The sequence below is a fragment of the Eulemur rufifrons genome, chromosome 25, assembly GCF_041146395.1.
Source record: "Eulemur rufifrons isolate Redbay chromosome 25, OSU_ERuf_1, whole genome shotgun sequence".
NCBI classification, from domain to species: Eukaryota; Metazoa; Chordata; class Mammalia; order Primates; family Lemuridae; genus Eulemur; species Eulemur rufifrons.
In genome coordinates, this window is record NC_091007.1 from 20,265,199 (window position 1) to 20,336,830 (window position 71,632).

Sequence of the window (71,632 nt, forward strand, 5' to 3'; positions counted from 1 at the left end):
GCGGCAGTGTCCGTCCTCCCCCAGGTTCCCGTGAAGTCGGATGCAAGGGGAAACAGCAGGTTGGCTGTCCAGACAGTCTGAGTAATCAAGGCTGTGATGAGCTCCCCGCTCATTTTCTTTAATCTAAGTAAACAAGTCAGTGTATGGCACAGGCTGATTTTAGCCTTAACATGAATGTCACAAAAGAGCTAGGTGTACTTTTAGGAAACGTCCCCTTCTGAGTTCATATCTAAGGTGACATCACCCAGAGACTTCTAGATGGAGAAGGATCTTTTTGGAGGAAAGTTTTGACCTTTAGGGAGCCAGAACCCTGGGCTCCAACCGGGGCGATCGATGCCCATCCTAGTTAGATGTGAAACGTTGATTTGCCGCGTGAGTCACCCCGTCCACTGGAGGCAAAGCTCCCTGGGGCGGGGGAGGGGGGGACTCAGACGACTGCCACCCTGGAATCCTCGTGCCGAGATCTCCCCCACTTGACTCAAGTAACCAAGGGGCTTTTTCATTATTTTAAAAAAACAAAACAAAACAAAACAAAAACCCCACCGACACACCAATGGGATTTCAGAAGCTAATTTCCAAATTGTCACATCCAGAATTCCTTTGAAGGAATCTTTTAGGTGTTTATTTGTTTTCACTTTTAATTTGGGGAATTTCAAAAATACACAGAAGCCGAGAGAGTAACAGAGCAAACTGCCACGCGTCGACCACTCAGCTTCTGCAGCTGTGAGTCCGTGGGCAGTCTCCTCTCACCCAGACCCCCGCCCTCTCCCCCACTCCACCCCCCAGGGACACCGAAATCCATCCCATGCATCAGGTCATTCCGCCAGTGCAATCAACGGGGTTGCTCAGCTTGGGTTTCTCAAGCTAACGACACGTGGTTCCCTTGTCAAATTGCAATCACGCTGAACGTAGCAGGTGACTGCGAACTTGCATAATACACCCAACAAGTATTTTATCAAGCACCTGGCTGTGTCCAGAATAACCAATTACACATGAATAGCGTTTCGCAAGGTACAAAACCCCTTTGAACTTCCCGATAGCCCTCTATGAGTTATTACTGTGCATACTTTATAAAGGAATAAACTAATATTCTGAACAGCCAGCCGCATTTCCCAGACATTCAGTAGCAAGTGGGCAAAGTTTCAAACTCTGACCTCAAGACTGACATTCCTTCCAACATAGGCTGTAGGTGTTGGTATCAGGAAAAGTGCTTGGAAGTAACAAGCGTTGTATAATGGAAGTTATTATGTGTTTCTCTATGAAAAAAAAAATGAGCAGTTTTAATAAACAGTGTGTCACCTCCTGAACTCCCTGCAGATTACTTGAGGTTATCTGAAGGGCTCTTCCGTGCATGACTTACCAGCAACTCACACTGTGGTGATAAACTTAAGGCCCCAGAAGATGAGCTGTGCTCTGGGGAAAATGAGAGCTCCTACGGGACATTCTGAATTACGAGAAGCCACTCCTCTTCGGCTTGGCCCTGCACCCCCTACGCCCGTGTCCTGGAGGAAAGTGTCAGTTTGGGTGTTTGAGATCTCACACGGAGTAAGACAGAGAAAGTTTGAGGAGCAGCCTTAGGAGGGAAGAGAAAATGCAATAAAGGGATCTCGAGAGACCAGAGAACAAAATACAAGCTGTGACATGACATCTCCTACAGTTTCAGGGAACACATTTACCGGGTGCCTGTTCTGATCCTTCCGAGTCTCCGACACAACCGTGCCGGTGCGAAGGGAGCGAGAGGGGAACGGGCTGTTTCCTGCTGTCTCCACACCTGCAAACCCTTACAGAACCACCCAACCTTTTACTTGAATCTTGTATTTTGAGCCCTTTCATTCACTCTTTCTGCACCCTGAAAAACAATGAGTGGGCCAGTGCAGTGGTTCACTCCTGTAATCCCAGCACTTTGGGAAGCGAGGTGGGAAGATTGTTTGTGGCCAGGAGTTCACAACCAGCCTGGGCAACATAGTGAGACCCCATCTCTACAAAAAATAGAAAAAATTAGCTGGGCCTGGTGGCACATGCCTGTAGCCTCAGCTACTCAAGAGGCTGAGGCAGGAGGATTGCTTGATCCCAGAAGTTCAAGGTTATGGTGAGCTATGATTGGACCACTGCTCTCCAGAGTAAGACCCTGCCTCTAAAAAACAAAAAAATAAGGTATGTGTTAATTTCCTTAATTTATCCATGGGAAAAATTGTTTATTTTATTTATGCTAATTAAGAAGTGCTCCCTTGAATTATTTTTACGTGAAGTCTTAAAATATATTTCTAAGCAGTCAAACATCTACTGCGAACACATTTTAAAGTAATTTGGGGTTTAGTATGTTCTGATGAATGACTTCCTTTGTTGTAGATTTAACCTACATAAGTTCTTTTGAAAGTCGTGATTATTTTTTACGGTAAGAGCCAAATATTCAGTCAGCTTTCTCTTTGCCAAATCATGATTTTTAATATTTTTAAATTTTGACTTAGCTTTTTCCCAGAGATAGGCCAGAAAATTCCGCTTCCTCAGGGATACTTTTTAAGCAACAGTAAAATTACCGGTTCCAATGAGGCAGATAAAACGCAGTTTCCCCTCTGGGAAGGGACTGACCAAGATTAAGTCTGCCTTCCACGCCAGCGGCCCAGGAAGACGTGGGCGGGGCAGGGAATCGCAGCAGCAAGGCATTGTGGGGAGTCCACAAACAGTAGTGCACCTTGTTTATGCAAGACGTGACTTTGTTCCCATCATCAGTTCTTGCTTCCAGTTCTTAGAGGGTCACCCTCTGCTATTTCCTTAAAATGAAATATGAGGTAGGGCACAGTGGCTCATGCCTGTAATCCCAGCACTTTGGGAAGCCAAGGTGGGAGGATCACTTGAGGCCAGGAGTTCAAGACCAGCCTGGGCAACATAGCAAGACCCTATCTCTACAAAAAATTAAAAACAAAAAAAAAAATATTGAACGCATCCCCACCTTCTTCCTCTCCCCGAAAGACTAGCAGCCTAAATTCAATTTTTTGTTGTTCAAAAAAATATAACCAGAGCTTTTTTCTCACCTGAGCTTTGTAAACAACTGCTCACTACAGAGCTCTGGTTACCTGAGCTACAGCACCAGCCCAGACAACTTTATCTTAGGGCCAATAAGCACTTAATAAGGGTTTGGAGCTTAAATTCTACCCTGAAGTTTAGACGATGCTGACCACGAATTTATTTTAAAAGTGCACTTACAAGTAACAGTCCAGCTCTTGTTTGTTTGGAACAGCAAAGCTCTAATGAGTAAACAAAAACACGTACCAGAAGCACCTCTGCTCCAAAGCTACCAGAGTAAAATTTCTGACCGCATCTCCTTAAACCCCCAGACAAGGAGATGAATGAGTGGTGTGGAGAGAGTGCATCTTGCATGATATGACAACTAATTCCTAGTGAGGTCGGGCATATTCCCCAGTTCCATGTGTAGTGCCTCATTTAATCCTCAGGACAAGGTTTTGAGGCTGCGGCATCATAATCCCCAGTGTACAGGTGAGTAAGACCAAGACACAGGGTGGGCAAGTAACTTCGCAGACCACAGAGCCGGGAGTCCAGCCAGGGTGCCAAGCCAGGCCGTCCACCCCAGAGTCCACGTTGTCACCTGCTCTCCTGTGACCGCTGCGTGGCCGAGGTCCCTCCTGCACAGGCGCCCTGAGCGCTTGACGTTCGTCACCTCACGGAATCCCCCGCAGCCCTGTGACTCGGCACCGCCATCACCCCTGTTTTATGTGTGAGATTCTGCCGGTCTAAACATGTTCCCTCAGCCAAGCCCACGTTGGGAACCGTGTCTGCCCCACTCTGGACCCCAGCTCCCGACCAGAGTGCAGCCGTACACACGGCCCTCTGTGTCCTTTACGGACTCATACAGAGAAGGGAACAGTGGCATTTTTCTGGTCTACACTTAAAAACAGAGACAATAACAGAAGCATATGAGGAAGCTAAGAATACAAAACTTTTATTTTTTTCCTAGCTTTTAAGGATTTCAGGCTGAAGATTAAATTGTTATGGGCTGAGCACCGTGGCTCCTGCCTGTAATCCCAGCACTTTGGGAGGCCGAGGTGCTTGAGCCCAGGAGTTCAAGACCAGCCTGGGCAATATAGCGAGACCCCGTCTCTACAAAAAAATTAAAAATTAGCCAGGTGTGGTAGTGTGCACCTGTAGTCCCAGCTACTTGGGAAGTTTAGGTGGGAGGATGGCTTGAGCCCAGGAGTTTGAGGCTACAGTGAGCTAGGATCACTGCACTCCAGCCTAGGGACAGAGCAAGACCCCTATCTCTAAAAAAAAAAAAAAAAGATTACATTGTCATGAATAATTATTTGCTGAATCAACTGCGTGTTGCTCGGCATAAGGAGTAGTCATTTACTGGCAGAGGCTGGATAATAAACTCAGCATATTCTACATAGTGCAGCGCAGTGGTTCTCAGCCGTACACCAAACGCCTCCTTGACTATCCTGGAATGAAACTGATAGAAAATAAAACTCACACACGTCAAATTTGTTTTAATGTACAAGAATAAGTTTTGGATTTAAGAGAAATGATAAACAGAGTTGTTATTACTACAGAGGAGAGACCCGTGGTGTTCTAGGAGCGTGTACAGCTGACCTGCGTTTATGGAAGGCTTGTGTGTGAGCCTCCACACTCTCCCCAAGCACCACTGAAATGAACGCAAAGCACAGGATTTTTTATAAACTGTAAAAACCAAAATAAAAGTAACAAAAAAAAGAAAAAGGAAGGAAAGAAGACAATAGCAAAAAAAAAAAAAAAAGAAAGAAAGAAAGAAAAAAAGAAAAGAAAGAAATGAGGGGGCTGGAAAACAGAAAGATGTGTGGTACCCAGCTCACAGACCCAGGAGAAATTCAACACGGACCCAGTACTGGGAAAGTCAGTTCACACTAACTTGGTGTGAACTGCAGACTCTGTAAGCGCTGAGGACAGGGCGTATCCAGGACCCTCTGGAAGAGCTAAAAACTAGAGATGTGATTAAAAGTCTGTCTGAGTAGCAGGAAGACCCTATCCTGACGCCCTCACTCTGACACTGTCCCTCCCCGCCCCGGTGAGAGGAGGTTTACTCTCTGGAAAGAGTAAAGCAGAGGTCCCCAGATGGGGGGCCAAGCATGACCGAGGCCGCTGCTTGAGTCCAAGCAAAGGAAGCTTATGTGAAGACGTCCTAACTGTCAAGACCTCAGCCTCCCACATATCTGGCTCTCAGAGGCTGATGGCCAGGCTTCTTCCATCCAGAGCAGCCGTCCCCAACCTTTTTGGCACCAGGGACTGGTTTCATGGAAGACAGTATTTCCACAGACGGGGGTAGGGGGAAGGCGAGCAACGGGGAATGGCTGTAGATACAGATAAAGCTTCGCTCGCCTGCGGCTCACCCCCTGTTGCGTGGCCCAGGGCCTAACAGGCCACGGACTGGTTCCAGTTCATGGCCCGGGGGATTGGGCACCGCAGATCTAGACAGACCAGAAAATCTGAAATCCACTCACTCCAAAAGGAAAGACCCAAAGATACAACACTCAAGACACTGTTGAGTTTTTCCCAACGATACAGCACATCCAGACCACCCTACAGCTCACGGTCACACATGCCCAGCACCCCCAGTCAGCCTCCCAACACCCCAGTCGGCCTCCCAACACCCCAGTCGGCCTCCCAACACCCCAGTCGGCCTCTGAACACCCCAATCGGCCTCTGAACACTCCAGTCGGCCTCCAAACACCCCAGTCAGCCTCCCAATACCCCAGTCAGCCTCCCAACACCCCAGTCAGCCTCTGAACACCCCAGTCAGCCTCCCAATACCCCAGTCAGCCTCCCAATACCCCATTCGGCCTCCAAACACCCCAGTAGGCCTCCAAACACCCCAGTCGGCTTTGGAACACCCCAGTCAGCCTCCGAACACCCCAGTCAGCCTCCAAACACCCCTGATCGGCCTCCGAACACCCTAGTCAGCCTCCAAACATCCAACTGGTAAGTACAGCAGGTAGCCAAGGACCGGCCAGCATTTGAAGCAGCATTTCATGTGAAAAATGGAGGTCAAAGCAAGCAAACAGAGAATAAAAAATGCAAAAGAAAAAGAGAAGAGAACTTAAAAAAGATTATTACCAACTTTCTCAGGGAAAAAAAAAAAAAGACAAGATATTTTATCCATGAAATGCAAACCGAATTTTAAGAGAAGTTTTTCTGAGAACAACAATGTGCTTTAGAATTCAAATATAATAGAAGAAAATGTTTTAAATCTCTGGAAGATTTTGAAGTTAAATTGAAGAAATATCCCAGAAATTATAGCGTTAAAAAAAAAAAGACACAAAACAAAACGAAAAAAATGAAAAATAGGAGGAGAAAAAAAACAGAAGAAAATTATAAGACCTAATTAAGCGTTCATAAAAAAACTAACTAAAAAAGTAAAGAAACTATGCATATAAGTTTCCCAAATCATAAAATCAGTTTCCAGATTAAAAGAGTCCTGGGATATTTAAAATAATGTGCTAGGACACGGTACCACAAAATTCCAGAATACTGGAGTCAAGGATAAGAATCTGCCTGAGTTTAGTGCTGTCAAGAGCAATACTAGCAGATGGAAGAAAGTAGAACACCTGCAAAATCTTGAAGGAAAATTATTTCTTACCTAGACTTCTATACTCAGGCAAATATCAATTAAGCATGAGAGTGCAACAAGGACAGTTTCTGAGATGCAAGTTTAAAAAGAAAACGGCCTCCCCTGCATTCTTTCCTGAGAAGCTATGGAGAAAGTCCTTCTCCGAAAGGGAGAAGTCAACAGACTCCTTAGGAAAGAGGCACGGAGACCACGCTGTGATGGAGAAGGATGCTCTAGAGCTCTCCAGCCTCACTTTGTGCCTCTACGGAACAGAAGGCACAAAGCTGAGCAGCAGACGCAGGGGTCACCAGTCTATGGTGACATAGGGGCTCTCCACTCAGCTCTCCTAGAGAGAACCTGCTTAGAGGAGAGGAGTCGGTGCCATGGCTCCTAGATTCACCAAGCGTCCACATCAAGACCATCCTCTCAAGGTGCTGCTCCCAGGCAACACCTGAGCTTGGTGGGGTTCCTAGAGCTGGACCACTCTGCCCAAGGTGGGGGTCCCCTGAGGAGGCTCCAGATGGGCTGTGCCAAGGCTTACTCAGACCTGCACGGCACCCTGAGGCTGTTCCTCCCCAGGCCTCCTTCCTTCCCCCTCTCTCTTCGCAGGTGTCAGACCTGCATCCCGTGTGAGCGCTCTGCTCGCCACCTCCTGCTCCCTGGTCCCTCCATCTTTGCACAGGTGTTTCTTCCCATAACTCTCCTGCCCTTCAAATTCCATCTTGGTGTCTGCTTCCCAAAGCACCCAAACTGACACAAACCCAAAATAGGTGGGAGGTCTCCTCGAAACGTTTCTTCAAGGCTGGGCACGGTGGCTTACACCTATAATCCTAGCACTCTGGGAAGCCAAGCTGGGGGGATCGCTTGAGGCCAGGAGTTTGAGACCAGCCTGAGCAAGAGCGAGACTCCGTCTCTACTAAAAATATTAGTGGGGCATGGTGGCATACACCTGTGGTCCCAACTACTCGGGAGGCTGAGGCTGAGGCTTGAGCCCAGGAGTTTGAGGCTTCAGTGAGCTATGATGATGCCACTGCACTGTAGCCTGGGTCTCAAGAAAAGTTATCTCAAGACAAAATTATTAGAATATCCAATGTGTTTGATTTTATTAAGTAATATTGACACAGGTGGAGGAGGGTTGGGGATAATTAGTGGTAAATATGTAGACCGTTAGCCCCCTACAAAAGGCAGTGGTTAACCGAGGGGGCAAAACCGAGTTTACTATTAACACGTCACTCAGCTCCAAATAGCCTGACGATAATGCGCACACTGAACTTTAACCTAACCGATGTTACAACTTATGATGGAAGAATGGGACACAGGAAGTGCCCTTGAATGTGGTGGCGGCTGGTCGTGTAAGAAAACTAAACCTTCATCGCTCGCACCCAGACATTGGTTGATATGGCCTAAGACAGGCAAAGGAAGAGGTGGCCACGTAAGCTTGCTTGAAACTGCTAGAAGTAGTCACCTCTGGGCTGCAAAAAATAGAGGAGAGGGTGGCTTAGGGAACTGCTGTTTTTTGTTAAAAAACCATAAAGAAATATTTAATTCTTAAACTATGAAATATGTGAGCAACGGCGCAAGGTGCGGGTGGCTGGAGAGTCACGAACAACGAAAGAAAGGCACAGCGTGGGCCTGGACAGACAGGTGGGGACACGCAGGGCCTTGGCAGCCACGCTGTCCTGGGGCCTCACCTTGGGAACGCTGGGACGATCCTGGGAGGGTGGCCTGTGGGAAGATGTCTCAGATCCGCGTGTGAGAAGACCCCGTCTAGGGTGCTGAGCATGTGGAGCAAGAGGGGGGAGCAGGGGAGGGAGGAGAGGGTGTCCTGGGAGATGCAGGTTGCTTCCTGCGGCCCAGGGGACGGCCCTGGAGAGCTGGTTCAGCTCATAAACATCTGCCGAGGAGCCACGGATTGGAGAACGTAAGGCACGGATACGTTCAGTGTTTGTGAAGATGAGTCTGAGTTGTCTGAATGTTGTGAAAATAAAAGAAGACCAACCCTGCAAAATAATTTAAAGAGGTTTATCCTGAGCCAAATTTGAAGAGCATGGCCCAGAGCCACGCCCAAGAAGCCTTGAGCAAGTGGACTCACTGTGGCTGCCTTGCAGTTTGGATTTACACATTTTAGGGAGAGACACAGATTACAGGTAAAGTCATAAATCAATACATGGAAGCCATACATTGGTTTGGCCGGAAAAGGTGGGGGCCTTACAGGTTATAGGTGGATTTAGGGATTCTTTAGTTGACAATTGGCTGAAAGAGTTAGGCTTTGTCCAAAGACCAGGAATCAGCAGAAAGGAATGCTTGAGTTAAGATAAGCGCCTTTCTATACTGGAATCAGGTCGGGAAATAAACCTCATCATAAAAACCTGTTTACTGAGATGTTATCATTTGTAGGAGTGACTCCCCAGGTCCCCTTAGAAAGGAATTTGTGCAAAAGAAAAAGATCAGAGTTTAGTGCTCAAAGCCAGATGGAAATGCTGAGTGGGCAGTCGGAATTGCAGGGCAGGAGGACCCGGCCTAGGCGTGCGTAGGTGACAGTCATCAGCACACGGACCGATGGCCGTGAACTCCCAGCCCAGGGAGCAGATGGCGTGGCTTAGTAAGACAGCGTGGTGTGAAAACACCGCGGGCAGAGCCCTGTGGAACTGCGGAGCCCCGAGCAGACAACAGAGACAAAAGGCAGAGCCAGCTGGGAGGAGAGAACCGTGGGGCGTGTGCGGGGCGGGGGTGCGTGCGGGGCCGCGGGTTCCTGGACGCACAGATCATATTCACATGGAACCGCAGCAGGAAGGATTCAGCCGGGAGAGGCAGGAGACGGAGTTCCCGCCTGGGTCACCAGAGGGAAGCAGAAATGACGCAGAAAAATAAAAGAGAAACAGGGAGAAGCAAACTCCTTGTGACAAACAAGAAATTCACCAAACTTCTGGGAGTTCTGACACCTGCCTTACCACCTGAGAAACTGTTAGAACTGATGGCTTTAGAAGAAACCTTTGATGCATAACGACTAGATAGTGTGACTTCTTTGGCTTTCGTCATGCATTTGGGCAGACTGATGCAACCTCTCACACGGCTTCCGCTTAGCCACCGAGATGTGTCATTTTGGTGGCCTCGGGTGTGTGCTGTCAGAGCCCCGCTAGGCCACGATGGCCCATCGCGCTCTGTGACTGAGGGCTTTCCAAGCGCTGAAACCACTTCCTAAGTACGAGAAATGTGATGTTTTTCTACTCAGGTAAAATGCGAAATATAAACAAGCCCTCTCGAAAGGATAACTGAATCAAGCTATGCCCGACTGGAATGCCTACTTTAAAAGTCTGAAAACAATAACATCTTTGTTGAAAGGGTCTTATCAATTGTTCTCTTTTCCCACAGCATCTAAAAACATGATGGAAAGGCATTGTATCTGTTCTACTCTAGCAAAAAACAAAACAAAAAAAAGCCAATGAGCCTTAGCGTGCACAAGTTTCATGTCTTTGGAAGAACCATTTGGGTGTATGCTGAATATATTCTGCATATTGCCTTGATTGCTATTGATGCTAACTAAATAAATAGTAAATGCCTCAAAGTTTTTTTAAGAAGAATGTTTAATGCTAATGAATGCTAGCTTCTAGGAGACAAAGTAGGCCATTAGAAAAATCACAGAAGAGTGTTTTTGACTCCATAGGCTACAGTTTATATGCTTATCTGCTACAATTGAAGGAAATACTTCTTTTGTTTTTCCAAAATTAAAAAAAAAAGATTGTCCCAAAACAATGCTTGTTGAACAATGCTTTGGAAAAAAAGAACTTACAGGAATTTTTTTTTTCTCTTTTCATCTATTTCTTCACTTCTTCATTTGTATCACTGCATTTTGATTGCCTGAGAATGTAAGGTAAGTGGCAGGTGAATCATACCCAAAGTTCAGCTCCCCAAGAAAACACACATACTTTGATCTGAGTCTTTGATTGCAAAGAATAAGAATGACTCCAGCAAACTTATGCAAATAAGCAATTTATTGGAAACACATTGAATGACTCAGGGCACCAGAAAACAGGTAGCAACCAAAGGAGGCCGGGCAGCCGGGCATGGCCCTGAGAAGGCAGCCACTGGCTTGAGCTGGCACAGACCAGTCACTTTGCACCTTTCACTGGTGGTCTCAACCTCATCCTGCCACAGAGAGTAATCTCTACCTGCCCTGAATCTCTGCTTCCCAGCTCGAGATTTAAAGTCCTTGGTGAGGACTCTAACTGTCCCAGTCTTGGTCAGTCAATGGCTCACACGCTGGACTCCAGGAAGGAAAGAGACAGAACAATTTCCCCTCTTTGAGGTCTGTGGAGGAAGAAAAGGCCCCACCTCCATCAAGACTCACACAAGTGGGCATTCCCCCCACCAGAAAGGGAGTTCCAATGCTGGGCAGCAAAAAAAAAAAAAAAAAAAAAATATATATATATATATATATATATATAAAATCACCATTGCAGTGTTTTTTCAAACTTTGACAGCGAGTCCTAGTGAGAAATACATGTTATAGCATACACACTCACACACACATATAAATAAAAGTTTCACATGAAAATACTTGTTATTACTAATAATACTTACCACCTCCCGTCCTGTGGGTGATGCACGAAAAACGCTAGGGGTGCTTTGGCACATAGATAATAATGCCAGTGACATGCCTACAGTGTACAGTGTGCACAACCTGCACAACCACACCTAGCAGCCCTGTGTGCCATGCGTTTGGTTCTATTTTCTTCTATTTAAGTTTTTGTAAATGCTCATTGCAAACGACTAAATTGACATTGTAACCCCCTAGTAGGACTCAGCCCCACAGTTTGAAAAACACTACCTTACACTATGCTTAAGGCAATGGATTAGAAATATCTGAAGCCCTTTAGAAGTCCATTTCTAGTTTAAGAGGTTCTCTGACAATTCCAGGTTGCAGCTGTTTCAGCGGAAAGCCCATTCTGAATTGTCACCTCCCACAGCGGCCTCCTGTGTCTCCCCCTGGGGCTTCCCCCCATTTGTTTCCCATTTGGCGACCTCATTAACTTTACATGGGGAAAGCGAGCGGTCAATGTTTCCATCTTTCCTTCTTTCTTAACTTTGCTCCTTCTTCCTTTCTTCTTTTCTTTCTTTAATAAATGGATTCTTTAAGATCGCAAAGCTTTCTCAAGCAACAATATCTGTTGAAAGTATTTTCATTAACTTCAAAATGGATTTCAAATGCATGTTCTTATTCTCTTATCATGATGAGCAAAATTACAGCACTCCAGATACCAGTGTGTTGCTATTTGCTTCCTCCTTCCAGTCTCTCCTTTGAGTCTACGCCTTGAAATGTTAAAAGAGTAGAGAATGATCTCGCATTGACTTTTTCTCTATGCAGTAACTTTACATGCATGTCCCCATTTTATCTTCACTCCCATGGAGTAAATACTCTTCACTCCACTTCATAAGGGAGGAATTTAAGATTCAGGGGGTTTGGCGTCCTACGGTGTCGTACAAATCCGGATCCAGATTTCTCTAATTCCAAAGGTTGTGATTGTTTATTCTATATTATGCTGTCTTCCAGTTGTGTCATTTTGTTCCAGTCCATCAGAGTTCTCTCAAAGATTCTGTACTTGAGCATCAGCGTGTCCTAGACAGGGGATGCCTTGGCCTACGGCTCCGTGGGCACCACACCCCCGTCATCTGAAGCATTCTGTTGAATTTTGAAGATAAATCCACCACTTTAAAAGCTTCAATTTTCTTATTACTTACTAATTTATCTTAAACATCTAATATCTCACTTTCAAAAATACATATATATATTAATTTTTTTTTTTTTTTTTGCACAGGCTCTTGCTCTGTTGCCTGGGCTAGAGCACCGTGGCATCATCACAGGCTCACAGCAAACTCAAACTCCTGGGCTCAAGCCATCCTCCTGCCTCAGCCTCCTGAGTAGCTGGGAGGTATGTGTCACGACGCCCAGCTAATTTTTCTATTTTTTGTAGAGACGGGGTCTTGTTCTTGCTCTGGCTGGTCTCAAACTCCTGGCCTCAAGCAATCCTCCTGCCTTGGCCTCTCAGAGTGCTAGGATTACAGCATGAGCCACCACGCCTGGCCTAAATACCTATAATTTAAATCCATCCACCCTCCCTCTCCCAGTCTACACCATGACACAATGGGCTTCTCTGCAGATTCTTTTGAGCCAGGTTGTAGTAGAAACAGGTCGGGGCTCATAGTCAGAGGAACCTACACTCTTGTTCTGGTTTTGACTCTTGGTAGTCCTGGGTCTTTTAGAACATCGGCTTCCTTAGAAGCCTGTACAGCTCTGAATTAGCAGACTTCTGCTAAATCCTATCTAAGGTTTCTTTCTGCTTTGAAAGTCAGTGATCCTTTCACCTTATAGCACATTCTCAATTCAATGCTCAGGGCTTTGTTGCCACAAGACCCCCAAAATGATGTTAAGCTGTTCTGTTTATTAATGTTCTAAATGGCTATTGGTTCTAAATAGCTAATGATAAATGAAACAGTTTCAGATTAGCACTGTTTTTCAGATTAAGATATCTCATTGCTCCAAAGGCTTGGGTGTCAATACTGTAATGTTGTGGGATTGGCAGAGAAAGCAAGGGAAGGGTGGAAGGAAGTGGTTAGGGCAAGGTGCGTGGAGCGCATTCAAACAGGTAAACAGTGGTCAGCGCAGGTCCGGGGAAATTTCTCTTTCTGGCTCTGAGAACAGCCCTGCACGCTAGAGTGATTCCCCCGGACGCTCGTTCCAGAGCCGCCCTGTGGTGCCTTCTGGCTGGGACTCAACTGTCGCCTTTGGCCAACCCAACAGTTCACATCAGGTGGCAGAAAGCTTTGGTCTCCCTCTGTCTTTTGTTCTTCCCATTTGAAATGGAATGTTCGCTTTTCGAGCAGTAAAACCTTGAACGACATTTGGTAAAAATCCAGAAGCTCACCTCCTTATAAACTTGCAATTCTCAAATATGCAAACAAATACTTCAAGGCAAGAAAGTGACGTGTTTGCATCCTTGGCCTAATGGGGCTCAGAGCATCTTTCTCCACTCGGAGTCCAGAGTTCAACTGTGTCAGAGACCTTTTTATGTACCTTGGCCAACCAAGCCAAACTTCCCAAGGTATGCCAGTGTCTGAGTCTGTCTGGGCTGCAATACCAAAACACCATAGATTGGGTGGCTTATAAAGAAATGTTTATTTCTCACAATTCTGGAGGCTGGGAAGTCCAAGATCAAGGTTCCAACAGATCTCGTGTCTGGTGAGGGCCCGTTTCCTGGTCCATAGACAGCCAACTTCTTCTTAGGGCTTCACCCTCATGACCTAATCACATTCCAAAACCCCATCTCCCAATACCATTACCTTGGGGATTAGGTTTCAACATATAAATTCGGGTGGGAGAGAGACTTAGGCATTCAGTCTACAGAAACTCAAGTTCAATATTTTAGACTCTGGGGAAATTTGAGAACATAGACCAGTAAGGAAGATGAAGAAAAGGGAAATTCATAGAACTCTGGATAGGGACGCAGGACCAGCCAAATGCCCTCTAGGTGCCTGGAAGCTGCTTTTAACAGATGCATGTTAGCACTGGTGATGGTCTGAGATGCAGAAAGACAAGAGCAACATCTCCTTCACCCGGTACCAATTTTACAGATGGGTGAAGTGTGCAGTCACCTCTACAGTGTGCTTTGGAGGGCATGAGAAGGATAACTGTTCTCTAGTCTTCCCAGAGAAAGCTCCTCCCTACGGTGCCTGAAATTTTGCCATCTATGATTTTCCTCCCTAGCTAAGCACTGCCCTCACTCCGGTTTGCATTCAAATGATAAGCATTCTTAGGAAATGTACCACCCTCACTCCCTGGCACTTCACTGTGAGTAAGTCCACTGCGGGGCACCAGGCAGCCAGCAGGTCAGGGAGAATGGAGGTGAGATGGGAGGGGGGATGGTGCCTCACAAGGGGAAAAACCTTGTTCTTCTTCCCAGATTTGCCTGGGAACAGCCTCACCCTACGCCACACAGCGCTCCCTCCGAAAGGGGAAAGCTGAGATCATGGCTCTGTTTCCTTGAAGCATCAAAGCATCTTCCCCAGACGGCCTGGACTTGGGGCGGGGGGTGGACTAGGACAAAGAAAAGAGACCAAATGAGAAAAGTGATGTGGACAGTCTTGCCTGTCGCTCTATAGGTGTTCAATCAATACACATTCCCCTCCTTTCCCTCCTAGTGCTCAAGTGATTCTACCGTGTTAATGCCTCCTCACTTAATCTCATACCATGAAAGGATAGATTTCATGTCTGAAATGGCCAGAAATTCCCAGCGAAGTTTATAACAAGATGCATCGCCAAGAAGGGACTTTCGCCACGGAGATTAGCAGGGTCCGACACCTGCCCCGCACAGCCGCGTGTGACTCCAGCTAACGGTTTTATTGCAGGTGGGAGTTCCAGAAAGTCAGAGAAACAGTGAGGTTAAAAAATACTCACGTTATAGTGAGCACTAGAACATAGTCACTTCCCTACATGTCATTTACGGTTGCAAATATTTCTGGGCCATTTGATCTGTAGGCGCCCTGACAGCAGGACATTGATCATGCAATGCGATGTGATAGCAGCCCCTTAACTGTTCGTAGCGGTTTGTACTTTCAGAGGAAATAGACCTTTCTTGTTCCCTTTTTGACTTTTAAACTGTTTTGACACATGGGGAAGCAGCACGCTGTCTTCACTGATCCCACCAAACAGGAACGTTCTCACCAACAGTTTCCAATCAAATTCCCACGACACAATAAACTACCGTTTCGTCCTTTTCCCATATCCAGCCCTGGGAGCTCCCGGCCCGCCGCCTGCTCTGTCACCTTCCCGGAACATGCACTGTCCTATTTTCACTTCCCTCCCTCACCACTTCCTGGGGTCTCTGTCTTTGCAGCTCTCGGCTTTGCTTTTTACGTCCTTCCTACGTGCCCTGCCTCGGCGCTGTGTTTCTGTTGTACACTGTTCCTTCTCTCCCTTCATTTTCTGAGATGCTCATTTATTTATCAACTTGTCGAACACGTCCTGTATGCTCGGCACAGCAGCACGTGCAGGGGAGCCGGAAGGGAAGGCCACGACGGTCCGAACAAAGCAGCCTTTGTCTCGCACACGCCACACGGACGGACAGACGCTGGAGCCGATTCCTAACGGGCCCAAATTCACGGTGGTGAACGAGGCCAAGGAGGGGCTGGAAGGTGGGAAGGACGTTCTGGGCGGGGGCAAGGGACTTTGGAAAGGCAAGAGAAAGCATCACTATGCTGGACGCTCTAAGGATTGCCGGCACGAACAGGGTCCCGGGATGGAAGGTCAGAGGCAAGGCCATTGCGGACTCTGCATGCAGGGTTAAGGGATTGAATTTTATGTTAAAAGGATGCAGAGCCATTGCATTTAAGCTGTGGAATGACGTGTGCAGAAAGGCCACACTGGCGAGGCACGTGGGGCGAGAGTGGGCTGGGTGCCCTGCAGGGCAGAGGGAGCAAAGATGGAAAGTTCCCCTTGGACGCGTGTGGAGCATCAGGCAGGAGCTCAGCAGGGAAGTCTAGGCCACGGGGGTCCCTGGCGGGAGGGAGTAGCAGGCGGGTGTGGATGAGGTGGGTGCAGTGTCTTCCCGTGGGGGCCTCGGCCCTCTGTGATCTGAGCCTCACCTAATTCCCGACTCCTCTCCCGCCGTTTCCTCAAACATGCCGCACCCTCCCCCGGTGAAGCCAGCGTGTGGCTTCTTCACTGGCTTCATTATTTCTGTCTCTCTCACTAACTGCATGGTGGCAGGGGCTGGTCTGTTCCTGCTCACTGTGGCGTCCCGGTGCCTGGTACGGTCCCTGCACACAACAGACACACAATCAACGTGTGCTGCAAAAAGCGAGCGAAGGTTGAATCCAGTGTCTTCTCCACGGAAGAGAAGGTTCAGGCCCACGTGGCATGAGCTCCCTCCGCAGGAGACAGGCAGGGCCCTCAACCTCGGGGAACCTGGTCTGCTCTAAGCACCCAAGGACCGCATGGATCTCGTTTCCAAACCACCTTCTTAGATATTTCTCTAGAAGAGAAATTTTGCGTGGCATGAAAAAATGGGTGCTGTAGCCAACCAAGTAAGTTCAGAAAATCTTGGGTTAAATTGATGTTTCACTGCAAGGTTTCTCAAGCCTTTTTCCACTCTGCTGTGCATGGCTAATTTCCAAAAGGAGGATTTACCAGGGTGCATTGTGTGTTCTTTGCAACACGCCCTGATGGGTCTGAGAACTGCCCTGAGAGCGGGCTACTGCGATTCCCACTCTGGGCTGTGTGGACGCTGCGGGCCCTTCGCCCCCTCGCTCTCGCTTTTCTTATCTGCTTGAGCTCAGGGGCTGATCGCATACTTTCAGGATCCCACGTCTATCCCACAGTCAGGGTTGACGAATGACCTTGAATTTCTCAGGGTCAGAACACACGAATCCTTTGGAGAACCTCAGAACAATGGCTTTCTGGCAAGGCTGGGCGGGACCCTCAGCCTTGCTGGCCTGAGCTCGCTTGTCATCCGCTCTGCACGAGTCCGGTCCCCGGCCATGACACACGCTGACCAACAGCCTGCAGTGAGTTCCTCGGGTCCCGGATTCTGCCCAGTCTGGTTCTCCCTCTGTGACTCACTCCGCGTCTCCCTTGATAGATGCTTCAGCATTCTCCAAGGTCATCCTCATTTTTGTGCAGGGGACACACGTCCTGTGGTTATGAGCTCACCAGACCTCGGGGCAGGTCCACCCCTTCTGTCCTCAGCAGTTTTCTCGTGGCGGCTGCTGTTTTCCACACCATTTGTGTATCCCCGAGAACTTCCTCTTTCTTCCTACCAACACTGCACAGGAGTTTCATCTTTTTCTGTTTCTTCCCAAAGCCACGCCTGCCCTTGTCCCCTCCTCTCGCTGTTCCCTGTGGCTTCCCTGTACTCTTGGGCAGCAGTCACCATTCCTCTTCCATGCGGGGACCTGGAAACCCAGCCCTCCCCTCAACTGTGACACACATCAAGTTAGCTGTTCACTAGGGGACCATGGAATTTACCATTCAAACCAGGCACTCAGATGGTCGCTTGGGCCACATGTGTTGCCTGTCTCGGACCATCCGCTGGATCAGCTAAAGTCCTCCTTTAAATGACAAGTTCCCTAAATGGGTGGTTAAACTTGCCGCCATATTCATGATCATAGTTACTGGAGTTGCAGTTCAGACAGCAGCTGCCTGTCCCCAGACTCCTGCCTGGGGTTCTCGGCCTCCCTTGTCCACCTTGCACCAACTGTCCAGCTCAATCTCAGTGTCTTCCTTTTAGGGTTTCCACCGGTACCGATGGCCACATTCACCAGGACATTCCCAAAGCCAAGAGCAAGAACTTGTGGGTCATAAATACACTCACTAGCCCGCTTCTTCTGTGGGGTGTGAGCCCCTCCTCCTCTGCCAGCTAGATTCTTCTTGGCAAATGTCCACATTGTGATTTCATAAGCCTGAGTATATTGATTTGATGACAAGAGACAGAATCCCACCTCAAGTGAGTTCAGCTCAAAAGGGGAACTCATTGAATCAAGGATCCAAGAAAATTTTTTACGATGAGAAGATCAGAGACCAGAGATCTGAGAGCCATCCAAACTCTCTCTGCATATCTTGCCCCGTTTCTGGGCAGCTTTCCCAATGGCAGGACATGGGGACCAGGAGTCCCTGAGGTCCCATTGGGCTGGGAGAGCATGGCAGGTCCTAACGTACATCCTGTCTGGATGACAGGTGAGACGCACTGCTTGGGTGCAGGTGAGAGATCTGACCGCTTGGCTACGGAGGCCCCCGCAGGAAACAGGTTCCTGGTGCCATCTGCACACGGGTGGCGGCTGTTGCATTCTCAGCTCAGATTCTTCTGGCACTTACTGTGGCCGCCTGGGGAAGGAGGAACTTGCTTTGTTTAACTGATGTGCTTGGTGAACGTCTGGTGCAACTTAGTGCATTTGATATAAGGCTAATTGACTTCATGGCCCTGGGTCTCCAGTCCAAACCTCCAGGCAGGAGCCAGCCGGGCGCTGACAGGTACCTAAGGTAATCAATCCCAGCCCGAGTTACAAGTGCAGGGGTAGTTTCCAGAAGAATGGAGTTGCTGGATCAAGGGTTCCATAGATTCCTCAACACGGGTCCCACCCAGGGCCCACCTTCTATCCCTTACCCATCCTCGTCCTCCCCCACCTGGAGCAGGAGCAGCTTTTAGTAAACTCACCCCCCCTCCTTTTTTGTAATTATTATTGTTATTTGAAGAGAGTCCTCACAAGTTGTCGTGACATAATGGCCCCAGCCTACCTTGGAACCAGCCAGCAATTGCCCCTGGCACTCACCTCCACCCAGCTCCTCCAGCACAACAAACACCTGCTCACCCCGCCCCCTCACCTGTTCCTCCAGCCCTGCCCTGGGCCGGCCGTGTCCCTGCTCTGCGCTTAGTCACACGCGTGCCGACTTTCAGCGGAGTTTCGCCACGTGGGTAGATTTCTTCATCTCAGTTGAACTCCCAAGTTTCCTTCACCTTTGACACCTTTCTTTCTGACACCTCCAGCCTTTTTCCAGATAAACTCTGGTGCTCCTTTCTGCCAAGCTGTGTGCCCCTGTCCTTGAATTGCTCTTGGGGTCTTTCCTGGAGCCTGGGTGCCCATGTGCCCTTCGATTCACGCACACGCCCGGCCGCTGCCCTCGCTGGATTTCCTCGGAATCCCCTCCGCCTGCCTCCCTCTTCCCACGTGTGGCTCTGAACCAAGCCAGGCCACCCCGGCCGACTGCACATGGCTCCCCGCGGCCCCTCTGTTGTTTGGAGCTCCTTCCTCAGCCTTCCCATTTCTTCAGCATCCGCTGATCCGCCTTCTCTCCTCCACCCTCCTTCCTGCCTAAAACCTCTCGCAGGCTCTGCCTCTCACAAGGGGTGGCCCGTGCCTGCCCACGGAGCAGGTGTCACCAGCCGTGTGATTTCCCCTCTCACCCTGAGCCTGCCGCTCTGCTGTGGCCTGCCTGTGGGTTGTTTACAGAAATGTCACTTCCCTCCACCCAGAGATTGCTCCAGCCTTTTATTTCTATTCGCACTGTTTTAATCAAAGCACTGCCACGGGCGCTATGGTTGAAAGGCTGGTCTCAACCGCGTACTGAATTCGGATAGTTTCCTCTTTTTTGCTGCATTTTGAAAATAACAAAATGATTCTTTGTCACTGTTAAAATGATACACAGTTGCAATAGAAATTTGGCAATTAAAACATTAACATTTTATTATATATTAATAGTATTTTCTTTCTGTTGTCTAAAAGGTATGGTTTAGCAAAAATTTGTAAGTATATAACACATATAGTTGTCAATTCTTCCATTTTCACTTGATATTAAAACTTCTTCATCAAATATACCCTGGGGGCCAGGTGTTGTGGCTCACGCTGTAATCTCAGCACTCTGGGAGGCCGAGGCAGGAGGATTGCCTGAGGTCAGGAGTTCAAGACCAGCCTGAGCAGGAGCCAGACCCTGTCTCTACTAAAAATAGAAAAATTAGATAGGAGTGGTGCTGTGCACCTGTAGTCCCAGCTACTCAGGAGGCTGAGGCAGAAGGATGCTTGAGCCCAGGAGTTTGAGATTGTAGTGAGCTATGATGATGCCACTGCACTCTACCCAGGGTGACAGAGCAAGACTCTCTGTCAAAAATATATATACACACTATATATATATTTTTTATATATTATATATTTGTATATATTTTAATATATTTTATTTATATATATATATATGCTGGGCATTTTTACGTGGGAAGGATTGCATCAGGCCCTGGGGATATAATGCTCTCCTCTCTCATGGAGCCAATGGTCTAGCATCAAAACTAATCGAGTAGCTACAATCCTGTGCAGAAAGCACAAAGTGCTGTAGCCCCCAGTCTGGTCTTGGGGGCGGGGGAGGTGGTCAGGGAAGGCTTCTCCTAGTGGCATTAGGGCCAAGCCAACGTCTGAAGATTTAGCAGAGGTTACGTGGGCAATAAGGAAGGACTGTTTTAGGTCGAGTGTGTGCAGTGCAGAGAGGACGAGGTCAAGGGAATTTTTGAAGGTCGAATCTACAATAAAGTACGGTTGGCCAGGTAGTGAGTTTGCATCTGGTCGTGAGAACGATGGAGACTTCTTCACGAGCACTGGCGGATTTGCTGTTCAGACGATGCTGGAGCGTGAATCAACTCCTTTGTGTAATTATTAACTCTTCATGATGTTTTTGTTGATGACCTAAAATCCATAAGTGGATGTCCCGGAATTTACTTGTTTCCCTGCCATTACGAATATTTCACAATTATGAACGATGTTGCAGTAGTCATGGTCTCTTTGGCCGCCCTCTATGTAAACTAAAACCCTTCTTGGATGCTGAGTGGCGTGTTCTATGTAATAAACCCTGTCCTTTGTTCGTTCTGATGCCAGTTTGTGTTTCGTGCCTCCAGTCCAGTCCCAAGCTGATCTGTGTGGCAGCGCGCGTTAGGAATAGCACCCAGACACCAGGCGCCATGGCGAGGAACGGACAGTGCACACACTTACCGAAAATGGCCTGAAAACTCACACCAGGCATTTTCAAACACTTCCTCTTCTTCTCAGACCTTTTTTTAGTTATCCCAGCCTAGCTGTTAATTACCACCAGTGAGTGTAGAAGAGGAAGGAAGCGAATACCACCCTTCTTGAGTAGTTGGGCTATTTTCAGTCAGATGTGATGGATCCACAATTAGAGATTTGTACTAAAAGTTCAATCAAGCTTCACGCCAATGTCATAAATCACTAAACTTCATTCCTCCAGCTCGGGTGCCAAACAGCCAAAACACGTGTCGGGTGCTCCGAGGCTGTTCGGGGAAGGTGGCATTCCTCCCTTTCTGCGCTATTTTCTACTCATTGCGACTCTTGTTGTTATTTTGTCATTTTCTTAACCACTTAGCTTCCTTCCTCTCAAATTAAATTTTATTTATTAAGGCAACACCCTGTTCTCGTGGGTCATAATTTCTCGCTAAGTAAGCTGTGTACAACCAAGATATTCGAAGCCATGCCAAAGCGTACAAATCTTCCGGGAATCTTATGCTGATGATCAACCTCATCCTTGCTATATTTTTAGTGTATTTTTAAATCCTCTCTAAATCCCATTAGGAATCCACATGCTCCCTTATGCCGAAGGAGACTCCAGGGTAATACAGTCCTCCATTCACTTACTTATTTACTCATTTGTTCAAGAAATATTTATTAAAGCCCCCACTGTGCGTGAGCTTTGTGATATACATGCTAATCTACCAGGATCTGGATAAGATGACGTAGGAGCAAAGTCCCAGCCCTACGCGCAAACCCTGATCAAGCATTAAGAAGCTATCCAATTTTCCAAATATCTTAACAAAAAAGGCCTCTTTGTACAACTAACAAAGGAGACTCTATCACAGTGGCACACCTAATATAACCAGCCCTGGAGCAGACCGTTTCTGAACACCCCTTTCCTCTACGTGACAAAATTATTTTTGGTCATGATCATGAAATGAAATAAACAATAGTCATGGCCAGAAAAGAAGCACAGGTAATGAAAGTGTTCTTTTGCCGAACTTCAATACTAATCATGCCAGTAAAAAAAAACAAAATTAAAATAAATATTATAGTACAAAGAAGAAAACGGTAAATGATTAATATTTTAATTGCGTAATGTATTCTTTAAAAGGGGGAAACTATCTGTATATATTTACCTGTTGTAATAAAAAATAATAAATCGGTTTCTGTTTTCCAGCTGTAACTCCTGCAAATCTGTGAATGACTTTTTGAAAATCTGTCTTTGCGTGGTCGTGTGCAGTAGGTACTGTGCTCAAACTTGCCCACCTTTCTTTATGTGTAGTCGATTGACAAACACCTTTTATTAATTTTAACTTCAAAAGTGTTCTTCACATGAGACAACAGATGTACAAATAGGGAAGGAGTATAGTTTAGCAGAGATTCGCATAAATCCCATTTCACAATAAATCCCAGAAATTGCAATACTGTCCATGTTTTTGTTTCATTGAGGTTGATCCGAGCAGCTTTCAAAAGGCTTCACATTCAAAATCTTCCATTATCTTCCAAATACTTCTCCAGAAAATTCATCATAGAGTTCTTCTATGTTTTACAAAAACTTCCAAAGTTGTTCTTTGTCTGCAAAAAGCAGGTAAAACAATGGGAGAATGAAAGCAAACGTTGATATTATTTTGATCTATTTCTGTAGAACGAGTGTCCACATGTGGCCTTCTGGATCCTCAAGTGCGGCCTTTTGACTGAGTCCTTTATTAAAAGGACTTGTTCTGTAAAATTTGGATTCAGTTGAGGGGCCACACTTGGGGGGCTGGAGGGCCACATGTGGCCTTGAGGCTGAGGACCCCTCATAGGACATCAAACATGGCCCTTTGACTGTCCTCTGGCCACGTGACCCCACATCTTTTGTCATTTCTCTGCATTCTTCTTCACAATTCAATTTCATTTTCTGTGTAAATATCACTAAACAAGTGACAAAGTTTTCAGGGCCAGAGTTAAAGGTCATCTTCCTAATTCCTGTGCACCAGTCTTCAAGGAACAATTTTAAGATCAGTGCTTACTATACATTGTTTAAGGCTAGTTCCAGCTGCTTACAGATACTTTGTGTCATATAAACCTCATCTAAAACTTTACCCAGGGGGAAAAAAAATGTAACTTTGACAATACAAAGAGCAGAGAGCAAAATCTAACTGATCCTCTAACCTCAAAGTTTAGGAATAATTTTTCAAAATGAGTCTTTGTGGTATACACAGCTTCATACTGGGCACGCCCTCTCGTCTGGGATGGTTTTGGATTTGTTATCTACACTCTGCAGCATTTTTCATTGATGAGGCGAGACTACAAAAAATGAATAAAATGTTTCCATAGTTCCCAAAATATCACACATGAAGAAGCATGTCTAAAAAACTGCAAAGTTCTCAGAATGACTTGCAGAAGGCATGAAAAAGGACTTTGATCAATTCCTTTGATCTTTGCTAAACACCACCTTGAACGCTGGTCGTAGCTGTGCTGTGGTTACTTCCTGGGCTGTAGCAGAGGTTCAAGTTCAGTCCGTCCGCACGCAATTGCTCCAACAGATGTCTGGTGCATTCAGCACCCACCTTCCCAGAAACAGAACAGATGCCCCGAAATGACTGTTTTAACTTGTTCATCTTTAATATGGACATATCTGATCACTTCAAATATTGAATAACTGTATGAAATATTAGGAATTCCATCAAAAAGAATTTCGGTGTATTTTGCTTTTTTAACACTTACCACAATTTCCAATTCGATGGAACTTCCCAGATGATGACTGAATTAATTTTGAATTTTTTGGTAATATGTATTAAATAAAATCATTTTCTAAAGATGTTTAATTTTTACAAAATGTCCCTTCAAAATTGGTTTGCAATTTATGTCTGTTTCTACCAGCATCAAAAATTTTTTTTATTTGCTAATGATATATCTGCTCTATAACCACAGAAAGAAAGGTTTTGTTTGGCTAAAAACATAATTAAGTCAACATGATGTTATAAAATTTCTCACTATTTTTTTTCTTTCTTTCTTTTTCTTTTTTGTTTTTTTTTTTTTTAGTCTTGCTCTGTCACCTGGGCTATAGTGCAGTGGCATCATCATAGCTCACTATGACCTCAAACTCCTGAGCTCAAGCCATCCTCCTGCCTCAGCCTCCCAAGTAGTTGGAACTACAGGCATGCGCCACCATGCCGGCTAATTTTTTTTATCTTTAGTAAAGATGGGGTCTTGTTCTTGCTCAGGCTGGTCTGGAACTTCTGAGCTCAAGCGATCCTCCCACCTCGGCCTCCCAGAGTGCTGGGATTAAAGGCACGAGCCACCTCACCAGGCCTAATTTTTTCTTTTTAATCTGTTTTCACTTAATGGATTTTATCAATAGTTTTTAGGAGTCTGCTTTCCGTTGCCAATGTTTTCCGTCTTTCTAGGCAGGAGAAAGGTGATTCAGCTCTCTCATGTTTAGGGACTTTAAGATTTAATTTCTACCAAATTTTAAAGCTAGTTATCAAGTTGGATGTTCCATTATTTAAATTTCATCTGCAAAGCAGTTTCCAACAAAAACAAAACAAATTACTTTTATAATAAACCATCTCTGTTCTCTACACTTTTTTAGCATTTGGTGGACATTTATGAAACCATGAAGTTGTCAAATAAAACCTTGTTTCATTCTTTTCTCCTTTCTGCTGAACAACAGAGAAGGGTCAGTGTTTATAAGAGAGGCTCATTTTCCCCTTTCCCGGGGTTGTTGCTCAAGTCACAGCCAATTGGTGTTGGCCAAGAAAAAAATAAAAGTTTTACTTTCTTGATTCCTTTTTAGTTCTAAAACCAACAATTAGTAATTAAACTTTGAAAAATACATTTTCATTTTACAGATGTATCTCAAATATAAAATATGTCATGTATGAACTAAAGTTTGCCCTTTCCAAACAAAACTATTTCAACTCATAGTTTGTACTCTCATGGACTGCTTTAAATTTTGAACATGAATAAAAATTCAAGTGTCACATCGAATGATAGAATTAAAGTGACTCAAGTTCTACGTCTTCTCTAAATGCACCGGGCTGTCACTGTTCCGAGGACATGTAAGACCATGGTGGGCGGAGACTCCAGGGCGCCTGAGCGAATTCCAACAGTTACGGCCACCAAGAACTCGCTCTTGACACTAATGCTTCTGGCTGAGTTCTCCGCTGGGATAATTTTATAACTAGTTCACCAAATTACCTGCCATACAACGTTTACTAAAGGATAAGGAATTGAAATGTACTAACTTGAATTGAAAATGTATTGTTAAAAGTCAGCAGTAATTGTAGCAATTGTTAGAACTTAGACTGACAAAAGATTTTTTTCAGGAAGGAATATTTTGTCACTGACCAGAGCCTGATAATAATCAAAAGGCGACTGACTGTAGTTGATTTCAATATTGTTTTTGAATTGTCTATTGGCAATGCACCCCCTATGTCCTGTACCCTGCAGGACAAGTCCTGTTGCCTTCCCCTGGAAATGCTTCTGCACTGTCCTTTTATAGATGACGACCTTGGTGGCACTTGTCAAGATGAGAAGAGATGGTTAAGTACTGGGTCGCCCAGTTTCAACACGTCCCAACCAAAATCCCTCGTCACCCAGCCCCCACCTCCGCCCTGGCTTAGCGCCCGCCTCACCTTCTCTCCCCGTCACAGCCATGGCTGCTCCTTCAGTCATCAAGACCGAAGGCATAAGTTTACCATCAACTCCCTCTTCTCTCTCACCCCCATCCAGCAACACGCAGCTCCTACTGATTCTTCCTTGAGATCATCGTATCACTATGTCCTCTACCACTCCCAAACCCAGCCACGTATTGCCCCATTTCTGTGTTTACGCAGCAGCTTCCCAGGTGGACTCCTGGCATCCAATTTCTCTTTCTTCTGAAGTTAATTTATTATTCTGCCAAGGCTGATCTTACTTAATGCTGCTTTTATCTCAAAACATTAAATAGCAAGCTTTTTCCTGCCACACCAAGGGGAAACCGACATGCTTTATTTCAAAGCCCTTCAAAGTAAAACCCCACCCACTTACCAGTATCTCTCCCAATCCTTCAACTTTTGTTGGGCCAAGTCGGTGTTCCACAAACTTGCCTTGCGCAGTCCTGCTCCTGGGATTTTGCTCGCCCTTCTTCCCTTGCCTGTGACACTCTTCCATCACCCGGCCACCCTGCTCCCCTCACAAAGGCCTCTCCTGGTGCTCAACCTTGAGCAAGCTATGTCATCTCTCATTTAATGAAAACAATGGCAGGAGCGAAAATGACCTAGACTATACGTTGTCCGAGCCGCTGCGCTAGATAACTTCTGTACACCCTCCGGATCCGCTCTCCTCACTTCCCCACCCAGCTCTGAGCCCCAAAAAGCTGACGTGTAGGAACCACCTCAGTAGACTCTTACTCTCTGGCTTCTGGGTGGAGATCTTACCTTCTGACCCCTTTGTGTGGTTGCCTTGGGATTGGTGCAGTCCCTTGGCCAAAGGTCCTTGTCCCTCTCGAGGTAGCCTCTTCTACGTGAATGTTCTTCTGAACCTAGTGATGACTCCCTTCCCCAAATCCGTCCAGCCTGCAGTTGGGGACAGTTCTGCTGCCACTAGCCCAGAGCCATCAGATTATCCCCCGTGGTCCCCCACACTGCTCTCTCTAGAAGGAGCACCCTTGTGAATAGAGTTTTCTAAAATTGCCCTAATTTGAACGTCCCCTCTCATTTCTCTTGGAACCCTGTATCAGATACAACTTACTCACCTGCTCAGATTCACCTGACCCCACCTGTCTCCCGTGCCCTTGGTTGCTTACCCCTGCCTGCCACCACCCACTGCCGTGGTGGTCACTGTGGCTGCCACCAACAGCCCCCAAACCTCTGCCAAGAGGAATGCCCGGCACCGACACAGCCTCCCCCGCTCCTGCTCTGGTGGGAGTCTCGGCAGCGCTGACGCCCAGGCCTGACTGGGCCCAGGAGGCTGTGGTCCCTGCCGCCACTCGTGGCTCTGGATGGAGTGCGCGTGCAGCAGGTGCAAACTGCCCCAGGGTGCGCGGAGACACCAGTCGGGAGGGCAGGAGGGTGAGCATTCGTGGCAGACCTTGGCCGGTGAGACAGGAGACAATGGGGGCCACATCCTTTCCTCTTTCCCTTCAGTGGGCTGTTCGGGACACTGTGTTCTGTGTGGCCTCTCCGGAGATGCCCCATGTGACCGAGCAACCAGCTGTGTGTTTTCCTGAGGCCGCGGCCAGTTCTGGGACACGTCTGCTCCCCCTGCTCTCCCCCTGCCCTCCCTGCTCGGCTCCTCTCTCACTCTCACTTTCCTGGAATCGTCCCTCCCCAAAAACGAAAAACGTTAGCACCTGAGCTTCGCCTCCTGCTGTTTTCTAGGAAGCCCCGTCTAAGAAAGAGCCTGACTTTGCAGATTCCTTCCAGATCGTGAGTTACCATAGCTTCACGGACACTGAGTGTCCCCACGCAGCGGCCCTGCCACACATCCTGTCCCCACGCAGCAGCCCTGCCACACGACCTGTCCCCGCGCAGTGGCCCTGCCACACGTCCTGTCCCCGCGCAGCAGCCCTGCCACGCGTCCTGTCCCCACGCAGCAGCCCTGCCACACGTCCTGTCCCCACGCAGCAGCCCTGCCACACGTCCTGTCCCCGCGCAGCAGCCCTGCCACACGTCCTGTCCCCGCGCAGCGGCCCTGCCACGCGTCCTGTCCCCACGCAGCAGCCCTGCCACACGTCCTGTCCCCACGCAGCGGCCCTGCCACACGTCCTGTCCCCACGCAGCAGCCCTGCCACACGTCCTGTCCCCGCGCAGCAGCCCTGCCACACGTCCTGTCCCCACGCAGCAGCCCTGCCACACGTCCTGTCCCCACGCAGCAGCCCTGCCACACGTCCTGTCCCCACGCAGCGGCCCTGCCACACGTCCTGTCCCCACGCAGCAGCCCTGCCACACGTCCTGTCCCCGCGCAGCAGCCCTGCCACACGTCCTGTCCCCGCGCAGCAGCCCTGCCACACGTCCTGTCCCCACGCAGCAGCCCTGCCACACGTCCTGTCCCCACGCAGCGGCCCTGCCACACGTCCTGTCCCCACGCAGCAGCCCTGCCACACGTCCTGTCCCCACGCAGCAGCCCTGCCACACGTCCTGTCCCCGCGCAGCGGCCCTGCCACACGTCCTGTCCCCACGCAGCAGCCCTGCCACACGTCCTGTCCCCACGCAGCAGCCCTGCCACACGTCCTGTCCCCACGCAGCAGCCCTGCCACACGTCCTGTCCCCACGCAGCGGCCCTGCCACGCGTCCTGTCCCCACGCAGCGGCCCTGCCACACGTCCTGTCCCCACGCAGCAGCCCTGCCACACGTCCTGTCCCCACGCAGCGGCCCTGCCACACGACCTGTCCCCACGCAGCGGCCCTGCCACACGTCCTGTCCCCACGCAGCGGCCCTGCCACACGTCCTGTCCCCGCGCAGCAGCCCTGCCACACGTCCTGTCCCCACGCAGCGGCCCTGCCACACGACCTGTCCCCACGCAGCAGCCCTGCCACGCGTCCTGTCCCCACGCAGCGGCCCTGCCACACGTCCTGTCCCCACGCAGCGGCCCTGCCACGCGTCCTGTCCCCGCGCAGCAGCCCTGCCACACGTCCTGTCCCCACGCAGCAGCCCTGCCACACGACCTGTCCCCACGCAGCAGCCCTGCCACACGTCCTGTCCCCACGCAGCGGCCCTGCCACACGACCTGTCCCCGCGCAGCGGCCCTGCCACACGTCCTGTCCCCACGCAGCAGCCCTGCCACACGTCCTGTCCCCACGCAGCGGCCCTGCCACACGTCCTGTCCCCACGCAGCAGCCCTGCCACACGTCCTGTCCCCACGCAGCGGCCCTGCCACGCGTCCTGTCCCCGCGCAGCAGCCCTGCCACACGTCCTGTCCCCGCGCAGCAGCCCTGCCACACGTCCTGTCCCCACGCAGCAGCCCTGCCACACGTCCTGTCCCCACGCAGCAGCCCTGCCACACGACCTGTCCCCACGCAGCAGCCCTGCCACACGTCCTGTCCCCACGCAGCGGCCCTGCCACACGTCCTGTCCCCGCGCAGCAGCCCTGCCACGCGTCCTGTCCCCACGCAGCAGCCCTGCCACACGTCCTGTCCCCACGCAGCAGCCCTGCCACGCGTCCTGTCCCCGCGCAGCGGCCCTGCCACACGTCCTGTCCCCACGCAGCAGCCCTGCCACACGTCCTGTCCCCGCGCAGCAGCCCTGCCACGCGTCCTGTCCCCGCGCAGCAGCCCTGCCACACGTCCTGTCCCCACGCAGCAGCCCTGCCACACGTCCTGTCCCCGCGCAGCGGCCCTGCCACGCGTCCTGTCCCCGCGCAGCAGCCCTGCCACACGTCCTGTCCCCGCGCAGCAGCCCTGCCACACGTCCTGTCCCCACGCAGCGGCCCTGCCACACGTCCTGTCCCCGCGCAGCAGCCCTGCCACACGTCCTGTCCCCGCGCAGCAGCCCTGCCACACGTCCTGTCCCCGCGCAGCAGCCCTGCCACACGTCCTGTCCCCGCGCAGCAGCCCTGCCACACGTCCTGTCCCCGCGCAGCAGCCCTGCCACACGTCCTGTCCCCACGCAGCAGCCCTGCCACGCGTCCTGTCCCCGCGCAGCGGCCCTGCCACACGTCCTGTCCCCGCGCAGCAGCCCTGCCACACGTCCTGTCCCCACGCAGCAGCCCTGCCACACGTCCTGTCCCCGCGCAGCAGCCCTGCCACACGTCCTGTCCCCGCGCAGCAGCCCTGCCACACGTCCTGTCCCCACGCAGCGGCCCTGCCACACGTCCTGTCCCCACGCAGCAGCCCTGCCACACGTCCTGTCCCCGCGCAGCGGCCCTGCCACGCGTCCTGTCCCCACGCAGCAGCCCTGCCACGCGTCCTGTCCCCGCGCAGCGGCCCTGCCACACGTCCTGTCCCCGCGCAGCAGCCCTGCCACACGTCCTGTCCCCGCGCAGCAGCCCTGCCACACGTCCTGTCCCCACGCAGCGGCCCTGCCACGCGTCCTGTCCCCGCGCAGCAGCCCTGCCACACGTCCTGTCCCCACGCAGCGGCCCTGCCACGCGTCCTGTCCCCGCGCAGCAGCCCTGCCACACGACCTGTCCCCACGCAGCGGCCCTGCCACACGTCCTGTCCCCGCGCAGCAGCCCTGCCACACGTCCTGTCCCCACGCAGCGGCCCTGCCACGCGTCCTGTCCCCGCGCAGCGGCCCTGCCACACGTCCTGTCCCCACGCAGCGGCCCTGCCACACGTCCTGTCCCCGCGCAGCAGCCCTGCCACACGTCCTGTCCCCGCGCAGCAGCCCTGCCACACGTCCTGTCCCCGGTTACGCCGAACGTCCTGGTTGCTACTTTCACAGGTCCTGCTCATACTGTCCTGACGGACTGTCACCCCTCTGTGGGCGAAGGCCACATGCCATGCAGTGCTGTGTGGGAGAGAAGAGGACGTGCTCCAGTGCAGACACCGTAACGATTCAGGTACTTCATTTCTAGAAACAGGAATAACATACGAGTCCTAGGATTTGGATTCTCACCTTAACAAGCTTTGGTAGGAAATTTCTTTCTCCTCCTCCCTCCAGTGACATAGGGAACCAGCACAACTGAATGCGAAGGGCACAGGTTTAGGAATCAGATGTACCCAGGTTCAAGGTCTGCCAGGTGCTGTTGGCCTGTCCTCCCACCACTCAGCCAAACTCTCAGGTCTCAGTTTTTACACAGTTTGCTCATCTGTATAGAAGTGACTACCACGGTGTCAGTCACACACTAGACATGCAATGCATGTTAGTGTCTGTTTCCTGTGTGCTTGTCCCCTTGCTTGACAACATGAAACCATGACAATGGCTCCAGCCACGATTTGACCTCTTCTAGTTGAACAGCGCTGTGAATCCACAGTGCAGTCCCCTGCCCAGGCCGGGGCTCTGGCCCCCGGGAGACAGGTCTGACCACTCTGGCCGCCTCTTCCTGAGCCTCAGTCTCCAAGCAAAGAACAAACACAACCAGCACCCCCAGCAACCCGCCAACGCCAGAGCAAGGTGAGCTTGGAAGAGCTTTGCTCTTAGTACATTGGACATCACTTTGCTGAATCCACAGTTCACCGGGATTCCGTTCATCCTAAACAGAAATGGTCACGCCGACACCACAACACGATGTACATGAAAAGGAGTTTGCGTTCCACAGAGTTGGCTCCCTGGAATGTGACTTTGTATCTGCCTGAAAGGGCATGAAGCATGTACACAGGTGGCGAAAGATTTGTCACAACGAGTTAAGGGTATACAGAAGTAAAAGTTTATTTCTCCAAGAAGGAAATAGAGAGAGAGGGAGGGGCGCAGCACAGGAATGAAGGAGAAATACCAGGCCACTGAGGAAAAGCTGTTTGGAGTTTTAAAGGGTAAAAATGGCTTCCCCCCCTCTGTTTAGCAGGCTGATAACGGAAGCAGCAGTGAAGTTGTTGCAGGTGTTCTTTATTGGTTCTTTTCTCTGTGAGCCCAGCTTGTCTGAGTCCTTGGAATCCGGTTCTGGGAGGAACCAAAGCAGAGAGTTGGAGCAGGGAGTTCACACTGCTACCGTCTGCTTAGACTCCTCCAGGCTGAGAAAATGAAACTCTTAGAAATAACGAGTCAGGCCACAGGTGTTTTAAGTAAAGCAAAGGGGGCAGTTGTGTTGTGCGTTTCCTCTTTCAATGGGCAATTATGTGCTGCGAGTTTATTTCTCTTACTTTCTGTTGGTTCGTTTTCCTCCGTGAGGTAGGTCATTAGTGAGGCCACCTTTCCCTACCCACAGCTGCGCCCCACAGTGCCTGAGCACACAGCTGGCACAGCAACATTCGGTGTCGTCGGTAACTTAAACAAGCAGCTCACGACTTGATTTGCTTGCAGCAAACACCGTCAATTCTTTAGTATCATCTTGATTTTTGCCTCCATGCATGGAATTTCTCTCTCCCCTCCACCCTTTATCCCAGAGCCTATAATATGCTATATCATATCTCATGGCATCAACTTGAGACAAGTTCCAGTCTCTTGCTACCAATAGAAAGAAAACTTGATCAATCTAGCCAGATAATTCCTATCAATTCTCCACACCCCAAAGCTAAAATAAGTATAAACTTCTGCTTTGGGATTTCTCAGGCCGTAGATACCAAAACGGACACAGCAGCAAACAGCAGTAGGGTCTGGTGGCAAAATCCCGAGGTTAGAAGTCAAGGGCTTTGGTTCTCATCCCTGCTCTGCAAACTATTAAATTTGGTCCTCAGGCTCATTGACAGATCTATTGCCATTCAATTTCCTTTCCTGTAAAGTGAACCAATGTCTGGAAGCAAGTTGAAAGGTCATCTTGTTCCGTTTCTCAATTTCCAGAGGAAGAAAGAAATGCTAAACGAGAGCCTCCCATCTCGTGGCAGAAATGGCCTTGTCTACAAAGTGAGACTCACGCTAAGGGACGGCTTGTGTTAAGAGCAATTTCCTCCTGTCATCCCTGGGAAATACTCCGTCAAAAAAAACAAGACGTAGAACTATGTACAGATTATGCTACCATGAGTGTTTGCTGTCGCTGTTTACAGAGAAGGGTGTCACATGCTCACGTGTGCTTGTGTGTGCATAGACTGTCTTTGCCAGCAGCGATTGCTTCTACAGGGCAGAGCTGGGGGGTTGGGGCTGGGTGGGGGTGTCCAGAGGGAGACAAAGAGGATGAAGAGGCGAACGAGGAAAGCACGTGCCAGATCTTTCTGTTCTCTCTTGCTTGCTAGCTGGACCAAAAAAGGAAATTTCAGTTTCAGTGTGAAAACCTAAATTAATTACCTTGTTCTTTCTCTTCCTTTCCAAGGTAACTTAATTAAGATAGAAACAATTGGTGCTTTCTTGCCTGCTGGCCTTGGCAAGGGCTCACAGATAAGTCCACACGGGGAAACAGTGAGAGGCTTTGGGAGCCTCCTAGGCTGTGAGTTGGCTCTCAGCTCTCTGTCCTATTAGGGGCAAAATTTTGGCAAGACCCGAATTTCCCGTCAGAAGAAACCCAGGCGGAAAGAGGGGAGTGTGTGTGTCTGCGGAGGTTATGCCATTTCCTTTTCACACAAGCCCAGGAGTTGGCAGGGGACCTTCCTGGTGCCAGTTGTTGTCATCCTGTGGTCTCTCTCCTTCACCTCCCATCCCGTGGGCTCTCACTGGCGCATCTGCAAAAAGCAGATTGAACCGGAAGCCAACTCCACTCCTAGCTCCAAGCCTCAGGAGTGCCCATTAACCCTTTTTATGCTGAAAATATTCTTCTTCCTGCTCATCTCCCTTGGTCCCTTGAAAGAATGTTAATTAGGCTGAATAGAGTCAACCCTATTAGGATTTATAAGTGGGCCTCTATGGAGATGTGCTCCAAGAAAATGCTCTGAAATTCTCCGGTTCACGTGGGGAAAATGAAGCTGAACTATATTAAGCTTCACAGAGAGAACATTTGGCATTAATAAATTAAAGAAGATGATCATAAGAGCCAACGTTGGTGGGGCAGTTCCATCTCTCTCCTAATCTTTAGTGTTATTCGTGTGATGATCTGATTATAGGCCAACTCGCGCATTTCCATGTGCAGCCGCGATGAGAGGAGGCTATGCCCTTAGCCAGTGACTCATTGATTGCAATTTCCAGTTGGCCTCTCTTGTGCGGTCACCAGAATTAACAGGATCTCATTAAACCAGCTATTACACCCCGGGCAGCCAAAGAGCAAGCTATTATCGCCTCTAGTTCTGTAATATGTGGTGAAGCAGATGTCCCAGAACTGGTTAAGGGCTCAGCACATTTTCCCAGCACTGGAAATAAATGCCGCGCATGCTCTGCTCGTACGAGTGCTAGCTATGAGTGGTCGTCTCTCACTTTGATTCACAAGTGTGACAAAACAGATGTCCCCCCTCGAGGTTAAACATAGGCAACGTGGGAAGAAGCCTAGAGTCCGAGTTCCAGCTGTTGAAGAATCGGCAGCTGCTCTCGGGGCTGAGGGCCTTTGCCCTGCAGAGTAGGAATGATTCTCCCTCCTCTCGCCACACTCCGGTCTGCACAACCTCCCAGAGAGCGGCGAGCAGAGAGGTGAGCACACGTCAGGGATCAGCCGGACATGCTTGGCAGGTGGCCACTCTGCAGCTCTCCTCTCTCTGGCCCGCAGCAAGCTTTGAAATCCGATGTTGGTGCCCAGACCCTGTTACCGTGCTCCTCGTTTTCTTATGCACTGGAGATTAGAGGGACATTTAAAAGCCAGTTCATACGTAAATGGTATGCTTTCCGCCAAGTAAATGCTTGGCCAAAAACCATGTTGGGGACAGATGGGCATGCAACTTACAACAAAGAAAGTTTTAACAATTCCAACACTTCCCAAATGCAATGTCCTTCCTTTCAGCGGGGACTGGGTAAGTAAGAGGGCTGGACCTTTGCTTGCGTGTGTCCCAGGAGGGCCCAGAGCTGGTCCCACAAGGCTTCAGCTGTCGGTTGACAGGCCTGATCTCTGGCTGGGTACGCTCCCTCCTGGCTGCCCAGGGCGCCTGGCGTCGAGCAATCTTTACTCCCAACCACACTGCAGACCTGTGGAAAAAATCCCCCAGGCCGTCCCGAAAACACAAACTTTCATATTGAGTGACACCGTAGAAATTTGCTGTCAGTAAAAGACCAAATTTCTTGTGGCTGTCAGACAGTGAACTTGCATCAGGGAGAAACCCAGAATCAATTGTAAGTCCCACTGGGGTGCCCGGTGACACGGCAGACGTCAGGTGGAAACAGCTGGAGGGACAGAGATGCGCTGGCTGGTCCCCAGGTGGAAACGATCTCTCCAAGGCTGGGCAAATTCCCGTTAGGTCCGGCAGATTCCCAGTGGGCAGTCTCCGTCCTGTTTCTGGCTAGTTTACAAACCTCAAGGCAAATACAGGGGAGTGGTGGGGATTAGCAGGTCAGGCTCCAGGGTTAGCCCCGTGACCGCCAGCGAGCATGTTCATCCACCGTCTGTCTAGCAAGGGGCTTAGACAGGATCAGCTCTAAGGCTGGAGCTGGGAAGCCCCTGCCTGCCTTCCACGATGCATCCCGTCACCCCCGCACGTCAGAGCCTCGCTACCTGAAGCAGGAATTACAAAGGGGAGTGGACGCTGCTTTCAGGGTTGATGATTCTGTCCTAGCTACACTCAAGCCTGAGGGTGCTAATGCTCTGTTCAGCAGGTGCGTGACGCATTCCCTTGAAACCCACTTGGGGCTTCCTTGCTTCTCTGCAGCTGATTCTGTCTCTGCTGACCCATCCCAGGCTGCAACTCTTGGCCTCCCAGGTCAACGGCTCTGCAAGTCCTCGGTGCACAGGTCTCAGCCCTGAACTTCCCCTTGCTGCTCTCCCGTGACCACTTCCTCTGTGGTCTCATGACCACCACCACTGCTGACCAGCTCTCAGCAAACACCCCCGGATCTTCCCTGAGAGTTACACTTTATTTAAAAGGACAATTTTCCCCAAATGGAATGTGTTACCTGGAACTCAATTCATGTTGACTATATAAGTTTTTCAGGAAAATCATCAAAAGTTGTATACCTTTGGCCAGGCACGGTGGCTCACACCTGTAAACCTAGCATTCCAGGAGGCCGAGGAGGGAGGATCGTTGGAGCTCAGGAGTTTGAGACCAGCCTGTGCAACAATGAGACCCTATCTCTACTTAAAATGGAAAAAATTAGCCGGGCATCGTGGTGCACACCTGTAGTCCCAGCTACTTGGAGGTTGAGGCAGGAGGATCCCTGGAGCCCAGGAGTTTGAGGTTGTTGTGAGCTATTATGACGCCACTGCACTCTACCCGAGGGGAAGGACACACTCTGACTCACAAAAAAGTTGTATATCTTTACCAGAGTAGGTCCAAGTTTTGCTGAGCCTGATCTGGGCTGATATGAAATCAGACGCAGGGCCATGCAGGGGCCCGTGTGAGGAACCCCGCCCCGCGGCTGAAGGTCAGCAGCTTCGTGGGAAATCCACCTCTGCCCTCCCCTGGGGAGCTGGAGCCCAGGGGAGCAGTGTGAGTCCTCTGCAGCTAAACGATCTCTCACTTACGACGAACTCTCACTGCCAAGCCGTATCATTGGAGGGAAAGCATGAGTATTGGAGTCAGAAGGGCCTGGGTTCGAATACCCACTGTGTCTCTTTGCTTGCTTTGTGAACTTGAGCATAAAGTTACCTACTCTCATTATGCTTCAGTTCCCTCTCCGGAAAAAAAGAACAGGCAACAATGGATGTTGCATGTGTATACTGTGAGGATGACGAGAGACGTCGTGTGACTCACGTAGAAGTGTTTAATACTATTCACTAAATGGATCACCGATCACACGCCCGTTCAACAGCTGTCACTACATTTGGTGCATGAGATTTAAATTTATACAAGGGCAAGTTAGTTACCAGCTTGCCAAATATTAATAGTAACAGGCAAAGAACACACAAGCATATATTCAAGGGAAGTATAACTGTATAAAAACAAGATGCAAAATAGAACCACCTTTACTCTAAACCAATGGCTCACAATTATTCCTCTACTGCAATGTACCAGGGGACACAACCCACTCCAGCCAACAGCAATGACTTTACACAACAGCAATACAAGAGGACAATTTGCAAAGCTCCCAGAACTTTTGGCCTTCTAGGGGTACAACCTATATACCAACCCCTGTAACCCACCCCCAGTTCTATTTCAAAATCACACTCCACAAGAATTAGGGCAAAATATCGAATTTATTCAGTTGATTTGACCAATCACATTGGACAAAAGTGTTGGGTTTCATTAGCATAATGTAAAAACATACTTTCAACAGGACTACTTACATATTTTACAATGTTAAATATATATTTATATGAAAGATTCATGAAAGCATTTGATATAAAACATACACAGTATGCTATTTTAATATACAAATGCTTAAAAGAAAATAGAATCATAAGAATTACAAAAGTAGCGTCGTTAATAATTTACAAAATTTTTATTTTTCTTAAAGGTCACATTCTCATCCTTTGGGATGTACAGAAATTATGTGGTTTACACAGTTTTATCCACATTCAAAAACATCACATTTTGAATGTTTTAAGCATAGCATGTACAGTACAAAATGTTTCCATAGGAACATAACAGAAACTGTCACTAGTGACCTGCTGTCAGATGACTCCTAATTCACCAGTTAGCCATTTTGAAGACACTAGTCCAGCATATTGGTACAATATTCAAGTTGTTCCATTCACCCAAAACATAATGAATTCAATTTACACCAGAATCTACCAACAAAGGCTCAAAGAGTTATATGATATTCACCAGTATACACAAAACAACTATTCTGAGTTAAATGAAGATCCTATACTTAAATAAGAACCAAGAATAGTAATTTTGGCTAATATAGTATCCTTCTGATTGGTATTTTTAAAATTTTGAGCAAAGTGCACAGTGAATGGAATCAGTCAGCAGAAATGACCCTTCTATGAACTCTCAGCTTCTTTCCTTGGAGTCACATCACCTGAGAAACGAGAACCTCGAGACCTGGTCTACACCAGAGTAGCTTCACAAATTAAATACACAGGGGCCCCCTGGAGGCACATTCATGAGTCATCAGAGCCCACCCTGTCCCCTAATAAATGGCATAATTCACTGTACAGAGTCACCAGGTAGAGTCAGCGGAACCAACTTCCAGGAGACAAATGCCATCCCAGTTTAGAGCAAACGCACCACGGTTCAGCCATATTCGAGCGTCGGGGGACCCCGAACAAGGTTGAAATAGCCAGCCAGGGCCCCGAGGTCTATGTAGAGAGAACGCTGTCTCTTCAGCATCTCGGATTCCTCAGTGCTTCCGGTACATGAAGCATCTGAAAAGGGAAACATAGAAAAAATAAAAAATGACGATGAGGGAATATGTCAAATAATAGATATCTGTTCTGCCTGCAAAGAAATCTTTCGGGGCCCAGTGAAACAGTGTTGAAGTCCTAAAGCCTGGTCTTTGAACACTATGGGCAAGTTCGTGTAATGTGACATACAGACCACGAGTTCAAACAGGAGTCCATGAAGACCAGAAATTAATCAGAAATCCTGACATATTTTCCAAGAGCCCAGATGGTTCTCTTTAAATACAGAAAAGCCAGAGAAGCAGCAGAAAAATGCAAACAAGTGTTCCGGGCTTGACATCCGGGTTTGGACCTAAATGGATTAAGAATGCCATAGATAGTTTTAAAAAAACGGAAACCCCACTCCACGCATATTCAATGCTCCTGGAATGCATGCAACTTTCCTAAATGGGAAAGGTTCCCAGCCAGCAAAGAGATTATAAGCAGAGGAAGACAGAAATGCAAGTTGACTTCAAACTCGGTATTTTATCTGTGCAGGGCAGTGCCATGATGCTTTCAGCCAAGGACTGGAGGGTTTACCATGAGCGAATTAAGCAAAACCCCACGCTTTACCAACAGCTAAACTGTCATGCACAATTTGTTTTTGCAGCCAACTGTTGCAATAAAGCAAGTTTTAACAAAGCAAGTCAGAGGCAATTTCTAATGACTATGTTCCCTAAATTTGCACTGAAAATCTGTTATAATTTGGCGGTAAATTAGCCAATCTTTTCTTTTCTTTTTAAATGCTTTCGTTAATATCCTTGCTAAAATTTTTCAAACAATGTATGGTACTCAAGAAATCATTTCCTTTTTTCCCAAGTGCTTTTATGAACTATGAAATGCACCAGAGGTTTGATGAGGACAGAAAAAGAAGGGAAAGAAAGGGGCATGCACACAGCAGGGTGTCCCTACCTGCGATGTTCTCGGGAAGTTCCAGCTCCTTCCTACTGTGCAGCCTCTTGCGCTCAAAGAGGGCAGAGTCCAGACTCTGGCAACGTGGCTGGTCCTCTCTGGGGGGGTTCAGGGCTTCGTGTTTTAGTAGGTCTGCTGCTCTGGGGCGCTGGTTGGGGTTCCTCTCCAGGGCGGCTTCCATCAGCTCCCTCATGCCTGGGCTGCAGTCATCTGCAATGTCTTCCAGCGGAGGCGCTTGTTTGTGGATCTACCAATAAACCAGCTCTCTTAGCACCAGTGGTATGGAACTACACCCTCCGCAGGAAAAGCACTCTAGTAACAAGACCTGGAAAGTAATTTGTTTCCCACCCCTTGCCCTGCGGTAAATACAGTTCATAATCTTAAAAAAGCTTCTCTTTAATTTCCTAAGGACACCGAGTTAAACCCATCTTTTGGTTTAATGCTGTAGAAGGTGCTTGCTAGGTCTGAATATCAGGGACAGCTTCCTGTCCGTGGTCACTAGGCAGTCATGCTGAAGTGTCTGCTCCCGAATCCATCAGAGGTAAAATGGCAGCTGCATGTTCCACTACAAGCCAGGCTGGTAGGAAGATCAATAATCTGACATCTTCTTTAAAAAAAAAAGTGTTCAGAGAACATACACAATTTCCTTGGCGGAAAGACTTATGCCACTGAGTGGTATTTTATTATTACGTGCATAAAGGAATAGCATATAATTTATGCTCAATGCAGATTTTAATAGCAAGTTACTATTAAAATAGCAATATTTTCTTTTTAAGAATGGAGCTTCCTTCCACCGGGTAAGAACTTGCAGCTGCCTCTCATGGGTGACCGTTTCACCACCATGAGTGTTAGAGCAGCCGTCCCCAACCTGCTTGGTACCAGGGACCGTTTTCATGGAAGACAATTTTTCTAAGGATGGCAGGGGGGCGGGAGGATGGTTTCGGGATGATTCGAGCACATTACATTTATTGTGCACTTTAGTTCTATTATTATTATATTGTAATATATAATGAAATAATTATACGGCTCTCATAGGTTGGGAACCCCTGTGTTACAGGATGAAGGGCAGCCCGCTCCCCTGCCCACAGCAGGCGGAGCCCACCCCCAGCCCCAGCCCAGGTCGTCCCCACTTACTATGTACAGGTAGGAGGGGTAGGCCGAGCGAGGGTACCGCTTCACCCAGGGCGGGGTGCCGGTCTGCATGTGGATAAGCGTGGCCCCCAGGCTGTAGATGTCTGCTTTGGTTGAATGGCCCCTGCACAGAATTACCTCCGGGCTCATGTAAATCTGCAAAACATGGAAACAATCAGCCTGATTCCCTGCATTGGTCTGGGTTTCCATGTCCCTAATCCAGTTCCAGAAACCTCGAGCATATTTATTGCACACTGCGTCCCTTCGTAAGAAAATGTCATTGTTGTGTTCCCTGAAGCTAAGGAGAAAAATGCAGGAGTTCTCTGGGAGCCAAGGCAGCTGTGGCTGGAGGTGTCCCTGCAGTCTGACAAGGAACACCTTTTTCTACAGACTGAACACACGGTTGATAGAGCAGCAAAGCGCCTGGAACCCAGAACCCGCCTGGGACTCCCACTCCTCAAAGGTCTGCAAAGCACTGATCAGCTGTAGCCAATTTTTCTATTAAAACACCAATTCCTAACATTTAAACGGATACTGCAAACATATCTCCTCACTTGTTTGTCATTAAATTGCTAACCCTCTATTATCTGCGGTGATAAAAGGTGGCAGAAGTCTATAATCTATTAACACCAATCCCTTGGAAGGGAAGAACTTGAAAACTAATGTGTAATACTGTAAAAATGACCCTAAAGAGTAAAATCGATGAACTACCTCTCATTTCTACCTGTCATGTAGTCCAGTGACTACATATTAAATGCATGCGTATAACATAATATGCATTAAATTCGTGCATATTAACACTGTAGAAGTTCTATTTGGTTTCATGAGTCAATTCTGAATAAGGAGGGCTGGTTTTATAAATAGTTTTCCTAAGAAGTGTTTGTTTCTGAAGTTAGAAAAGAAAGCGAAAGACAGCGAGCACTGGTGACCAGTATCTGTGTTCAGTGCAGACACACAGGAGCTTCAGTATTTAGCTTTAAGCAGTTTGTGTTAATATGTTGTGTCATGTGAATGTGTCGAAGGGGGTTAGTGCTCCCAGAGTATTTCAAAGTAAATAAGCAGACACCTGGCTTACAAGAACTGGGGAAACTGCCCCGTTTCCCCACCCTAACCCCGCTCAACTGCTTCCCACAACACACTTCCGGGCTGGCTTCCTTTCTCGCAGCAAACAGGCCAAACTGAGCTCCTTGTTCTCAAACTTTCCCTGCAGCAGAGACAGGGTATTTGGATCCTGAAGACTTTCTCACTCAACATAAGCACAGAGTGAAAAAGTAAACGCACAACGTTGTACCTACCGTCAACAATAATGGACGCTAAAAATGTATGAAGAGGGTAGATCTCATGTTAAGTGTTATTACCATAATCAAATAAAATTAAAAGAAAAAAGAAAAAAAATGCAGTGGGTATTACTGTCAACAGAGGACATCTACTTCCTTCCTCTCCCTCCCCGCTTCAGTGTAATAAGGATTAGGCAAAGTGTTTGCTGCTGCTGTAACCAGCAGTGGCTGTGCACAGTGGCTCTTGGGTCCCATGGGATTGACACGCGGGCAGCATTTGGGAACGGCAGCACCCAGTCCAGCCAGGTGGCCAGGTGCTACCCACCCCTCGGGCAGATACCCCAGAGCTTTCTGGCTCAGAGCTCCTGCTTCCTCAAGCGCTGCAAGACCCAGAACAGCCAGAACAGGGGGCATCAGGGCATGACGTCCAAGCGCTCTTCGGGCTGGCGGACTAGAAGGCACAAAACAGCCCTGGTGGGACCAACGTGAGGCCCTCTGAGAGTGCTGCACCCTCAGGCCTGGGCACTGAGCAACGGGACCTCGATGTCGGGATTCCTCGATGTCGGGGATTGAGCCCTTCACCTCTCAACACGTTTATAAGGCGAAAGAGACAGTGTGGGTATGTGATGATTCTGTGTTAACTTACAAAGGTAAAACCAGGCAGACTCAGGAGACAATAAGAACATTTTTAAAAGGAGCATGCTCTAAAAGTAATTCCAATTCATTATCCACATACACTGTTTATCCTTTCTCTGCACTGAGTAACTCAAAAACAATAGAGTCATATATGCCGATTAACCCTGTACGTGTATAAAATGGTTACAGTAGAATGCTCTGCATAGGAATGCTTAGAAGGAGAGAGAGACAGATCACACAGGGTGACCAGTGTCTGTATGCATGAGCTATACTGCAGGGACCAGAAATCATCTTTGGCTACACAGGAGCCACGTGATCAAGGTCTAACGGCAAGCAGACCGGCACAGCTGACTTTGGCTAATTATACCTTACTGGCTCTTTAAGTAGGAGGAGCAAAGCAAGCTTGTGGAAAGATTTCATTGGTGACTTCACAACCTTGTTAATTATCAAACTTCAGCTATGGAGGACTATACAGATAGCAAATGCAGGTCGAATAGAAGATAGTTTATAACTACAAACATCAAAGCCAGTTTTGCACTCCATAAAAACCTATTTGCATTTGCTAAAAATAACTTGATCCAAATACTATTCAGGAGTGAAAAATGTTATTATTTCATTATCCAAGCATTCTGCTAGAGGATCCCAGAAAAAAACCCACGTCTTTCTCCAACATTGCAAAACGTTTAGTTTGACCACACTGCCAGGAAGAGAAAGGTATTTTCCATGTTTAATACCATAAATACTGTATTTCTCAAACTGGCTCCAGGAAAAAGGGTGGAATGTCACATATCTGAACTCACGACTAATGCCAAAACATGAAGAAACGTTTTCCAAAGAAAACACGTTGTAAGCATTAAGTCTTATTAGATTTTCTGCTTGGGTGAAGTATTCTTAAAGAATCTCGGAACCAGGCATTCTTAAAAAAAAAAAAAAAGCCTACAATTTTTTCTTATGAATATCATTCTGCTCAAAGACGACTGCCAAGAGTCCTTTCTTGAGTACTGTCCGGGAATAACTCCAGCAATACCAGCAAAAGCAGGGACTTCTGCGCTGCCCGAGAGCCTTTGCTCTCAGAGAGTTAAGAAGAGGCTTACAAAATCTTAATTTGCAAGGAAGACAATTTTTTTGCATGCAGTTCAGTGCAACACACACGCTCGCCAGACTAAGAGCTGCCATCCGGTTGAGCACCAAGACTGTCCTGGCAACCAGGAGGCCAAGGTGCGTCCTGAGACTCTCACTCTTTTGCCCATGGGCACTGCCAGCGAAGAGGAGGGCACGGGCGGTGGGGCTCCCCCCAGTAGTCCAAAGGGGCCAAGGAGGCAGCTTTCACACCATTTACCTTGCCCGTTGCATCTAACCCCAACTAATAATGTATTGGATTTATTAAAAAATCATATTGCAGTTAGACCTTAGGCTTAGACTCACAAAAAACTGGGTTCAAGTCTAGGATCTGTGCCCATCACAACCTGCTGTGAACCAAACTGTCATTCTTTCAGTCATTCAGGTAAAGTTAAAATAGGTCCTCCCACCAAAGAGTGGGGGGTGCTGGAGCACCACCGAGGCGAGGTCCTTGCTGGCTCTGTCCCCTGCATCTCCCTGGTGCTCTCGGCAGCCGGCCACACAGCAGGTGCTCAACAGACACCTGCCACATCAGCCAACCAGTCAGCCTAGCGACGCGGATGCTACATTAAATGTACTTTTTGGAAGCTCATGAATGCATTGCACAGGATCTCATTTAGATTCAGTAAAGGCTTCCTTGTTTTATTTTGTTTGCATGGCAGAGGAGGTAAATATTATAGCTATTTTCTATCTTCAAATAAGGTCTTTTGCGCTCACGACTTGAGGTTGATTATAGGATCCCTGGGATTGAAGATAGGCCTTTGTGGTCAGTCCTCAATAACATTAATGACCATGACAATTAAGACTGTGACTGAGCCAACACTCAGTGAGATTAGTTTTATCAGTAAGATAGTCGCATAATATATTAGGTCTATTAAAAAGTTACATTGCAGTTAGAACTTAAGCTTAGACTCAGAAACAACTGGGTTCGGGTCCAGAGTCTCTCACTAGCTTAGTAACTTCGGGCACTTGCTTTTAATTTCTTCTAGCTTATATTTCCTTTATTGCAAAATGTGAATAATAACATTATCTGCCTATAATAATATTTACCAATAACAGTGTTGTTAGGATTAAAAAATATAATTCATTCAAAGTGCTGAACTTAATATAAAGTTAACTATAATTCCATAATTGCTTTTAAAGCTAAAAAATGGCTGTAATCTATTTTGACATTACATTGTTTACAAATGCTTTATATTATATATAAAATAGATTTTATAAATATTATATATTGTAAGTAACACAGCAAAAAATAATAACATGCTAAACTTTGTACTTGGCACAGAGCAAGTGCTCATTAAATTTGTTCCATTAATAATAATGATTTAATGCAATGATTTTCTTTCAGTATTTTGTCCTTCTGTCCCATGGTAATTCTAGAATTTTTTTTTTTTTTTTACTCCTAATAGTAACCATTTTTGTGTGACTATAATTACCTCTGTTCCTCGGAGATCCTTAGGAAAATAGATGTCTTCAGTCATTTGAACACTTAGGCCAAAATCCACCAGCACGGCTTTTGTGGACATGAAGACGATGTTGCTGGCTACGGTGAGAAGAACATTTTTAGAATAAGATTGTCTATATACTCATACATAAAATGAAAGCATTCTCTAAACCAATAATGAATCCCGAATCAGGAAAGATTAAAATGCTTTCCCTAGTGAGAGGCGTGGATTCTATTCCAAAGAGGGGGATGGTTTTTGGTGAGAGTCTGGATGAAAATCTACTTCAGATCAGCCGAGGACTCAGCCAACCTGGGTGTAAATGATCACGTCCCTTAATGACGCCCAGAGGGCTCGAGTTTCAAATTCTGAGATACACGCCTACTATAATCGAGCCACTTTGCTAGAACACTAAAATAAAACACGCATTTGTTTTCCCCAGTAAAAACTGAGCTAGTCCCGCTTTGGCGCTCACTATTAAAGGCCACAGTGGGTCTCTCTTGCCCATTTCTCCACCATGGCTGACTCCTAGGAAGGAGCCACTGAACGCTGCGTAATGACAGTCTCGGGGCATCCAGAGAAGGAGGCTGGACCCGGCCCCAATCCTCCCTGCCTCTGGGGGTCTTCAGATTGCAAGGAGAAGCCCACTGCCCTCTAGCCTCTTGGAGCCAGAGATACTCACGTTTAATATCATGGTGAATCACTTTCTTTGAGTGTAGAAAATCAAGTCCCTTAAGAACATGCTTTGTCACCCAAATAATTTCAAACTCCCTCATTGGTCCACAGCTCTCCAGTTTCTCCAGAACAGACCCTCCCTCTCCTGCTTCCATGAAGAGATGGACAGTGTCGCCCCACAGGACCGCGCCATAGAGCTCGGCGATGTTTTCGTGCCGGAAGCAAGCCTGGATTTCCACATCGGATGGCTTGAATTGATCCACTGGGATCTGGAACACAGAAATATGGGCAAGACTCTAAGCAATCTTAGAAATACGCAATATAGGTCAATGCACAAACCAAAGGCAAATAAATGTGATCTGGCTGACACTGGACCACCCTGTTACAGTAACGTTCACCTCAGATCTGCCTGCATGTTGTATCAGCTTTAGGTAAAACATTCAAAACAAGAAAATAAAAAAAAAACAGTATAGTGAAGTATTATTTTAATTTGTTGTATAGAAATCCAACCAAAGTCATAAAATCATGAACGAATCAAAAGGAGAGAGAATTTCCTATCTATTAGACACAAAATTTCCAAGACGCTTAGATTTTAGGATGTATTTTCAACATTTCAGCTTGTTGTGAGATAAAATGAAGTCTTTGGTCCCACAGTGCATACTCTAGCAATGCATTTAAAATAAGCACCAGTGAGCCATTCTTTCCACGGAAAATCAGACAGTTAATAAAGAAAGAAGTAGTACTGTCATTGAAGATAGACTTGGAAATATCTCCAAAATATAGTGTTAGGTGAAAAACGCAAGATGCAGAAGTACCTATTCTATATTCTCATTTGTAAAAAGTTTTTAAACTGAACACACATATTTGCATGGAAATTTCTGTGAAGAGTACAGAGGAACCCACACGCGGTAGTTGCCTCAAAGAAGGGGATCTTATCCTTTTGAACGTGTTTGGGGTTTTTGATCATCCATATGTTTTTCCTTTTTAAGAAAAAATGCAACTTACAGGTTAAATATAAGGACTACAAGGAAACCAAACCCACAAAGATATTGTATATTCCCCGGCTTTTGGGGATGAAACTGAAAAACAGAACACTCTGGTTCTAAATCTTTGCAAAATGCCTCCAGATTTTGAAAAAGAATTTGAACATGTATCCTCTAAATGCAAGCTTCAAATGGCTTACTGTAACTCTTCTTGTTTTTTTCCTTTTAATAACAGATACTCTAGCAAATCTTTATAAAGGCATACATGAAGCCAACATATTGTTGGTCTTTTAATTATGATAAGAGAGACTGAGATATAATATTCAGCAATTATTTTTTTATTTTTGTTAAATCGAAAGTGAGTGTATTTTCATTTGCTGCACTGTTAAAAAATTTAATTAAAGCAAAATAGACATAATAAAAGTGTAACAATGTCAAACTCAATGAATCATCAGCTGAACATACAAATGTAACCTCCACCTAAATCAAAAAACAGAACTCTACAACCCAAGAAACCACTTCCTAGTCACTGTTCCCCAAGGGAATCCACTATCCTGATATCCAGTAGCATGGGTTTGCTTTGCCTGTTTTTGTCCTTTATATAATGGAATCTTATACAGTAGATCTTTTTTGTGTGTCTGGCTGTTCTCAACATAATGGTTATGAAATTCCTCTACACTATTATCGTTGTAAATCATTTATTTTCTTTGCTGTCCAGTACTCCATTGTGTAAATATATCCTATTCCAGCGTCTGGGAGGTTGCAAGTTACAAATAGTGCTGATGGGAACATGCTAGTACATATTAATAGCTTTTGGTTTTCGGTGACCATGCGGACATGCCCCTGTTGAGCACCTACAGGAGAACTGTTTGGTCACAGGGTGTGTGAATGCTCAGCTTAGGTAGATACAGTTTTCCAAAATGGCAGAACCTTAGCAGTTACTGTTTACTAAGGCGGGATAGGGTCTTTTCAATAATTGGCATATTTAAATTCAGCTCTTTAAATCTGCAGTCCTGAGAAGACTTTCTCCTGTTCAGTCTCTGCTTCTCTGCCTGGCCCCTCCCCAGTGAGCGGGAGGGAAGGAACAGCGCACAGATTTGTTGCAGGATAGCTCCCTCCACGGTAAGCCAGTGCTAAATAAGCACTTTGCTTCAATCACCTAGATTAAAATCAACTACGCTCCTAAGTAGAGATTTAGGGGCTGAATGAGCCCAGGCAGCAAACAAATGCTCTGGGGCAAAGCATCCTTAGATAAGATCCAATCAAAGGGTGAGAACCTTCGGTCAACGCAGAAGAAACACACAGAAGTCACAGGCTTGACAAGCAGCGCCGGTCGTCTGGTTAGAAAACACATACCAGTTTACACGCCATCCTTTTCTTTGTCTTTATATCTTGTGCTAAGTACACTTTTCCAAAGGCCCCTCGAGGAATGAAGTCGGAGCCAATATTCCTGTAAGTCAGTTTCCAGGGGATCAGGAGAACATCGGAGTCTATTTGGTAGCGTCCGTTTTGGGGAGTGATGATCTACAACAAAATACAAAATGCAGGAAGGTGAGAATTTCAGTAAAGTTGGCTTTTTCTACGACCCTCCCCTCCCCATTTGGAAACTGGTTATTTTGGAAGCATTTTTATACACAGTGCTTGAAACTAATGTCACTGAGTCATCGTAACACTGTATAGAGACTATATTTAGAGGTTGAGCAAGTCAGAGAAAGCATGTAACAGACACACGTCCCTGGTCAGACCTGGTCACATTTCCATCTACTCGTGAGTCATTCATTGCCAAATAGAACTGAAAAAATGATTTATCTAAGGGAGCATGACTACAGCGACCAAAAGGCTGCAAATAAAGATTGCATAAATAGGACCCGTGCCTGCAGGTTGACTTGCTTCTATTCAAACGTGCGAACCTGTTCGTCCGCATAGCTGTTACTCACACATGACGCACACAGAGAGAGCGTGGAAATTAACCGACGATCATGAACGATTCTGGAAAACAATGTGTTACGCCAGAGCTATGAGTTGACAACGCCATGTAAATAAAGTGAGGGCAGAATTGCTTCTCATCTGCTTACTCATCTAGTATCCATCGTGTGCACCACAGGTGCCGGGCACTGTGCTTGGCAGAGGAGGCCGCGTGAACGTGAGGCAGGTGACCCCGACCACCGAGGGTTCCCCAGCAAGTAGACACTTAGAACTAGAGGTTTCAAAACCAGTGAACTCAAAAATGAAAAGAGGCATACCCTGATAGCAATTGGGTTACATGGGTGTGTGCACTTGTCAAAACTCATCAAATTGGACATTTAAGATCTATGTATTTTACTCTATATAAAGCATATCTCCCTTTTAAAAGAGGAAAGAAAATTAAGAAAAATAATTATAATTAAATTTGAAACAAATTAATACGGTAGTCCACAGAAAATACAATCTGGAATATGTGCCTATAGAATGTCTAAAGTGTTCTTTCAAGGGATAAAAAGTCTCAGGAATAGCAGTTTTTCCTAAATGTAATTAGTAATACTACAGTTTCAGATTATGAATTCAGGAATTATAAAACTATCCAAGGGCCAGCCTTGGTGGCTCACGCCTGCAATCCCAGCACTTTGGGAGGCCGAGGTGGGAGGATGGCGTGAGGCCAGGAGTTTAAGACCAGCCTGGGCAACACAATGAGACCCGTCTCTACAAAAAAAAAAAAAAAATTTAAAAATTAATCTGGCATGCTGGTGCAGGGCTGTAGTCCTGCTGGCTACTCAGGAGGCCGAGTTGGAGGGTTTGCTTGAGCCCAGGAGCGCAAGGCTGCAGTGAGCTGTTACGATGCCACCGCACTCCAGCCTGGACGAAGGAGCGAGACTCTAAGTTGCTTCAAGTACAGAGAAGCTGCAGGGGATTGTGAGACAAATTCCCAAATCCACCACGAGGGCAAAGAATGAACTCCTCGTTCATGCGCAGATGCACACACAGGGCTCCTCGCTCGGCTGCGGCCATGGGAATAGTTGCAGTGACTGTAAGGACCGTTCACCCAGCGCCATCACTGCTAATTTTAGCTCCACATGTCATGACCAGATGTGTCCACTATTAGTCAGAGAATGAAGCAGAGAATAACTTTGATGCCGAGAAATGTGAAGTCACTATCTTTAAAAACTAAATATTTACTGAGTGCTTCTGCTGTGTGGGGCCCGGCACGGGGCCTAGAGAGAACACGGGTAAACACAGACCACAGTTTGGCTTTGTTTGACATCTGATCTCCTTTCCAGAAGTGTGTCACCTCTAGTCGCCGGAGGCCTCTTTCGGCAACATGCTGGAAACGTAGTGAGTGTGGTCCCTTTGCACGTGTAGACAGAACCCTGCTCACGGCACTCAGTGACACTTGCTTCCTGTCCCCTTCTTGTTATGAAATATTTATTGACCCAACTGCAGCGCATCCTGCAGTTACGTATCTCAGTGTATGGTCCCCTCCATGAAAGTTTCATCCAACCTGAATTTGTTATGACACAACCTGACCCAGGATCTGCCATTCTGTCCAAGACGGCCAAGGATGACACAGCAGCCTGTCTTGAGAGCTGTTAGCAATCCCAGCGCGGGGCTTGGTGCTTCAACATGTGGGCTCACCAGAGCCCACGGCGAGCCTCTGAGGTAGGTATTGTTCTCAGCTCCATTTCACGGATGAAGAAACTGACTTCAAGAGGTTAAGTAACTCGCTACTCGGTGTCAGAGCCAGGATTCGAACTCAGGTCTGTCTGAGCCCGAAGCCACAGCTCCTAGTCTTCGGGCAAGAGTCTTTTTTCCTCCATAAGACTATAATTAAAGCTGAGGTATGATGAAAACCCAGGTATTAAAAGCCTGGTTACTGAAACAACCCAGTTATTTATATGTTTACGTATTTAAAGAGCACGCCTTAGCCTTCTCTTCCTTACATGAAATACTACAAGTTTCCTCAACCTGCGCATCCTGGGGACCCCCCTTCTGAATGCCCCACAATTTCTCCTCTGATGATGGGACCTGAACCTCCAGCTGCCAGTCCTGACGGCTTGCAGTTCTGCCAACTCCTTGGTTCCTCCTCTAGCCTCAGACTGTCTCTATTTGCATTTGAGATGCTTTTTTTCCTTCTTTCTAAGGGCCCACCAAACAATCTTAGGGAGCTCTATGTTGTTTATCTCCCCCAATACTTCGACGTACCAAAGCCATCTTTAAACGCAGACGTTATAAACAAACTTCCTGTTTCCTCGTCCAGATCACTGTCATCTATACCGATCTGGGCACCAGCGCAGCAGTTAAGAAAAATTCTTGGCCGGGCGCGGTGGCTCACGCCTGTAATCCTAGCACTCTGGGAGGCCGAGGTGGGCGGATCGTTTGAGCTCAGGAGTTCGAGACCAGCCTGAGCAAGAGCGAGACCCCGTCTCTACTAAAAATAGAAAGAAATTATATGGACAGCTAAAAATATATATAGAAAAAATTAGCCGGGCATGGTGGCGCATGCCTGTAGTCCCAGCTACTCGGGAGGCTGAGGCAGGAGGATCGCTTGAGCTCAGGAGTTTGAGGTTGCTGTGAGCTAGGCTGACGCCACGGCACTCACTCTAGCCTGGGCAACAGAGCGAGACTCTGTCTCAAAAAAAAAAAAAAAAGAAAAAAGAAAAATTCTTAGGTATTGCAGTAAGAATACATTCCTAAGTGACCTGTGTGTGATACGGCTGCTGGGAAACAGGTGTGATCTTGGGTCCCACTGACACAGACATGCTACCTAGGACGAAGGCAAAGCCGCTCGGTCCTACTCCGCTGGCCACAACAGACGCAGCCCCATGTTCAGAGTCTGGGCTGCAACACGGCATTGATGCAGGCTTGAGTTCGGGGGGCACCACCCAGATGACGAGGAAAGATAACACCACAACATAAATGTTCAGGAAAGAAGAGAGACGATCGGGGGAACATGCAATTTTTAAAATATTGGAAGGATTGTCGTAAGGACGGGAAATAACAATCGTATAGAACAACTACCACGATGGCTCACATTCATTAAACACTTGCTGTGTGCAAGAAGGTCACACACTGCAAGTGTATTTATTATTTGTTCCCCAAAACAAACTATGCAGTAAGTGCTATGATGTTACCCATTTTACTGATGGGTAAACTGAGGCATAGCGGAGCGAAATCACTAGCCCCAGGTCACACAGCCCATCCATTTCAAAGCTGAGCAGTCTAACTCATTCAAAGGTGCAGACTTCACCACTATTCATCAGGTACACCTTTTTTATGGCCAAAAAAGTAGGACTCTGACTAAGAGATCAGAGATGGATTTTCAGTTCCATATAGGGAAGACGTTTCTTGCAGTCGGAACTGAGCAAATATGAAACTCGATGCCCCAGGATGGGATGAGCTCCTGATCCCGGAATTTCAAGCACAGACCAAAATTCTCCACTAATTATTGGACAAGACGAATGGGCTGATCAGAGTGTCAGACAGAGAGAGGGCTGGACTCAAGTACCTTTAAGGTTTTTTCAACCTTAAAAGAAGAAGGAGGCGAAGCCACGGCTCCATGACTAACCCCTTAGGAACGTCTTCGGCATCGCACACCCACAGCTGTGAGTAAATCCTTCAAGGCCCTTCAGCTCTCCGTGAAAGCACGGAGACTCGAGGGCTTGGGACCCATTCTCGATTATTCATCCCCGGCTCAGGTCGTGAGTCAGCATGGACTGTAAATTACTCGGAGCACTCTTACACAGAGCCATTCCTAGGTTCGTCTCCTGAAGCTTCTTCCCCAGGCCTTGCTGGATAATGGCAGAATCTTTAACAAATATCATTTTTAGGAAAGTGGTGCATACTTACACACACACAAATCACCACCCAACATCCCTATGCTTCGGGATAGTTTTGTAATTCCTGGTTCTCCAGCCTGTCTAATTAACTCTGCGGGGCTGTGGCTGTTGGCTGCCTGAACCCCCGGGGCGCCTCCAGGCCCAGCACATGCCGTTCCCTTCCCTGGGAACAGGCCCCACTCCGTCTGGCCGAGTCCGACTCCATGTTTCAGACCTTGGCTTAGGCAGCAATCCTTCTTGGAAGCCTGTGCTGACATTCTCCCTTCCCTCTACCCACACTCATGGCCGTGAGGTTCTCAGAGTAGCACACTGCACTATAATTATTTCTCACCGGCCTCCTGCATGCACCAAGCGGTGCGATCCCAGGGGTGCAGACCGCTCAACACTGCGTCTCTGCTCCTGGAGAAGCACCCGGCCCGCTGCGGCTGTCCTAGCAAACGAGTGGGTGAACGCTCAGTGAAAGTTTTCCCTCCTTGTGTGGATATATTGTACAGGTGGATTTTACCTGGGAACCAATCTGTGTGGGGTAACTAGCTGTTATTTCCCAAGCCAAGAGACAGAGAGCAGCCAATCAAGCCCAGAAGAGCCAAGTGTGGATAGGAGTGGGTGGAGGATGATAGGAAGAGAAAGGTCTTGAATCGGGTGACTCCAAGAGCACCACTGGGGATAAACGGGAGTCAAAAGCAAGCCCTGCGTCCTTCACCGTCCTGTCTCGGGTTGGCTGTGCTCAGAGGTGACATTCCCAGGCCAGTATTTATGAAGCACGGAGCTCTGAGGGGTTACTAGCAGTCAGGGGATGTATCTGATATTTAATGTCAGCGACAGGACAGTCAACCACAGAGCTGAGCTACATAACCGGGCACTTTAGAGCCATCGACCACCGGGTCTGTTTGCCTAGTGAAGCCGGGTCTATATTCCTGTGCATTTTAAGGACCTTGTCTTATTCCAGTGTTTTTTAGTCTTCTTGTTTTATATTTTATATTCTTGTTCATTTTTTAAATAAAAATTTTTTTTTAAGTTTTAAGATCCCTGCCTTTATGATATATCCTATTCTTAAATTTTCTCCTTAATTATGCACTTGTTCATTTACAGAGGGTAGGCTCCTGGCAGGTAATGACATTTTACTCTCACCCTTTGCTGATAAAATCTTCTCTTCCTTTTAATGAATGTCTTAGTTTCTCTCCCTCTCCAATTAGCTTTCCTGTTTCCAATTCTTAAAAACTTCAGGAGGCTCTTTCTTTATATTCCTTATAATTTTCCTGAATTTCTTTCTGTACCTTCCCAGTGTAGCTCTATAGCCCGTCTCCTATCAGTCTGATGGGCTAGGGGAATGGCCAAATATACTTAAATCTCTGCATATTAATAAGCAACAATCATTTGTTTATTCTGCAATTTTTCACTTAAGATACTCATTGTAACAAATATGTAAAAAATGAGAGAAATACATAATTACGTTTCTCTTAATAGACATATATATTACTTTGATCCAGAGTTCTCCAGCTATCCTTTAGCTAAAAAAACCAAGTATTGCTCCTAATTCAAATTATTACTTCCCATTTAATAAAAAAAAGTGATATTCTGAAGGTAAAGTACTTAGCCAACTATTAAATACAGGTTGGTATATCCAGACCAAAGCAAGTCACACAACAATGCAAAAGGTAATCTTGTTCCATGTGGAGCTGTAGTTGAGCACAACTGGCTTCTAACAAACAATTCACTACATAACTGACCTAAATTACTGTGTTGTTTTTAATTAACGAGTGTGGTATGCAGAAACAAAGCAAAACAAAATAATCAAGTACTTTGTCCGGATTCTTCACTCATTTAGCACTGCCTGACATCCCCTCGATATGAGCCATTTTGCCATTCAGATAAACCAAAGAAAAGGGAGTCACATGCATCTATAAACATGTTTTATAAGTTACCACCTACTCCTTTGCAAATTGTTCTTTTTAAAAAAATTAGATTACCTTTAGCCAGCACCTACGCTTACCTCTGACATACTAAAAGCCTGACAGAATCCCAGGCACACCTAAACACATCACCTGATCTACTGTTGTGGCAACAAAGTGTTGCCACATTATTTTGAATTATTTGCATACTTGGGATAACTAAGCAAACGTATCATTTGTCATTCATACTTTGCCAATTAAAGAGAATGAATCTGTGAATAGCTATTTACTGCCTACAAACTACATTTTTGCAAAAACTTACAGTAGTCAGTATGCATTTCAAGTATACATACAGTCACTAGTATGACACTTCAAGATGCAACAAGGAGCAAAGAATTCAGCCTTCAAGAATATTAATTAGAGACAAAGTGTTTATTCCCCTCTCAGACACCATATTCTCATTAAGCCTTTCTCTTCTGCGCAACTGATGAGATTTTAAGTGAATTATTAAAATAAGATATATTTCACTGCATTACCTATTTGTAAACTACTACTAAAATATGGTCAAGACGCTTTAAATGGAACTCTTAATGAAGACATTTTTCTGCATCTTTAACATGGAGGTGATTCTTACTGATAATTACATTTTTAAAAATCATACCTGGCAGCCAGTCTAAGCCAAGTTCAAGTGCCACTCTGCATTAAACGAAGCTGAGTTAGTAAAGCTGTGCACACAGCACTCAACTGAGCAGAAGAAAACATACCATATTTAATAAAATTCCAGATTCTTGTGGTCGGTGTCCATAAAAATGCTTTGCAGTGTTGGATATGTGGTTTGCAAAAGCGAGCAAATCCTCCACAGTTCCATATCTGACCGACGACAACCAAGGCACCTCTTGGCCACTAAGCAGCAGAGACTCTGCGCGCTCCTCGTTTTGGTTACTGTCTTGACACATGGTCATCAGACCAGGTTCGTACACTGCGGGCTCTTCATTTACATAAAGATTTTCCATGATGTCTATCACCTCGGACATGTTTAAATGTTTAATTAATAAATCAATTTCTTCTTTATTGTCACTTCCAGTGCTCATGTACTCCATCACTGTTGCGCTTTCTGCGGAGTCTACAAAAGAAAACACAAATCGTTTAGGATGTTTGTACTTGTGTTCAAGACCAACGGGAAACTGACATACAAGGATTCGGACCAGGCTTCTCTACGCAGAAAATGAGGGCCCTGTGTCAACTGTGTGTGTGAATTCCAGTTGACAGTGCAGAGTTGAAAGAGACCTGAGATAACCTTTCGTCCAGCTCACTTGCAGAGGGAAACCTGAGAGGCCGAGGGCTTACTCTAACTCACAGAGTCAGGGGCACCAGCTACAGCCACCGAAAACAAACTTTCACTCAACATAAACACAAGAAAGAACAGCTCAGGAATCTGTGAAGAGCTCAGGCTGCTGGCTCTTAACAGCTTTCAACCTTGCACAACCCGCCTATTCTCTGCAAGAAGCACTATGGCTTTTTTGCCTCCAGTGACTTTAAAGAAAAAGAACTACTTCACTAAATTCAGGAGCTAACCTGGCAAATAAAATTCAGGCCCTGAAAGCCAGAAAGCCTGTAAGATGGATTTCAATCTAAGATGATGATAGGTCAAGTTTCAGGAATCATTGTGATGCAGATGAGCTAAACAGCTCATTGGGAGGGAGCCAGGGAGCCTCAGCTCCTAGCTGCCAGTGACAAGTATGATTTAACCTATGATTCAGCTGTCCCCTCCTGAGACCAGAATTCTTTAATAGTTCAAAGCAAATACCTTGAGGGTCCAGAAGATTATTTTGATATCTAGGCAAATGACCCTCTAGAGACTGAAGGTAGTACAAAGAGACCAGGAGAGCCAAACCTACCATAAGCAAGATGTGGCCACAACCAACTGACTATATTAGCAAAACTTGCACTTCAACTCTTAAGTGCAAATCAGCTGCCACACCTGGGGATCTGTAGATGAGAAAAACAAAGTAACGCCAGGGTCAAAAGTGCCACAGCAGGCCTGGCGTGATGGCTCACGCCTGTAATCCTAGCACTCTGGGAGGCCAAGGTGGGCGGATCGTTTGAGCTCAGGAGTTCGAGACCAGCCTGAGCAAGAGCGAGACCCCATCTCTACTAAAAATAGAAAGAAATTATATGGACAGCTAAAAATATGTATAGAAAAAATTAGCCGGGCATGGTGGTGCATGCCTGTAGTCCCAGCTACTCGGGAGGCTGAGACAGGAGGATCGCTTGAGCTCAGGAGTTTGAGGTTGCTGTGAGCTAGGCTGACGCCACGGCACTCACTCTAGCCTGGGCAACAAAGCGAGACTCTGTCTCAAAAAAAAAAAAAAAAGTGCCACAGCTGTCACTCAGGACTTTAGAACAACTCCATTACAAAGTAGAAAACATAAAAGAATCTAAGGGAGCTAAGAGAATTTTGAAACACATCTGTGGCTTAAACCATCGTGCTCCTGAAAGCACAGCCTCTCTCTAGAAGGATAACTTACGTTCTTAAAATCACAAGTCTTCTACACGCACAACACTCAGTGCTAAAGCCACATGCCTCTGATCAACCCGGAGCTTCAGCTCAAAGCTCCAGGAAATGTCCCACCACAGGGCCACCTGCATGCATGACCCAGACATCTGCCTCTGAGTAAATTTCACCGACACAGTTTAGTGCCATCTCTACCTTGCTCGATGGTCATTTGCTGATGTACAAATCGTGTCTGAGCCAAACAATCTAGCATCATGCAAGGTGAACATTCCTCTAGTCTCAGACTGCTTGGGGTCAAATCTCAGCCCCCTCATTTACTGGCTGCGTGACACTGAGCAAGTACCTTAACCTTTCTATACCTCAATTTCTTCCATCTCTAAAACGCAGGTGGTTTTGAGGTGGTCCTAAGGATTAAAAGAGTTCAAGCGCATATGGTGCTTGGCAGAGTGTCTGGTGCGCAGTGAGTAAGCTGTGTCATTTGCAGTTGTTTTATGTGCAAGAGAGAGAAGTACTGAGTCAGATTCCTGGTTTTGCATATTCTTTATCAGTCTCCTTTCTTATCTGCAAATGGGATGTGGCTACCTATTCCCCACCCCCTTCTACACAGCAAGCTTTTAAAGATTGTATCTAAAACAAGATGCAAAGGGAAAAAAAGGCAGAAACCCATGAAATGCTTTGATGACTGTTATCACCACAGTTAAATCTAGGGTGGGAGTGGCAGCTCCCTCTCAGAGATCTCACACATAGTGGAAGGAGATTTTGATTCAGGTTCTTGGAGTCCGTTGAGATAGAAAAGGAACTTCTTAGGGTCATGGAGGAACATTTGACTTGAATTTCACTGAGTTTAGTTGCAGTTTCTGCTTGCAGAATTTACTGGGAAAACAGAAGTTAAAACAAAAACAGCCTAATTTGGGGCTGAAGGGATCCAAGTTACTTATCAAATGATGACTTCATGGAAAATAAAGGTCCCAGTACTAACATGACTCAAGAAAGAGAGGAAAATAGTTCATGCAGTTCAAATTCACACAGCTGATCCTGAAAGACAAGTTTTGGTCTTTAAATTCTGCAGAAAGTCTCAAGCATGTCTATGTAAAACCTAAGAGCTCCTCTCTCTCTCCCTCTCTCTCTCCCTCTCTCACCCCTAAACTACAAGTTGGAAGGAAAGCTGGGGAGGAAAGGATAACAGGGGAGGTGAGGAGTGTTTGACACTGACACTTTGGGGGGGGGGGGCCCGAATTAATTCCTTAGCAACACAGGGCTCCTGTCACGCAAATCTGTTCTCCCCAGCAACCTTGCTGACCAATCTGCCCACTACATGCTCCTGCACAAAACCTCAGCACTTTCCGGCCTTGGTGAAGCAGACAACATGCTAATGGTTTCTGACTTATTCATGATCAGTACCCACCTAGAGAAAAAGTGTGGCTTGTGAACGTATTCGAGTTTAGCAACAAAGACTTTTATAAGATTCCCCCCCCAACACAATTCACAATAAAAATCCTCATAAAATTCTTACTTCCTAACAGAATAGAAAATTATACCAATTTTAGAAACGAAGAGATGCGCAAATACAATCAAAATTGTTTACTGCATTTTATTTCAGAAATCAGCAATAAAATCACAAGGAAATCCTATTCCTAAACATCAACTTAATACTCTTGGCTACTCCCATCTACATAAACAAAATTTCAGTGTTTCCTGGCAAGAGTATGAAAGTGGCCAATATTACAGGCACCAGCTTCTACCTAACAAAGGATGATTATACCTTGGGTACTTCCCATTTAAAAGATTTTTCTGCCAAAATAGTACATTGCCCCTCGGGTAACAACTCTAATATATTTTTGTTCTCAGAAAGCCCAAGTACGATATGCATTGCAGCCACACAGAAGAATTGCCACTCTGCTCCAAAACCTCTAGATGCCTTGACTATCCAATTTTCCTTCAAGACCAAGTCCCTAAGGGCCATCTTCCGCGATGTGATGCACAGAAACCTCAGTTCATTCGGGAGAGTGGCGAGTGTCAGCTGGAATTGGATTCTACTCCACTTGGCAACTACTACTCAGGTGTAAAAAGCAACTACATTAGCATTTCTTTCCCTGTTGTATCGACAGCAGCCTTTTATGCTGGACCAAAATATGTCCTCCCAAAAGTGAAACAGACAAGCATTGCAACGTTTCACTTAAAGACAGCCAGCGGCCTTCCCCTGCTAACTTTGGGGCAATTCCTGGGCGAGCTGTGTTTCTTTCTAATCTCCATTCTCCGCCCAGAGTTAGAAACATTTCGGAGTCTTGAGGTCGCATTATCACTGGAGAACAATTCCTGTGAAACAACTTTTCTTCTCCTAGCATTCTTTCTTACACCAAAAGCCCACACTATTCGTGTTCTGCTATGATCACCCTTTAGTCACAGAATAGAGTCCGGGTTATAAACATGAAATTAACTTTCAACCATTCAAAAGGCTCCCTGCTCCGTCAATCCACACCCCCGCTCCCTTCCTCCCGGCCCTCAAGGCCAGGGGGAACCTTGCAGGCTTGTAAATTATGAAAGCACCTATCACTTGGGCGGGTCCTCCAGCCTCCAAGCTGCACTCACCGGTCCCGGCAGGGAGAGTGCACCGTCCCGACGGCGTCTGCGGCGGGAGGCGCGGTGACAGCGGGTCCCTGCCTCCCGCGCGCTGCCCAGACCGACGCTGCCCCGGCGCTGGGGATCCGGGAAGGAGGAGGAAGAGGGAGGAGTCTGCACTCCGTGAGACCCTTGCGCAAGGTGCTTTCCAGCTGTGCCTGGCTGCAGCCAGCTACCCGCGCGACGGACACGGGCGCAGCACGGGATCCGGGCACGCCCCCACCTCCCCGAGCCACGGACTTATCCCCTCTGCCGGGGGCACCCTCCAGTTCTGGGTGGGAACCCTCAGGGCACCCATGTGGCGCACGATCCGAAAGACACCCCGAGCCCCCAAATTCTGGGTTACCTGCGGCCTCCACGCCGCCCCGCAGGCCAAGCGCTCCAGTCGCGACCCCCCGACGACTCGGAGCGCAGCTGGGGGCTGGCCCTCTGGAGCGGGGCACGCCGGGCCACCGGGGTCCGGGGACGGCAGGAGCGGGAGCCAGGGCGACAGGCCCCAGAGCGTGGCGCGTCGTCCGGAGCCGAGCGGACTAGTGAGCGCGGGGCCGCCCGCGCGCCCAGACCGCCCTGGTCGGCCCCTGACTCACGGCGTCTGAGCCGGCCCAGGGGCGGCGCAGCGGAGGCCAGCCGCCGCCTCCCCGCCTTTTCCATTTCCCCTTTCTCTCCGTAAACAGAACGAGACTGCCCGGTGGCGGCGCGAGCCGAGCCCCCGCGCTGGGAAATTCCGTGCCCCCCCGCCCTCGGGGCGCCCGGGCGGGGCCGGGGGGCGGGGCCTGGGAGGAGCCGAGTGTCCCGCGGGAGGGCGCGGGGAGGGGCGGCGGGCGGCCCGGGGTGCGGGACAGCAGCCGCGGCCTCAGGCGAGGGTCGGGGACACAGAAGTTTTCCCGGACCTGGCGACTGCACGTACTAATGGCGGGGTTGGAAAAGGTGGCCGTGCCCTTGCCCTTGCCCGGTGCCAGGGGAAGATCGTACATCCTAGGGGCTCGTGCCCTCGGCCCTGCTCTGCTGTCCCAGGCTTTGGCGGGCAGGGCAAGCTCCCGAGAGGCTGCTAGACCTTTGTCCTTGCGCCCCACTCCCAGGGGGACGGAGGCGCCGCGCGCTCTCCCCGCCGAGCTACGGGAAGCACAGGCAGCCCCGGCTTCTCGGAACCGCGTCCATCCTCCGCTGGCTGGCAGCGCGGCCCCGCCCAGATTTCGGTTCAGGTCCTCACACAAGGAGGGCAGTGACCCGTGGTCCGCACGCACCCGCTCGGGCTGAAAGGTTTGGGAGAGGCTGCCGCCAGGTGCGCCCGGAACTTGGGAGATGAGCACCTGGAGGGGACCCGTGCGCTCTGCCAGCAGAACCTGGTTATTCTGTGGCACCGCCTCATTACGAAGTGTCCCTGTCCCGATCTCCTCCCCTCTAACCCTCAGCCCCAACCGCTAATCGGGGGTTTTCCTGCTCAGGTGGAAAGCGTTTGCTCCAGGTGAAACCGGAAGAGATTCTAGGGGAAAGCGCCTCTCTTTTCTCCGCAGGGCATTGCCAGTCCTGTGTAGTTGCCGCGCACCCGCCACCCTCGCCCCTATTTCGCGAGTAGCAAGCCCTCCTATGTGCCCGGCATTTTGCAGGACAGCCCCGGAGCACGAGCGCTGGCGTCAGGTGGACATCCCCGCCGGTCCACCGCCGGGGACGCTGGGCGTCCGGGGCAGAGCCCAGACTCGAGCTCAGTCTGACCCGCGTGCCCGCCTTGCGCTCCCCTGTGCCCAGGCCCACGCATTCTCCGCAGTTTAGAGAGCTCCGCGCTTTTTCTGCGGAAAGTGAGTTGCTACCCCGACCCAGAGAAGTCCTAAGACAATTGCCGGCGGGCCTAGGCTAGCTGAGGTGACAAGTAAGGCCCGCCCTGTAGGACTGAGCTTGCAGAGTCCAGCTAGCGAGGGCCAATCGACTGTCTTGGCACTAAGTCACCCCCTAAAGTATTTTAATACGAGAGCTAGGTGAGTGCTGCGACTTGAGCGAGGCGGGACGTTTGCCACCCCTTTAGATCTGCGGGAGGTCCCAGGCCCCTCCCCGCCGAGGCCCGGCCTGTGCGGCCTGGGGGGAGGGAGCGCAGCTGCCACCAGCCCTGCGGCGCGGACTCCTGCGCGCGGGCGGGAGAAGCCCGGCGGGCCCCACGCGACGCGGTGCAATTTGGCTCAGGCTAAAGCGCATTATCCCGGACCCAGCTGAAACCGAAGTATTTCAAAGTACCCCTTTGGCCTTTTCGCGGGAAACCAGGTTAGCGCAGGTTGTCATCTCCAATTGTAACGTGAGACGTCTCTCCCACATTTGCCGTGTTTAGGCAACAAAGGATGCTCTTTATAAGCATTTTAAAAATAGAACTATGAAACCACTCCCCTCCCGACCCGCCCTAAATGAGCTCATTATAAACCACACCTAATCTTCTGGGAACTAAATATTAGCCTTACTTCCTACATAGAGGTCTCTCAAATATAGCTGCATTTTCTCGGAGCTGGTGCAATAGCCATCTAGCAGGGCTCCCTGTGGCTGCTCCTGACTCAGGCGATAGCAGATTCCTTTCGTTGGGGTGAATTAAGAGGTTTTACTTAAAAACATTTTTTAAAGTCTAACAAAGATTGCATCTTGGCGGGCGCAGTGGCTTTCGCCTGTAATCCCAGCACGGTGGGAGGCCGAGGTGGGAGGATCACTGAAGCTCAGGAGTTGGAGACCAGCCTGAGCAAGGGCGAGACCCCGTCTCTACTAAAAATAGAAAAATTAATCGGATGGGGTGGCACGCTCCTGTAGTCCCAGCTACTCGGGAGGCTGAGGCAGGAGCATCGCTTGAGCCCAGGAGTTTGAGGCATCAGTGAGCTATGATGGAAAAAAATTGAATCTGGCGTCCCCTAAGAGACCAAAAGGGAGAGAGCAACCGGAAAGAACAAGTTCGTGGACTTCTTGCATTTTTCCTGGTCAGGTCTCGCTCTCTTATGCAGGTTTATGAAAACAATCCTGCCCTTTTAGTGCCTGCTAGCGATGTGAGCTTTAAACCTGCCAGGGAGAGGCCGCCTGGGCCCGCCCGAGTGTGCACAACCACAGGGGGTTATTCTAGAAGTCACTTTAAAGCACAAAACAACTCTCTAGAAGCTGTTGGCAGCCGGCAAATGGGCTTGCACTTGGTTTCAGTTCACCTTGAAGAGGATCTCTGCACTCACAGTTTGGGACAATAATGGGTTTGTTATCTGCAGTTTGAAAATCCGAATTCTTTCACTTACAGAAACAAAACTATTAACATTGGGTCGGTTACCCAGTTGGCTCATTAATATATATATGTAACCAGAAATGGGGTTCTATACTCACCACAATAGTACAGGGCACTGTTTTCTAGTCTTTCCATATTCATAAAATACAGAATTTTATGAATAAAATAAACTGGAATAAATTAGGAGCTGCTATATATTGGTGGAAATATGTTTCTTTTTAAAATTATAACAATAAAATACAAAATATGGAAGGAAGATAATTAAATACTGAATGTGAATAAAACTTTAGATATTTTTAAATTTAAGAGGAACTTGAGCCTGACTTCATGAGCATAACTTTTTTCTACATTGTTTTATGTTGAAACAGCTATAATATATATATTTGCTAATGAAGATGTTTCAGTAATGATCTCTTCACACTTCAAAAAAATTTTTTTTAGAGACAGGGCCTTGCTCTGTCACCCAGGCTGGAGTGCAGTGGTGGCATTACAGCTCGCTGCAGCCTCGAACTCCTGGGCTCAAGCGATCCTTCCGCATCGGCCTCCTGAGTGACCACACTTCTGATAATAACCTTCAGATAAGAAACTAAACAGATATGTAGGTAATAAATGTAAAACTTATTTAATGTTAAATGTTAAACAGTTGAAGCCAGATTTTAAAAATCCAGTAGCTCTTTTTCTTTCATTGACATATATAAGTTTCTTATAATGTGAGTGGATTTCAAATATAATTGAACTTTTTCATATTAAGGGTTTCAAAATGACAAAGCTTTGATATGCAGCAAATGCATGCATCCTTGGAGCAGTTAGCTTGGGGACGACCAAAAAGGCAAAGCTGTCCTAAGGACGAAGTATCCAGTGGAGGTGGGGATGCAAGGCTGGCTTCCCCGCTGTGGGACCCGCGTCTCCACGCCCTGCGCCAGCCCTGCCACTGAGCGCTCCTCAGGCGTCACCCAGGTCCGTCCAGTCCTGGATGCCCCGACCATGACCAGTAGCAGTCACGGTCATTCTGCCGTTGCTGGAGGACCTGCTCAGCTCACTCTGCACCTTAGGGTGGATCAGGGTGTCCATCAGAACTGTGGGGACCCCAAGGTGCATCATTAGATTCTACTCTGCCCCAGAAGCCCTCTAAGACAGGGGTCCCCAACCTATAGTGAGTTGAATAATCATTTCATTATATATTGCAATGTAATAATAATAGAAATAAAGTGCACAATAAATGTAATGTGCATGAATCATCCTGAAACCATCCCCCTCCCCCCGGCCCCCCCACCCCACCCCACCAGGTCTGTGGAAAAAATGTCTTCCATGGAAACGGTCCCTGGTGCCAAAAAGGTTGGGGACTGCTGCCTAAGACATCTCAGATGAGACTGCAAGGCCACCAGGCTCTGGAGCCTCAGGCCCCACCCGCCTGCCTTAAGAAATGAAAGGGTGAGTATCTGTCATGCGTTCACGGCACAGTGTGCCAGGCTGTGCCCGCAGCTCCTAGAGCCCTCTCTAGGACTGTGGGGGAGGAGTGCAGACCAGGTTGAAAGGGACAGTCTTCTCTGTCCTCCTTCCTTTTGCCTTCTCCTGCCCTTTGGGGACATTTCTGTACTCACCAACTTTTGCCATCACTGTGCAAAGTGGGAACAGCAACCAAACAAGGAAATGGGGCCCCAGGCAGAGATGAAGTCCTCACGTGGGGGAAGAAGAGAGAAGTCCCCGGTAGCCTTGGGAAAGGAAGGGGAGTTCCTACATTCACTCAGCTCTGGCTGTTTATGTTGAGGACCGTGTACATTGGGCCGGTGTGTGAATTGAGACCATCGTTCTCAGGTGCAGAAAACTAACATTTAGGCCTCTCAAAGGGCCTGAGTTGCACTGTTCTGTATGATAAGTGTTAAGAATTTTATTACTTAGTGTTGTGCCTTCCCCAAATCTGAGGTTCATGAACCACACTTTGAAAACAGAAACCACCGCTCTGTGCTTCTCTGTTCCACCTCCCAAATGGAAACTCCTTGTGCAGTGTTTCTTAATCGTGACCTTCCAAAATGACCACACAGCTCGGGGCTGCTCCCAGAAACTGTGCAGTAGCTTTCATCCGTCACCCTTTCAGAGGGGGAGAAAGCTCAGCAGTGCTGCTCCCCAAGGCCCCCTGTGCCCCCAAACTGCCTGGGCCAAACGCTACTACAGAGCAGCCCCGGTTGGATCTGTGGAGATTAGCCATGTGTAATCTTATATGCCTCCTGCCGCTCCTTTATGCATTAACCTCATTTTCCCTTCTTCTCCTAATATGATGCAGTGCTAGAAATGCTGCCTAGGAAAGGTATTGCCTGTGATGGGAAGGAACTGTTGTCAACATATTGTTTGGGTGGCAGGAGGCATTGGTTAAAACCCGTATGTCCAGTCAGATCCCTGCTCTGTCCGTGCAAGTGTAAATGCATGCGTGTAACTGAGGGCAAAGAAAACACTAGAATGTTATGCTCTTCAAAAATAATAATTTACAGCCTTCTTCGAAATGACATTCTTCACGTGCAACATGTTATGAAACTGGTGAGAGTGTTTCAACAGACTTAAAAGGGTGTGGCATGCTTATCTTCATGTGATACTTTGTTTTCAAATCTTGTTTTTTTGCCCTTTCCTTTCTTAGTCTGTTTTGTGCTGCTATAACAAAATCCTTGAAACTGGACAATAACTTATTTTCTCACAGGTCTAGAGACCGGGAAGTCCAAGATCAAGGCACTGACAGTTTCAGCAGGTTTGGTTGTCTGGTGAGGGCTGTGTCCTTTGTCAGGAGGATAGGAATGCTGTATCTACACACAGCAGAAGGCCAAAGAGCAAGGGAGCCTGACCCTCCCTGAAATCTTTTTTATAAGGCTCCTAATCCCATTCACGAAGGAGGAACCCTCATGGCCTGATCACTTCTTAAAGGCCCACCCCTTACCCTGGCAGCACCTGAATTTGGAGGGGCCACATCCAAAACACAGCAGTTATGTTCCAGTTCTGAAAGCAGCTGCCAATAGATTCCATCTCTATAGTATGGGCAGGGGATATTCCTTTCTTAAGTCTATGGATTAATATTCATCAGAACTTGTTTTTTTAGTGCCAAAATACTTTTCTTCTTTTTTGAGACAGAGTCTTGCTCTGTTGCTCAGGCTGGAGGGCAGTGGCATGATCACAGGTCACTGCAATCTTGACCTCCTGGGCTCAAGTGATCCTCCTGCCTCAGCCTCCGGAGTAGCTGGAACTACAGGTGCACGCCACCACGCCTGGTTAATTTTTTTATATTTTGTAGAGACAAGATCTCACTATGTTGCTCAGGCTGGTCTCCAACTCCTGGCTTCTACTGCACCTGGCCTGAAATGCTTTGATTGATCAATTTCATAGCAACGAAGCATCATTATACACTATGACCATATTAAAAATAACATTAATGTCAATTGCATTTTGAGCACATATTAATATGTCCTAGGCACTCTGCTGATCCTTTCAGATGGATTTGCTCCTTTGACTCTCAGGACGACACTGAGGTGGGTACTATTCTCCCCATTTACACGTGGGATTTACATGAGTTTAAAGAGGTTAAATAAAATGTCCAAGGAAACCAGATTGTCATCCATGTCTGTCTGACCCTGAAGCCAAACAAACAACTTCCTGCCTCCACCGGCAGTGCTCTGCCCTTGCAGCAAAGGCCCCTCTGTGCATAGCTGGTGTTTGCTGGTGCCCCTTGGAGGCAAACAGAGCTGCCACAGGCCAGCTGTGCCATGCGTCAGCCTCAGCGTGCTTTCCTAGGCAGGCTCCAGCCTCTGGGCCTCTTCCTCAAGATGTGAGTGAGTGTCAGGCAGTTGGCAGGTCTCACATGTTAATCTTGGATCTCTAACTGTGAGAGGAGGGCCTGTGAAGACATTTCAGCTATCTCTTGGGTTGGGAAATGAGGGAAAGCTGAGCCCAGGAAGCCTCAGCAATAGAGCACTAGTTTTGCTTAACCTCAAGGCAGACCCGCTTTAACTCCTCCGGCTCTGCAGGAACCCAGAGAGGTCCTGCCTCCTCTCACCTGGGATGCTGAGGAAGGTCTGGGTGGGAAGAGGTATGGCTAGGGGCTAAGGCCTGTTCCCAAGGTGTTCCCAGTGTGAACTAAAATGAAATCCTAAGCACTTCCCCCACCATGAACAGACCCCCTCTTGGCCAAGTGGACTTCCAGAAACCTTAAGATCCCAGCCATGAGGGGAAGGGAGGTCAGACAGCCTTGTAATCCCCCTCCCTTTTAGAGTCCAGGTACAGCAATTGACCAGCACTGATGTTAAAACAGAGATGGTAAGACTGACACAACAGAGTCTTTGTGACAGTAAGATACTAAATTATTAACAGGACCGAAGGCCATGTAGGGCAAAGGTTAAATCACCTGCAAGCCATCAACTTGCTGAACAGGTCACCTGCCTCTGCATATTGTGGCTTGTCTTCCATGAGCAGACTTCCTTGTCTTAAAACATTCCAAGTCTTTAACTAAAGCTTTATTTCTTTAACCAATTACAAATCAAAGAATCTTTAAACCCACCTATAACCTGTAAGTCCCCACTTTGAGATGCTCCTTTGGGCCAAACCAATATACACCTTCCATGTGTTGACTTATGATTTTATTTGCAATTCCTATCTTCCTAAAATGTATAAAACCAAACTGTAACCCGACCACCTCGTGACCCCTTGCTCAAGAATCCTTGGGCATGACTTCCGGACCTGTGATCACACATATTCAGCTCAGAATAAACTTCCTTAAATTATGTTACAGCATTTGGATCTCCCCCAACCTTAAGACCAAGAATGCTTGGGGGAGGGGAAGGCAGCTTCCAGACTGCCAGAGGCAGTCTTACCGACTCCTGAGAGCCAATGTTAAAGTTTTCAGGATCTGTGACAGCAAGCTGTTAAACATTATTTTAAAAATGATAGCCATTATTAAAAATAAAGTTACTACATATATTAAAGACAAAGGTAAAAATACTAAAAACTCACCACTTCCTGATGACTTTATTACATTTTACTCTTATCTAGGCTTTTGAGGTTGCTCTATTACATCTGTGTTGTGGAAACATGACAAGGTGACGTGTTAACGGGCATCTCTTTCCAACGTCACGTCGGTAGCCTGAAACACGTGGCTGTGGTGGGCGTGTTCACATCACAGAAATGAGCAAGTGCTACCAACCGGGGCAGGGTTTCAGCGAGCTGGCTGTGCTCACTTGGGCAGCACATGCACTAAAATTGGAAGGATACAGAGATTAGCGTGGCCCCTGCACAAGGCTGATTTGCAAATTTGTGAAGCGTTCCACATTAAATAGTTATATATATATTTTAAAAATTATAAGAATAAAAAAAAAAGACAAGTGGTTGTTAAACATTTACCAGCATGACACTGCCTACTGGAACAGTTTATATTGTCTGATACTTTTGACATACTTTAGGTTATGTGTTTTATTTTTGTACCATACCCTTCCTTTTCTAATATTTAGTAACATATCTGTCTTATTTCTATCTAGGTAGCAAAAAAATCTCGGGCAATAAATGGTAATCGTGGCCCTCAACCTGTTAGTTCAGGGCTTCATCCTTATTCAAACAGCAGGACCAAGGGAGGAAGAAAGTCACTCATCAGTCACCTGTCCCGAGAGGCAGGTGCAGCCTTATGATGCCCGCATGGGCCACACAATGTGTCCTGGGCAGCGGGAGGGCGCACGCTCACTCCGGATCTTAACTCCATGCTGAAGATGGCTTGGTTTGGGGATCAATGCATCCCACCTGCCCCCTAAGAACTGCCTTGGAAATTCTCAGGCAGGGCAGGCTTGGGCCCCTGAACTCTGAATTTCAGAAAGCAAGAGGGGAATGTTAGTGGGAAATACTGACCAAGTGAAAAGAACACCTTTTGGATTCAAATCTTTGCTTTCCCATTTTCTATCCATGTGATCTTAAATTAATCTAAAGTCATTTAAACTCAGGGAGCTTTGGTTTCTTTATTTATATTAGGGGGAAAAGAAAAAGTACCTTGTTTTCATTTTAATTTTTATAATATCAAAAGCTATTAACAATCTACAGCTCTAACAAAGTGAAATCAATTATTGCATGTATTTACACTGTGCTCACATATTTTTGAAAACCATAATACTTTCATTTACTCAGTTATCACTAATTCAATGACCCTGAATGTTGCTGTAATTAGCCCCGTTTTGCATTTGAGAAATCTAAAATTTAGAGATAAGTTCCTTGTCCAAGATCACTCAGATAATACCCAAAGCCAAAATTCTAACCCAAATTTATTGCCTTCAAAATTATGTAGCCATTGGATTATTATATTCTTGGACTTAGAAGGTGTGTCACTCACACATTTGAGAGATGTTTATACACATCAGTAGGGTCCAGGGATTGCCACAGGTGCTGGGCATACAACCCACGTTACTCATCGGCTGCTGCTGACCCTGAAGCCACTGGCCAGCCCTCCTCACTTCTGCTTGCAGCCCGGCTTCCCAGTTGACACCCGCTTGCTCCCCACATCCTTGCTTGCTTGAAACCCACCATCGGGGGTGGTCTTGGCTAAGTGAACTGCTGCTCACTCTGAGAACCTCCCAGTTTCACCTCTCAGATCCAAGACTCACAGAGCATAGTCTGTCTGCACAGACTTCCTGGCGGAGCTGTGGGCAGGTGGCTGGAATAAGAAGATGCATCTTTTTGGCTCTAGTTAATTACAGTTCAGGAAGTTTCTGATGCCCCATCCCAACGCACAGGTTATAGCCTGAACTGCTTCCAGAAGAATACCAAATTAGAGAGCACGCCAAGTGTTCATACATTTTAAAAAATTAGATCTGATTGCAATACAATTCATGTTTAGTAAAATCATTCTGGAAAATCACGATAATGAAATTTACCCGTCCCAAAACTCAGATCAACAATAACTGCTGGCAATGTTTTAGTGACTATCATTCTGATGTTCTTTTTAATGCACATTATTTTATTACCTTTATCTCTGGCACCTGCTTCTAATATTGACTTTGCAAGTGAGAAGAAAGAATAGCCACTACAATATTTTATGGGCAATCTGCTCGCTCATCCATTCATCCAACGAGTATTTGAGCGTGTATTACATGCAGTCACAGTTCCAGGTGCTGGAGACTGCAGCACGCAAAACCCAACGGCCTTCCTGGAGCCTATAGCTTAGTCAGGGGGACAGAGACACACCGGACAAGTGAACAAATACGTGTAAGAGTACAACTTGTGACAAGTGCCAAGAAGGAAATGAACAAGGTAAAGGAAGCAAAAGGGAGTGGGAAGAGATGCTCTTAGATCAGAGAGGACTTTGTGAGAATGTGACTCTCACATGAAGATAATGCTGTAGATTATGGCAACCTGGTGTAAGTCAAAAGTCACCGTGAATGACCAGCTGTTTGTCTCTTAGATCCATGCTTCAATTCTGTTATTAGTTGGTGTGGGTAGATTCTCAAAGTAAGCCAAGGTCTTAGAGGTGATTTAATCCAACACCTTCGCTTTATACGTGATGAAACTTAGCACCACGTTACTAGCAAATAACAGAACCCAACCCAGAGGCCAGCTCTGTGAACACACGAAGCACACGTCAATTACTACTGTAACATGCACCTCCTTTTAGGAAAGAATACTATAAAGAAACGTTGTTTTATACAGTCCCCATGAATACACCATCATCAAATATAATCAATTGCATAGTATTTGCATCTTTTTTCCCTGATGGAAAGTCTGAGGCAAAAGAAAGCACATGGTTTTAGAATTCTATAATACGCAGATGGCATTTATTTTATTTATTTTTTTTGCTTTATACTAGCTGTGTGATTTAGAAAAGCTATTTAATCCTTCTGAGCTTTAGTTTCTTTATTTTTGAAACTAGGATACTTAGTAAATGTGGTTATCATTTCAATGTTTAAATGTAGAAAACAGTGAGATTCTAGGGGAAAAAAGGCAGACATAGGGTGAAAAATTTAACCTCTTTCATGCTGGAGAAATCGAGTAGAGCTTATTGGTGGTTGAGCTTTCTTCCAGCTGAAAGGTAACAGTAACTACTAAATAACAGAAACCCGGGTCAGTGCGTGGAGAAACCTGGGTAACCAACTCCGCAGGCTGAAGCCTTATCACTGTGGTTTTTCTTTTAAAGATACGGAACCTTCCAGTTTCCTTTAGTGGCTGTTTTATTACGCTTACTGCATTGCATCACAAGCTCTGTGGTAGTGCTTTCATTTTTACCATGTGAACTGGATTATCCCGCTGCAAATCTCCCTTGAGTTCTTGGAAAAATATCTAATATTGATAAGAAACAAGACATTATGAAGGAAATACCCAGCTAGGAAACTGTTGAATGTCTGACATAGTTTGCAGAGGCTTGAGGGAGATCTTAACAGTTTCTCTAGAAAGGTCCATTTAAAGGCATATTTTTGAGTCCCTGGGACCTCCATACAGTGCTCATTTTTTAGTGCGTTGGAACAGATAAGAACAAGCCTAGTTTTTAGTGTCTCTGAGCTTTTAGCTATAAATCTTCTCCGGGAGGCTTCTCTCCCTAACCCGGCTGGGTTGCCATAGACCGAACAGAAGTGGCTGCCATGGAGACAGCATGTGGGCTCCATGTGAGGAGGGATCAGGCCCTTCCCCAGGTGCCGGTCCCCATCCAGCTAGCGGTTGGTTTCTTCCGCCTTGCGACCCCCTGGCAGGGCCAGGCGCTTCTACCCACAGGAAGACAGCTGGGCAGGAGCATCTCCTAAGGGAGCCAGTTAGAGATGCTCTCCGAGGTACAGCAGCCTGCGGAGGAAAGAACACGGCAGGGCAATCTCGCTTCTCCCTTGCCCCCTCCAAGGATCTTTTCTTTCTTTCTTCTTTTGCTTTTTTAAAGAAAAGACACGAGTTAGTACTAAATGTGGCAATCACAGACCTGAGTAATTCTGTCCTGGTGACTGTGCCTCTGGGCTCTTGGGCTTACTGGGGTCTAAGTTCACAGGACTCCTTATTAATGATGGGATCGCAGTTCAAAATCACACATAAGTGAATTAATAAAACTCTGCAATCCAAGTCAAAAATTAATATGGAAACAAACATAGAAAAAAGCATTCGGGCTGGGTACGGTGGCTCATGCCTATAATCCTAGCACTCTGGGATGCTGAGACGGGAAGATCGCTTGAGGCCAGGAGTTTGAGACCAGCCTGAGCAAGAGCGAGACCCCGTCTCTACAAAAAAGTGGAGAAATTAGCTGGGTGTGGTCGTGTACACCTGTAGATACTCGGAAAGCTGAGGCAGGAGGATCGCTTGAGCCCAGGGGTTTGAGGTTACAGTGAGCTATGATGACACCACTGCACTCTACCCCAGGCCACAGAGAGAGACCTTATCTCAAAAAAGAAAAAAAAAAAAAACCGAAAAGGAAAAAGCATTCAC

The 71,632-nt window shown here is 47.3% G+C and overlaps 1 protein-coding gene and 1 non-coding gene across 3 annotated transcripts; one reads left to right on the forward strand and one right to left on the reverse strand.

Moving 5' to 3' along the window:
- Positions 1-36,832: 36,832 nt before the first annotated feature.
- Positions 36,833-59,685, reverse strand: MAP3K8 (mitogen-activated protein kinase kinase kinase 8). 2 transcript variants are annotated; one of them, XM_069458829.1, is made up of 8 exons: positions 59,339-59,685; positions 54,623-54,981; positions 47,513-47,680; positions 45,181-45,442; positions 44,493-44,599; positions 40,028-40,180; positions 38,894-39,140; positions 36,833-37,966 (listed from the first exon to the last, which is right to left on the reverse strand). In XM_069458829.1, exons 2-8 carry the CDS (start codon positions 54,956-54,958, stop codon positions 37,836-37,838), a joined length of 1,404 nt encoding a protein of 467 aa, XP_069314930.1. In that variant the 5' UTR covers positions 54,959-54,981; positions 59,339-59,685; the 3' UTR covers positions 36,833-37,835. The 2 variants fall into 2 exon arrangements, with proteins under 2 accessions (XP_069314930.1, XP_069314929.1); XM_069458828.1 differs by lacking the exon at positions 59,339-59,685 and adding an exon at positions 58,963-59,055.
- A 7,744-nt stretch (positions 59,686-67,429) lies between these two features.
- Positions 67,430-67,533, forward strand: LOC138375434 (U6 spliceosomal RNA). Its single transcript, XR_011231508.1, has one exon. It is a non-coding gene; the product is annotated as a U6 spliceosomal RNA (small nuclear RNA).
- Positions 67,534-71,632: the final 4,099 nt, after the last annotated feature.

Coding starts and splice junctions, on each gene's coding strand:
- MAP3K8 (XM_069458829.1), bottom strand. CDS start 54,958: ATGGAGTACATGAGCACTGGAAGTGACAATAAAGAAGAAATTGATTTA. Junction 39,141..40,027: donor ACCCCTCCTACCTGTACATA/GTAAGTGGGGAC, acceptor GTTTATTGGTAG/ATCCACAAACAAGCGCCTCC. Junction 37,967..38,893: donor ACTTCCCGAGAACATCGCAG/GTAGGGACACCC, acceptor TTCCCTTTTCAG/ATGCTTCATGTACCGGAAGC.